The sequence below is a fragment of the Nicotiana tabacum genome, chromosome 18 (assembly GCF_000715075.1).
Source record: "Nicotiana tabacum cultivar K326 chromosome 18, ASM71507v2, whole genome shotgun sequence".
Taxonomy (NCBI): Eukaryota; Viridiplantae; Streptophyta; class Magnoliopsida; order Solanales; family Solanaceae; genus Nicotiana; species Nicotiana tabacum.
The window spans coordinates 140,403,230-140,475,318 of NC_134097.1; the positions used below are offsets into that span (position 1 = coordinate 140,403,230).

At 36.6% G+C, this 72,089-nt stretch overlaps 2 protein-coding genes across 6 annotated transcripts; both read right to left on the reverse strand.

The window, feature by feature from the left end:
• Nucleotides 1-6,647: 6,647 nt before the first annotated feature.
• On the reverse strand, nt 6,648-31,448 carry LOC107830027 (uncharacterized). 2 transcript variants are annotated; one of them, XM_075237353.1, is made up of 12 exons: nt 31,017-31,448; nt 13,695-14,017; nt 12,467-12,608; nt 11,735-12,213; nt 11,392-11,613; nt 10,962-11,288; nt 10,484-10,837; nt 10,298-10,378; nt 10,113-10,217; nt 8,425-8,796; nt 7,603-7,734; nt 6,648-7,258 (listed from the first exon to the last, which is right to left on the reverse strand). In XM_075237353.1, the coding sequence occupies exons 2-12, from the start codon at nt 14,013-14,015 to the stop codon at nt 7,106-7,108; spliced, it is 2,688 nt and encodes an 895-aa protein (XP_075093454.1). In that variant the 5' UTR covers nt 14,016-14,017; nt 31,017-31,448; the 3' UTR covers nt 6,648-7,105. The 2 variants fall into 2 exon arrangements, with proteins under 2 accessions (XP_075093454.1, XP_075093455.1); XM_075237354.1 differs by lacking the exon at nt 31,017-31,448 and adding an exon at nt 14,161-14,273.
• Nucleotides 31,449-50,822: 19,374 nt separating this feature from the next.
• On the reverse strand, nt 50,823-58,691 carry LOC107810024 (uncharacterized). Of its 4 annotated transcripts, none has more exons than XM_016634743.2 (5): nt 58,168-58,691; nt 56,801-56,889; nt 54,690-56,669; nt 52,111-52,300; nt 50,823-51,643 (listed from the first exon to the last, which is right to left on the reverse strand). In XM_016634743.2, the coding sequence occupies exons 3-5, from the start codon at nt 56,391-56,393 to the stop codon at nt 51,045-51,047; spliced, it is 2,493 nt and encodes an 830-aa protein (XP_016490229.1). In that variant the 5' UTR covers nt 56,394-56,669; nt 56,801-56,889; nt 58,168-58,691; the 3' UTR covers nt 50,823-51,044. The 4 variants fall into 4 exon arrangements, with proteins under 4 accessions (XP_016490229.1, XP_016490232.1, XP_016490230.1 ...); XM_016634746.2 differs by having other exon boundaries at nt 56,789-56,889; nt 58,168-58,685; XM_016634744.2 differs by lacking the exon at nt 58,168-58,691 and adding an exon at nt 57,513-57,645.
• Nucleotides 58,692-72,089: the final 13,398 nt, after the last annotated feature.

The following is a 72,089-nucleotide window of genomic DNA, read 5'->3' on the forward strand; positions in this document are numbered from 1 at the left end:
ATTCACATATCCAGAAGATGAAAGTAGCCGAGATGAGGATGTTGAGATGGATGTGCGGGCATACTAAACTGGATAAGATAAGGAATGAAGTTATTAGGGAGAAGGTGGGCGTTGCTCGTGTGGACGACAAGATGCGGGAAGCGAGGTTTAGGTGGTTTGGACACGTGGGGAGGAGAACCATAGATTCCCCGGTTAGGAGGTGCGAGCGGTTGGCTTTGGCAGATACGAGAAGAGGTAGAGGGCATCCTAAGAAGAATTGGGGAGCGGTGATCAGGCAAGACATGGCGCGACTCGAGATTTCCGAGGACATGGCTCTTGATAGGAAGCGTGGAGGTCGAGCATTAGGGTTGTAGGCTAGGGGTAGTTCATAGTTGTTCCCTCTTTGTACCGGGTAGTCTGATAGAATTATGCCTAGGTCTGCTAGCCGTATATGTTATGTTCACACTATTTTGTTATTTTGCATATGATTATATTATTGCACTCCCTTTCACCTATTTGGTCTATTTTAAGATATTATTATCACTTCTCTTGCTTTTTTGTTGTTACCTATCTCTCCTTTCGTGCCTTTTTGAAATTATTATATCTCCTGTTGAGCCGAGGGTCTCCTGGAAACAGCCTCTCTATCCTTCCAGGGTAGGGGTAAGGTCTGCGTACATCCTACCCTCCCCAGACCCCACTAGTGGAATTTTACTGGGTATGTTGATGTTGATGAGGACGCACTTGCTTTAAAATACTTGACTTTATTTATGGAAGTGTATTTTATTGGCACACGCTATATTATTATTTGATTATTAGCATCCCATGTTATCAAAGAGTGATTCATGACAGGTCAGTAAGTAGATTACACGATGGTAAAAATGGTGAAAACTGGGTGAAAAAATAGAACACCCAACACTTCTATTGTTGTAATTTAATGGAATTTGTGGCATTTTCAGAAATGTTAGTTTCTATATTTGTTGGCTTGAGTAAAGTTGTATTTGGCATTTCTTCATAATATATTAAACTCAGTTATACCTATATTGTGATGTTTTTGGGATATGTGGGGAAGGTCTTATTGTGTTGTTTATGATTGAATATTGTTGTTTGTGCAATGAATACAAAGTATACTGTTTATGCAATATATTCAATGTATTGGTGTGAGTGATCTTTTTAGGTATGACTTTTTGTTTCCTTTACTCTATATGTTGAAGATTTTTTTATTTTCTCTTTTGTTTGAGCAATTTATTAGCTTGCTCGCTATAGAGACGAATCCAGCATATAAGCTATAGAGTCACGTGAATGCATACATATTTGATCACACTTTTTATGTATTAGGAAATCCACTAAATATCTATAAACTCAATCATTATCGTATGAAGTTACTATTGAAACACATGCATTTCAAAATTTGAAAATATAGTTATGACCTCTCTATTATTGTCAGCTCCAAACTCATTTAATGCTCTGCCTATATTGGTTTTGGTTATCGAGGTAGCTGGACTAACGGTTAAAAGTTTCTTTTGCTTGGCAGTCAAACATCTTTATAATGGTCTTTTTTATTATGGTGAAATGTTGTTATAGAAATATATAATAATAATAATAATATGAAAAATTAGTTCCAAAGAAAACTTCATTGTTACAGTAAAGACCGTGATAAAGAATAATTGTTACACAAAAATATGACTGTATAGGTTGGGTTCGATTTGTTAGAAGAGGTGTGTAACTATCCTTTGTCCATTCAGTTTTGTGTCTCGTAACATGAGGTTTGATATTTCGATTGGAATTTAATAATTTATTACCTTTACTAGAATGTCATAAAATTGTTTTATGCTTGAAAATCCAGTTTCGCGCTCTTTATTTCCCTTTTTGGGGGTCCCTAATGAACCACAATATTTATTTCCTTTTTTTTATCAATTTTTTTTTTTACAGTGCACATTTTGCTTACACGCCGCTTTAGGCGCATGAATAAGTAAAAAAGAAACAATTAGACTTTGAACGCACCTTTTCTTATATTTAATGATTTGTGTAATAATGGACAGAATATCTATATCTATATATATATATATATTAAAGCAATAAAGTTATCATATATGATATTCGAATTTGAATTGGAATGCAATTTGAGTAGTTTGCATTGAGGTTAAGCCAAGTATGGTGTCGAAAAATAAACTACTTGACAATTTAAGACAATATATGCAATTTTTTATAATAATAATTAACTAATTTAATATTTAATGATTCAAAGAACAATTTTTTGTATATATAGGGTATTAAAAATTTATATACTCTTTGTTACACTTAAAAGACGCTATAGAAACTATCAATTAGAAACCAATTTATCTCTTGTTGAGTTTGAAAAAAAATCTTTCACATAATCTAATGATTCAATACTAATATTCTTCAACGAAAAAAATATTATACCCTTGCAAATATTGGTTTGACTACAGCTAAATTAAGGGTTTCAGCTTATACACTTCAATTCCTTGAATGTGCTAAATTGAAATTAATGATAGCAATTGTATAGTTATAGTTTTGTTATTTGTTTGATGTGCATTTATGCAAATTGACTCTTTAAACAAATATTCTTCAAGAAGAAAAAAAGAAATAACTTTTTTTTAATATTGACTGATTTTGTGATGTTTCTTCTCCAGCATGTATGTTTACTTTATTATATATGTAAGTAAACTTTTATTTGGTTTTGTAAACTCTTTTTTGTTACTTAGATAAACATAGATGTGTACCTTATATATTACATTTATTTTAAAAGAATTTTGTTTTATTCAAATCTAGCTACAATGTTTCAAAGAACTATACTTATAGGATTTTAAATGTGAAAGAGTTATATGTCGAGTTACTTGAGAAAACGTATCAGTAGTAGTTTTATTTCTTGTCTTTGCTACTGCCAGTGGCGGAGCCACATGCACCAAAGGGGTGTTAACCGACACCTCTTCGCCAGAAAATTACATTGTATAGCTCGGTAATTTTTTTTTAAATATGTATATATACTATATAATGACACCCCTTGACTTCTTGATGAGTTTATTTTTTTATATTTTGACTCTCCTTAATAAAATTCTGGCTCCGCCACTGGCTACTGCGGCAATTACTATTGTCTCATTCTTGTGTTTTCTCTATAAGCAAGAAAAAGAGACGACCATATATATATACCATGTCGTCGTTACATGTACGTCGTGGGTGTATCATGGGTGTTCGGTTTCACCCAACTGAAGCAGAGTTGATCAACTTTCTTAAAAGTTTTTTGGCACTTTGTCAAGCAGCTAAAGGGCGAGTGTGAATGCCCTAATTTCCAACTTGTCGATATCTAATTCTGATCATCCCGAAGAGAAGGTTCGCTATTTTTTACTCGGTTGAAGAAACAGAAGAGCGAACATACAAGGGTTCGTCGAACTTGCGCCAACGGGGCATGGAAAGTCCAAATCAAAGGTTTTCCTATCAAGAATGGCAAGGGAACAGTGGTTGAGTTTAGAAGAAGTTTCAAGTTTCAAAGTAGTAGTACTAAACAAGGAGAGAACAATAAAATTTGGCTGATGAAAGAATATTTCGTGGGAGATGATTTCTTCATAGAAAACAACATTCCTAAAGAGGATATTGTAGTGTGCCGAATCAAGAAGAATACAAGATCAGAGAAATTATGGGGTAAATATGGAGGAACAAGATGTTGCCAACGTGATCGGAGCTATATATGTTGCATGGACCTGATGAAGATTACTGCGCAACAGTACAACCAGCAATAATTTGTCAAGCAGCTAAACATCAAGTTATGGACCAGGCTCAGAAGATGAACGAACATAACAATAGCAGCTATATTAATGACTGCTCCAACTACCAAGAAGAGATCAACTGGGCTGATGATGTGCTCGTAGATATTGACGATTTTGGTGACATAATTTGCTGTTGATCTTCACAATCTTGAATAATAAATGGTGGAACCAGAACGCAGGGAAGGAGAGAGCAGCAATCAGTTTACAACTTTATTGAATGAAGTTTACTCAATAGAACTTATAGAAAAGTAGAACAATTCTAGGTAATAGTAGTGTCTCATCGGAGCAAACTTCTCACCAGAAGATTTTACTTGTATTCACTTAATAATATTGCCACGATTTTGCCTATATTATTCTAGTGTATCTTGTTTGTTTTGCTGAAAACAATTATCTTTTGTTGTTTTGATTGCGAGACTCGGTAGGAAAGATAGGAAACGTATCTGCGCTTTGAGTGAGAAAAAATATATCTTACTTTCACACAACACCATCTTACTACAGTTTTTTTTTAAAAAAAATTGAACACCTAACAATTTGACCCCTGATAAGTACTATACAGTTTTTTCTACATCATTGCTCGTAATATCGCGATGAATCTCTATTAATTAACTTACATGTTGTAAAGGATTTCATCCATCAAGCTATATGCCCTCTAATTTAATTTACATGTACAATATATGGATTTCTTGTCATGTTCTTACTGGAATAGGCAAATTTTCTAGATCTAACAAGCATTCTAGTGTTGGTGTTGTGGAGGAACTGTTTGAGAAGATTGAATCAGAAAGGAAATATTATTCTTTTATTCAGTATGTGTGTGTATACACATGTGTATATATAATACACTTGTCCAACTAACTTAACCACCTACTAGATTCCTATTGGTGGAGTATAATAAAATGACTAACCTACCCTTTAAAGACTTATGTAACACCTTTCTTAACACTTCCCCTCAAGCTAGGATGTGCAAAAATACTTAAAATTTCTAGCTTGGAATTGAGGTATTCATGCTGAACTCGATTGAGTCATTTGGTCAGAATGTAAGCCGGTTGATCTCTTGTAGGAATGTACTTAGTCGTGATCAATCCTTGTAAGATCTTTTCTCTAATAAAATGACAGTCAATTTTAATATGTTTAGTACTATTCATGATAAACTGGATTTGCAGCAATTTGCATGGCTGCTTTGGTGTCGCTTATAAACATTAACAGGTTGTTTAGTATCAATTCCTAGTTATATTAAAATGGTATATCTCTACTTTGTCTGCGGAAATCTTTTTTTAAAGAAAAATAATTAGAATATTTCAGCGTTAGAGAACCTCTAGTTTATCTCAGAAGCAAATTATGTGGTAAAGATTAAAGAATACAGATAATTCATATAACCCATCTTAATTCATACAAAATTGATACAAATTTAATGTATCTATAACAACTCACAAATTAAAATATAAATTTCTTCCAACTAATTATATAGTATATAATTTATTTATAACTTTCATAATACAACTACAATAACTAACAACTTAAAGATAATTTTCATATAACTATAATACAAATTTAATACCATTTTGATACATCTTCAAACGTGTGTCAGTTATAATTTGTGTGTCATGCTTCATACGATATTATACAATTTTCATGTAATTCGCATACAAATTGCATACAATATATCTTTTATGTATTTTGTATGCGGTTTCAGTTCGTATGCATATAACTTAAATGCCATTTTCATACAATTATAATACAAATTTATTGCAATTTTTAACATAGAATCTTCAAATGTATTTTGTATGGATTTCGTATGTTATGTTTTTCTTCCTCTTCGAGTTTCAATATCAAAATTCAGCTACAATTAACTTAGTCTTCATCAAATACCCTCAAAATTGAGATATAAACTCTAAAAGATATTCCCCGTCATTTGTAATAACACCCAATCTAAACAAATAATATCTTGAGAAGACGCGAATATCAATCCAAAACTTCGAAACTTATTAATGGTTGTCAATGGTAGAGAATCAAACACTCAAAAAATTATTAATATGGAATTTCAGTTCGAACAAATATTGTGCTACAGTAAAGGAAATTGCTAAGTTAATACTATATAGCCAAACAATTAAGGAGTCGTTTGGTATGAGGTATAAGTGGTGGTATAAAAATTTAATATTACCTTAATACTTTGTTTGGTTAGCAAACCTGGTATAAGTTATCCCGGAAATAAATTAGTACCGGGATAACTTATACCTTGTAGGGGGTGGGATAAGTAGTGCCGGGATAACTTATACCTTCTTTTTAAAAATTATGCAATTGTCATTTTTAATACAACATACCAAACAGTGGATAAAAGCATAAACCGTATTGTAACCAAACGACAGCTAAAGGGCTATGGATCTTAAATCCTTCCCTGAAGACGAGTTTTCAATTTTAGGGATGAGAATAAGCACAGTATCATTCAGCGAGGCAGAGAAGTCACAATTTTCAAGCTAAATTTGCCATTGGCGAACTACATTTGCGCATATAATAGGCCAACACCGCTGAAAGAATGTTGGATTAAAGCCATCTGTTCTCAAACTTGTGTCTGCTAATTTTCTTAATAGAAAACAAAATATTAGCCACAAGTTTAATAAGGCTATAATCAGAGATCTTTATTTTTACACATAAGACATGTAAAATAAAACATATCATAACTTTTGTAGGGTAAAAAGGTAAAAATTGTCTAATTATTACTCAAGCACAGAAAAATTTAAAGTTAGCTGCCAGTGGCTAACTATTCAAAGACAGATAACAGAAATATTTTCAAAAAATATTTCGCACATTGAAGAGATAATGGGCTTATAACCATTTAAAACTCGATAGTCATAATAACAAAAATATAACCAAATCTAAGCTTTACCACAATGAAACAAAACTGATGCATACCATCTGCTTCACTTGAACCAATTATACACTTTAAATACTTCAAATTCAAGCATAGCTAACATAATACACTCAATAATCAAATTTGTATCAGGAAAAAAATAATTAAATACGTAACTGTAACCATACTCGTAGGCAATTTCACCCTGTTCTTTGTCCTACAGATTTACTACACAACAAAATTCTATTTTTGCTGCATGGGCAGAGAGAGCAAAGCCTTCCATCTTCATAATTCTCCAGTCTTCACTACACTGTATGCAACCGCAGCTAATTCTTCTATCAAAACTGCAGAAAAGAGGCTCCCCTAACTACAGAGCCAAAACAAGGACATGGCGAGAAAATTCACTGGTTATCGACCATGGGATCTCGTAGCTGCTAGAAAACAACGAAAGGAATCCTTCTATAAAATGTCAAAGCTCGCGAATCAGTTAGGTTCCAATCTACACGGTTTTCTTTTTCGTGGCTTTATTGCCCTTACTTTTACCACCCTTCTTTTTCTGCATACCACCACGTTTGTGGTCCTCCGATCTTCCATGGGGATCTACTTCCTCGAATTTGATAGGCTTTATGATAATACCATTCCTCTTTACCACCTGTGAGAATTATAACACAAGCAAAGAAAACATCTAAACCACCTCCAGATCACAGCTACAAAAACAACCCCTCCTCTCACCAAAATAGATAAGTAACAAAGGAAAATCTTATGACCAAAAAAGGGAAAGGGCTAAGAAAAGGAATATATTTCATCCAACTGGATTTTAACATTTCAGATAACAGGCATTGCCCCTTTGTCACTCTCTTTTTTCCTTTTTTTTTTTTTTGTGGGGGGGGGGGGGGGGGGAGGGGGTTTCAGATATAGGATTGTATACTTCTGGAAATAACAAGGATATGGAAAGATAGGCAAAACAAAAGTTAGATAGTATGATTGAGGACGGACCTCTGGGCGAGTAAGAGCTCCAACTGTTGTTACGGGGTTGAATTCAGGTCCAATGGGCATCCGAATGCTCTGCTCAAAAACTTCTTGGGAAGTAAAGGGATAAGGCAGCGTCGGCGTGTGTAACTTCTCAGCCTGCACAGAAAATTAGAAATTAGAAATTGAGTCAATCGCAGTAAAAGTTGTACACTTTGAGCAAAGACAAGCAACACTGAAGAAATAGCCCTCTGTACATGTAACGAACAGAGAAGTTGTCTAAGCATGCATCTGTTGAACAGGCTTGAGACAGGCGTAGGGAACATGAAGAAGAATTTGTTGTGGCTAAATAATGAAAATAACCTAACTGCATGTTTCAATGAGTGTCTGAAAATCTCCAGCACAGACAGCATGATCTACATAAATTTAAGAATAGTGTTTCCAAAAAGACAGCAGGTCCATAACCTTTCCTGTAAAATGAACGACGGTGAAGTTGAAACTCTCTACTGCTTTCTGCCATTGTCTGTTCTTTTTTTTTTCCTTTTTTTCTTTTTTTACTTTTGTTTGATTAGCAATCCAACTTCTCTTTAACTGCTAACCTTGACTGTAACAGAAAGTGATTTTAATTTTCACTAATTTTTTTTATAACCAAAATGATTTTAGTTTCAAAAAATTTAATGCCAAGGGAAAAGGCAAACACAATAAATTTTTTCCACACATGCACATAAGTCTGCAATCACAATAAGTAAAGCTTAGGTTTAGCCTCAACATCTAAAATCTAAACAGACATCAATCACGAGAATGTTTATTCTTAAATCAGGTTAAGGATGAAATACGTCTATGACCAACCTTCTTATCCCTCTTTTCGGAGATAATAACATGATTCAAATTTGCATCTTTTCTCTTCTTGAGAGCTTCTTCCCTTTTCTTTTTGGCAATATCATGTTCTGCAAGCATCCAAGAAGGTGGACCTCTCTTCTTTTGTATATTGGTCCATTGGCCCCAACCAGGCAGTAAAAGGGGTTTTTCAGGCTCGGGAACTTCCTCATTCAAGGCATCTTGTTTTTCTCTCTCAAAGTCGTCTTCAACATCATCACCAGCAAAAGCACGCCGAATAAGTTCTTCCTGAGATGGGATTTCATATGTGGACTTAGTCCCAACAGATAAAATCCCATCAACCATTTCTCCTCCACTATCTGTATCATTATCCTCATCAATTTCCTGCAAGCAGAATTAAGAGTCAATAATAACAAATGAATTCTTTGTGTTTTGCACCCCTTATGTGTGCTCTTTTTTTATTTACACCCTAGCCTTTCTTTTTTAATTTGCACTATAATCTCCCTATTTCCTTGTAAAATAATTAAAACACTCTTTTCTTGATTATCCATGAGGGCAAGATAGGGAAAAAACAATATTACATATTGGGCAGGAAACCACATCTGCCAGAGACAGCATATGCAGTAAACTATCTGAAGAAATCTAGAGGTCCCAAGATAAAATTCTTGAGCACTTTCACCATAAACAATTCTTAAGGAATTTTTTCGCATAACAAGACAAATCAGGTACCCACCAGCCACCATGCTAATGTAACTCAACTTTGAAGAGGAAACAACATTCCGTTAATGTTCTCTGTCTTGTTTCTTTTCATTGATTATTATTCACATTCTGTTGAATTGGTGCTTGCTAATGTCCACATTCTTTTGCTCAGCTGTTAAACCTTTTGTGCTTTAGCAAGTGCAATTGCAAAGGGGCCTAGTCGATTTGCAGAAGTTCAGAAAATATATTTACATTTCTCCTATTTTTCAAAATGGACATTGAAGTACAAAATAAAGCAAGTGTAAAGGGGCTTGCTCCAATTTTCTCCCTATTTCTGCAGATGTTACAATCTGCTAATTTGACACTGATGACATTGAAGCAGAAAATAAGGCAGATTTTGTTATCATATCGCAAAGATAGAAAATACAAAGCGAAAGAGTAAGATTTATCAATTAAGAAACGCAATCCGGAGAAGTTACATAGAAGAAATGGAAAAGTAAGAAAGGGTAAAATAAAGCATAGAAGATATACAATCTTGAACTTCTCTAGCTGCTGGAACTTGGAAGTACTGTAACCATTTCGTATTTAAGCTTACAGCCATTTTCATGATAGTGGAGGAAAAAAACCACCTTCATTTCTATTCTCTCGGATAGTGCGAAGTTCATTTCTCTTGTCACTCTCCACTGCATACATAACTGTGGTGAAAATAAAAGATATTTTTTTGGATTAATACGTGATAATTTTATTTTATTTACCACCATATTTTTTCTTTTTCTTATTTGTATCTTCCCTATTGCGCGCTCAGGAATAATCGAGAAAGAAAGTGTCTTTATTGTTTACCAAGGAAATAAAGAGATAGGGAGCAAGTCACCAAACATATTAGGATGATGATAATGTGTAAATCACAAAAAAGAGCACACATTAGGGGTGCAAAATCCAAAGCTTTCGCAACAAACAGGTCAGAGAAAGTGCATTGTGGATTCAGCATATAGAGAGATTACCTCCCCTTCAGGTTCACTCGCAACAGGTTCTGTTATCTGTAAAGCCATCGCACTTTTTGCATTTGCAGATTTTGTCTGCTTCCCTTTAACTGAAGAATCATTCATCTGTTCACCAAATAAACCAGTAAGACTAAATTTGCTAAAAGGAGTAAGAAAATTGATTTTTGCGAAAACAAAAGCTGAACCTTTTTCCACGAGTCGTCAGCAAAAATGGAAACTTCGTATGAAGTCTTTGTGCATGGTTCTCTCGCAATGTCCTCAAAACTCTGAAACCCAGAACAAATTCAAACTTTAAACACCTCAAACAACGCAGAAAAGAGAGCAATATGAGATGGTACTGCAGGATTTGATGAAGTTCATGAAGCAATTACCTTAAACAGAGAATCATGACCAATCTCAGACTCTACACGAAGTGAACTGGGATCAAAATGAACTTCCCTCTCGGGAAAATTATTTTCTTCACGAGCAGTAATGCCAGTTTCTCTGGCATCTCTCTCACCTTCACTATCACTGTCACCATAGTAATTGTCTGATGTCGCTTTCTTTTTGGGTACAAGTTCCTGCTTTTTTTGAGCTCCAAAAACTCTCCTACCACTCAAAATATTTGTTCCTTGAGTTTTTGGCTCGTTCTTCTCTTCGAATTCCTTCAATGATGACTCATACTCTTTTAGAGCAAGCTTTGCTTCTTCATCGGCCGCTTCTTTCCTTCTTTTCAATCCGCGGACCTGTGACATCACAGTGTTTCAAGATGGTACATAAACAATCTGAGATGCATAACCATAAATGAAATTCCAAACGTCAAAAAATTAAGAGCAAGTAGTGGTGCAAAGGAAAGATTGATGAAATTACCATGAAAGGTAAAGAAAGCACTCCTGACGCTGGCAATTCTTCATCCCCATCTAAGACTTCAACAGTCTTGTCCTTTGCTTTCTTCAACAGTTTCATTGCAGCGTCCTGATCTGATCCATCAGAAGTCTCATCAAGGTCATCGTCATCACTGCTTTCTTCACTACTACTACTCTCTTTCATGTTATTTGCTTTTCTTGTCAAAAGGGCATGTTGATTCAGTTGTTCAGTAATAGCAGCTCGAGTTCCATCGTCTTGCACATCCAAGCCACGTTGTAAGATGCGCTTTGCCCACTTGGAGCTGTTCTTGTGCTTCAGCGTCATGCGTTCCTACATAAAATTTAGTCTCCAAAGAGACAAACTCAATCAGTAAATAACCTGAAAAGCAGAAAAGACTCCTAGGTAAGTTCGCGCAGGTAATGAAAGAAATTACCTCTGCCCTTTTGAATTCTTGTTTCACTGCCTGCTCTTTGGCTGCTTCTGGATCAGTTTCAACTGCAGTACCTGCTTGTTTCAATCTATCTTTCTTCAGCAAACGATGATACACTTTCGATTTTATCTTCTTGACTCGTTTTGCCTTCATTTCATGACGGAAAAGAAGACTACGCATCTTAGCAAGCTGGTCTTGGCGGTCCCTTACATCTTCTACAGATATCTGCCAAAGTGGTACACGTTAATATAATTAAAAAATTTACAGACACCGTTTTGCTTTAAGAAAACTAAATGAAGAACCATTAGTATGAAATAAGGGGTGTAAAATTTTATGACCTCTATACCTTATTCAGTTCAAGAAGCCTTGCACCATCTTTTCTATGAGCTTCAACAATCTCATTGTCATTAACAAGAGAAGCAATTTCTTTCTCAAAATCAGTTCGTGGTTGAAATTCAGCAGCTATAGCTCCTACAGTAGAAAATCCCACGTCCTTATCTTCGTCAAAATAGATAGTTGTTGCTTCTCTGTTTCTTTTGACATGAGGTTCCCATTTCGTAACATCTTTCTTGCTAAAATCATAAGCTACCTTTCTTTCCAATCTCTGTTGATCTGGTTTCGGCAGAGGTGCATGCATGGGTATGGACTTCTTCTCCATCCGACTCATGCTCTTTCTAACTTTGCTATAGCCAAACTTCCCCTGGAGAGGGCCGAGAAGATCCTGGACGCTAATGCGGCCATCTCCATCCAGAATATCACGACTGGGATTATATTCAGACTCTGGATATGCCTCGGACATAATAACATCATTTTTCTTCTTCTTTCCTATCATTCAGACATCTTTTGATCAGTCCTTCTCATCTTGGATCACACAATGTATTCAAAGAAATGCCATGTAATGACTTTGAAGAGACACATCATATTCTACTAGTAATTCAGAGATCTTTTGATCAGTCCTTCTCATCTTGGATCACACAATGTATACAAAGAAATGCCATGTAATGACTTTGAAGAAACACATCATATTCTACTAGTAATTGCAAGCATTAACCACGAGAAATGTGGGAAGGAAGTTTACCATCAAAAGCATCAGTCGGAAGACCAGTGATTTCTTGCAATAACCGTGAATGCCTTCCATCATGCTCTTCCTCATCATCCTCTCCTCGCCGACCATCCTCGTCTTCATCACCATCTCCTTCATCTGATGATACATTTTCATCCTACATGGAAAAGTTCAATGCTTATAAATAAACCAAAGCCCCCCAAAAAAATTGATTTCTCTATTCCCATCTTGTGCAGCTAATGCAAATCAAAAAAAAATTGATTGTTAAAGTTTATTGATTTCAATAATTAGAATGTGTTGTGGAAGTATTTACAACAGTAGACTGCATTACGAGTCGTGTAATGAGCTCAAAAAGTCAACCATCGCCTCAATGCCATTTGCAACAGCCATGTTGCGCCAAAAAAATAAACAAGATATACATCTGTATTTAATGGTAATTACAGATTCCGATTTGCTCTCAAAAACTCTAGCATTCCTTTCTTTCCAAACTATCCACCAAATCACTGAAGGGATTGTGTTCCAGGTTTTCCTCTTTGCCTTTTCTGAACCTCTTAGGCGCCAACTCTGTAATAACTCCTTTGTTGTCACTGGCATTTTCTAGGTGACCCCCAAAATACTCCAAAAGAAACTCCATATTTGTGAGGTAAATGAACAGTGAAGAAATAGGTGGTTGACATCTTCGGTTTGACTACAACAAAGTAAACAACTGCTGCATAGGCCAATTCCCCTTTCTGAAGATCGTCATGCATAATTCATGTATGCACCCTTTGCCACCATTTAAAAAGGAAAAAAAATAGCACCCCTTTTGTTCCAAACATTTTGGCACTTTTTGCTTCCAGCAATTCAATCTAAGTGAACTTGGAACATCAGTAAAGTTGTCTCCGTGTAACCTATAGGTCATGGGTTCGAGCCATGAAGCCACTAATGCTTGAGTTGGGGTAGGTTGTCTACATCACACCCATCGGAGTGCGACCCTTCCCGGTCCGTGCATGAACGCGGGATGTCTAATGCACTGAGGTGTCCTCTTTTTCACCATTCAATAAGGGATTGCAACATTATTAACTTTCGTGTAGTTTCAAAATATTATTTTAGCATATTGTTAACTGATTCCTCCCTATGAAATTCATTCAAGTCCAACGATATTCTTCCATAATAAAACTCAGACATAAGAAAATTCAGCCAAAGATCAAAACTTTCCTACAAAAATAGACCTCAAAAGCACAAAATAAAAGGCTTTAAGTACCTCAAAGTCATCGGGAAGCTCATACTGGAAATTCTCAACAGGGTCAAATCGTTTATTTTTCTTGGATTCTTCTTCAGCAACCCCTTCTTCATATTCATAAAAATCATTAACAGCTTCATCATCAGAAGCAATGTCTTCATCGGAGTATTCATTGGACCTTTTAGGTAATTGAAGCTCCTTTAACATAGCATTAGGCAAACGCGGACCTTTTCTTCTACCATCTTTACCATCATGTGAATTTTGTTTTCTCTTCTTAAAGTCTTTTCGACCTTTGTTTTGTCTGCTCCCTCCTCCTATGTTTTTCCTCTTCAACTCCGCCATCACTGTTGAAAAAGAAGTGTAAGAAGAAAAGGGTCGGTGGGTTTGACACACGCCGCCGTGGGAGACTGGTGGTGAAAGAAATCTCAATGGCTGAAACTAGCGCAAATCAACCGCCATGAGTGTAGTAGGGATGTTGAAGAAAAACCTGGGTAGAGCTTTCGTGCTCCCGGTACGTTGCCCCCGCTTCGGCTCGAACTGTCCGTTTGGGTAAGCCAGGTTTAGAACAATACGCCTCAGGTTTTTACCTAGAATAACTCAGCTTCATGCCGGCTCCCTAGTAGGAACGTTTGTTTGCATCACGTGCATTTGACTTTGGAGGCTCAACACCGGGGTTGGGTCTGTCTAGGACAGGTGTACCGAAAATAAAAAGATCATCCTGATGCATCCTACTTGCTATATGTGCATTCATTTGCCTCGAACATGCTTGCTGACCGGCTTAAATGAAATCATGGTAAGAGCGGAGGAATAAAATGGTTTTTTTTTAAAGTAAAATATAGTTTTCAAATCTTGAAATAAAGGTATTTAATCTTGAAAGGTATTTAATCTTGAAAATAGTTTGAAAAATTCCAAAAAAATAGTTTTAAATCTTGAAAATAGTTTTGACTGAAAATGATTAGAGTATGTTTTCAAAATGAGTCTTGACTTTATTAAATTAAATTTCAGATACAAAATGAGCACCACACAAAACCCCTCATCCGCAAATACAGAAGAGTTTCTATTCCAGCTTCAAATGTGGTGGTGTGAATTAGGCGAAGATGGTCAAAAGTGGGTCATCAAGCATTTGGGAAATCTCCCGGATATTATGAAAGTTAAACCCCGTGATGATCTGATTGCGGCATTAGTAACTTTTTGGGACCCTGTTCACAATGTCTTTCGTTTCTCTGACTTCGAGCTCACTCCTACATTAGAGGAGGTAGCTGGATATGTTGGTTTTGACGGAAGTTTAAGGAATCAAAGCTTGATATTCACGAAGGCTCCCTCGGTACATCGATTTTTCGGTCTTCTGAACATCAGCAGTCAAATCAGGAAAAGCAATGTCGTCAACGGATGTTGTTCTTTCAACTTTTTGTATTCAAGGTTCGGAAAGTCAGATGGGTTCGAAATTCATGAGAAAGGCCTTACTAACAAACAAGACAAAGACGCATGGCAGGTTCACCGTCGCTTCGCCTTCATGGTGGCTTTTCTAGGAATCATGGTCTTCCCGAACAAAGAACGAACAATCGATATTCGCACCGCAAAAGTTGTGCAAATCCTCACCACCAAGGAAAACCACACTCTTGTCCCCATCATTCTCTCAGACATTTATCGGGCTTTGACTTTATGTAAAGCAGGAGCGAAAGTCTTCGAAGGATGCAAAATTTTGTTGCAAATGTGGCTGATTGAACATCTCCAACAACAACCCAAGATCATACAGTATGGGCCAAGCAACGATAATTACATCGAGGGTTATGAGGAAAGAGTGAAAAATTATCAGGTTCCAGAAGGGATAGAAGCATGGGTATCTCGGCTAAGGGCTCTAACGGCAAATCAAATTGAATGGACTCTGGGATGGCTACCGATGAGGGAAGTGATACATATGTCAAACTCAAATAGTTATCTGCTACTATTGGGATTGAGAAGCATCCAGCCATACGCGCCATTGAGAGTCCTAAGACAACTAGGAAGATATCAAGTAGTTCCTGATGATGAAGATTTGAGTACGCAAGAAATCGAATTACACCCAGAGGCCACTATTCCTGAGGCGTTACTTCAGCAGATGTGGAATGGATGTCGATACTTAAAAAGCGATACTCAAGTCCCAGACACTACAAAGGGTGAGATAAATCCTGGATATGCAAGGTGGTTCGAGAAATGGTCTCGCGTGGATGATGTACCAGAACCTGAGCTGAGAAGGCCAACTAAAAGACCCCATATTCAAAACTTTAATGATAAAATCCAAGAGCGGTTGATCTGGGGAGAAAAAGAGAAGGGGTACAAAGCAACTATCTATGCCCTAAAGGAAAATCTAAGGAACCTCAGTCTGGAGAAGGATTTGCAAGCACAAGAAGCTGAAGGCGAGAAGAAGAGTCTAGCCTGTGAGAATGAAAGTCTTCATGCTCGATTTCTGAAAATGAAAAAGGCTTCTGAAACGCCAATGAGGAATTGGAAGGATCAAAAAACTATCGCCAATCTTTTTGAAAGAATGCAAGATTATGATTCCGTTCTTGCTGCAAAAGAAAGGGCGTTGAGCAAAGCAAAAGAAAGGATCCAACAATTAAACGAAGAAGCCAGATCTGATAAGGAACGCCAAGATAGGCAATCCAAGAAAGACAGGGCACAATTCAAGAAGGAAAAAGACCATTGGATACGATCAGAAGACCAACTTCGTGCACAACTAGAAGAGGCAAGAAGGTACAGAGAGCATCAACAAGCGGACACTGATAGAGAAAGAGCGCAGATGAGATTAGAGCAGGCCAGACTCCGAGCTCTATTAGAGTCAGCCCTAGATCGTGAAGGCCGTATCCGAGATATAGCCACCACTCGCCAGCAGCAATTGCAGAATCAAGGCCAACATCTCCAAGATTTCAGGGCACAGATCCACGACCTGGCGGTCTACACCTCTCAAAGTTATGTAAACTGCCAAGGAATGAATTATGAAAGGTTTACCGAGCATGCACCCACCTTTGCCCGTCATCTAGCAGTGGAGTTGGAAAGGATGTATCGAACATTGGGAGGTCATCCGGGTCAAGCCCCGCCTTGAGCAAATGATCTAATAAGTTACAACACAAGTGGAAAGTGGGGCACGTTATGAGATGTTAAGAATTGTATCTTTTTATTTCAATTTGAATGTGTGTATTTCAAGACATTGTTTTTACAAAGTTTTTCAAATGTAATGTTTGTTCATCTTTTTATATAAATGTTAGCCTCATGGCAGAACTACGCCTGGTCTGATTCACGCGGGGACGTGATACGTAGGCAATCCCCATAAGATTCGACCGCTTTTAATAAAGAAAGAAAAGAAAATACAAAAACAAATAAAAAAGGGACAACTGAGCAAGCCGGGATGACGCGTGTTGTTTGAAGCAAAGCATGTAGAAACGGTTAACTGCCTAGGAGCATTGCATCCTCTATGTGTTATAATCAAATCTGTTAAGCTCTAACGCTAACAAAGTTTGTTGTTGTCTGATACCAGACAGTTAGTTGTTAAAGAATTCTGGCAACACACTCATACCAAACCAGATCCAAAGGACCGGTAGCAACAAGCATGACTACTTCGGAGAATAGCAATGAGGAAGAAAGGCCGATGAGCCAGTTGTTAAAAGAAGCGATGGAAAAGATTGAAAGGATGGGACTAGAGATGAATGCAATGCAGCTAGCCATAGCCAAAACACAAAAGAGCCCTGAAACACTGGGACACATGCCAGAATACCCTCACTCCGACCCTTCCACAAGCCGCCCAAATCCCCTTTATCATCAAGAAAGAAGCCCTCATGATTCCCAAGCTCCACCACCCCATCAACCTCTCCCAACACCCAATATTCCCATTTTTGTGGGACCAACATCAGCCCCTTTGCAAAGAACGACCAGTGAGCTCAGGCTCACGATACACAATACTATCCCCCGAGCCTACGTTTCATGCCCCCGAACCACAGGCTTACAATCCACATTTGGAAGTGCCGGTAGAGATTGAGAAGCCGGCTAAGGCCCCTGAACAAGATGAAGTGTTGAGAAAGTTCAAAAGCCTGGAGCAGTCCTTCAGGAACTTGCACGGATTGGGCAATCAAGTCAGCGTAGCATACAAAGATCTGTGCCCTTTCCCAGACGTCCAACTCCCGGCTGGTTTCAAGATGCCTAAGTTTGATTTATATGAAGGGCACGGTGATCCCATGGCACATTTGCGGGGATTCTGTAGCAAAATGAGAGGGGCAGGTGGCAAGGATGAGCTGCTGATAGCTTATTTCGGCCAAAGTCTGAGCGGATCTACACTAGAATGGTATACCAGGCAGGATTCCAGCAGGTGGTACACGTGGGATGATCTGGCGCAGGCTTTTGCAGGTCATTTCCAGTACAATCTCGAGATAGTCCCTGACCGTCTCACATTATTGAGAACTGGGAAGAAACCCGGGGAAAGTTTTCGCGAGTTCGGGTTCCGCTGGAGAGAACAAGCAGCTAGAGTCGATCCTCCCATGAGAGAGGGAGAGATGGTGGACTATTTCTTGCAGACACTAGATCCAACCTACTTTGGTCACTTGGTGACAACAGTTGGAAAATCTTTCAACGAGGTGGTCAAGATAGGGGTCATGATAGAAGAGGGTCTGAGATCTGACAAAATCTTGAACTATTCGGCACTCAAAGCCACAACCCAGGCTATTCAAAGCGGCACGGGAGGTGCGCTGAGAAGAAAGAAAGAAGAGGTTGCCACGATCGAGGCAGGCAGTTGGTCCAGGGCTGGCAGGCCGCACTACAACCAACCCAGACCTCACAGGTCAGAATACCCATACAACCCACCACAAAATTTCTATCCACCTCGAGAACCACATTGTTCCGTACACCAAGCCCAGGCATACACTCAGCCTCCGGTTCGCCCACAATGGCGCGCACCGGCTCCCCAGAACATATATGCACCACCACAAAACACCTACCCTCCACCAAGGGCGTATAGAAACCCTTCAGGGGCAGGTTTTCGGGGAAATCCAGATGCTAGGAATGACAGGTTGCGGAAGCAGAGAACTTTCACGGAGCTGGGAGAAACCTACACCGCTTTGTTCCACAAGCTGAGGCAATTGGGTTTGGTTAGTCCTGTCCAGACTCGAGAACAAAATCCCCCACCTCAGAATTTAGATCGATCAATCAGTTGTGAATACTGCTCAGGGATGCTCGGGCATGACACCGAGAAATGTTGGAAGTTAAGGCATGCCATACAGGATCTTATTGACACCAATAAGATCGAGGTTCAGACACCAGAAGCTCCTAACATCAACCAAAACCCACTACCAGCGCACCACGAAACTCACATGATTGAGTTGGTGTATGAGGGAGGAGAGTTGAGAAAACCCTCACAAACAGTGATGATGATTCAAGCCGCCCCAAAGGAAGTTTCAACCAGTAGGGGAACGAAGGTACAGTCACAGGGAGAAAGCGTCAAGCCAGTAGAGATATTGGGAAAGAGCCTGTCCGCCATAACAAGAAAACCCGAGCCAAGCAAGTTGGTAATATCAGGGATCCCGCCCACACCGACAGTCGTGTTAAAAGGGGTATGTAGAGAACTGGTGACCATAAAGCCTGTGGTCCAACTGCCGATGATTGACAGCAGGGTTGTGCCTTGGAAATATGAAAAGGCGGTGGTGATGTACAAGGGAAAACAGGTAGAAGAAGTCAGTTGTGAAACGCAATGGTTGACTCGATCAGGTCGATGTTTTGCTCCGGCAGAGCTAAGAAGAGCCAACCCAGTTGCAACCAAGAAACCTGTGTCCGAAGAAGAGGCTGAAGAGTTCCTGAGGAAGATGAAAGTACAAGACTATTCTGTGGTCGAACAGCTGAGAAAAACACCGGCCCAGATCTCACTGTTGTCGTTACTGATCCATTCTGAGGAGCATCGTCGGGCCCTGTTGAAGATATTGAACGAAGCTCATGTGCCCAGTGAGATTTCTGTAAACCACCTGGAAACCATTGCCAGCAAGGTTTTCGAAGTGAACAGGGTAACATTCTCAGATGATGACCTGCCGGTGGAGGGTACGGAGCATAATAAAGCTCTATACCTAGCTGTGAAATGTGAAGACTCGGTGGTAACTCGAGTATTGGTGGATAACGGCTCAAGCGCCAATATTTGCCCACTATCTACCTTGAACCAGTTAAAGATCGACCACGGAAGGATCCACAAGAACAGTATCTGTGTCCGACGGTTTGACGGAAACGGAACAGCTACTGTAGGGGATGTTGTACTTGAACTGACCATTGGTCCAGTCCTGTTTACCATGGAATTCCAGGTGTTAGATGCCACAGTTTCTTATAACCTGCTGTTAGGACGACCCTGGATTCACGCAGCCAAAGCGGTGCCTTCCACCCTACATCAGATGGTGAAGTTCGAGTGGGAAAGACAAGAGGTCGTGTTACACGGCGAGGATACAACGTGCACCATGGGCGGAACCATTGTACCTTTCATAGAGACCGCTGATGACAAAGGTCCTTGGGTCTACCAGATTTTCGATACAGGGTCGGCCAACAAAATTTCTGAAGGAGAAATCATCCCGCACCCTAGGGTAGCTGCCGCAACGGTCATGATGGTCTCAGAAATGCTGGGTAATGGATTTGTGCCGGGAAAAGGCCTGGGAGTCGAGCTTCAAGGGATTGTCCAACCTGTCTCCCTTCCTAAAAATCTGGAAACTTTCGGATTGGGGTTCAAACCAACCGCAGCAGATAGGAAGCAAGCGTGAAAAATGAAGAAGAGGGTCTGGTTTCTGCCTAAACCAGTGCCACGCCTCTCAAGGTCTTTTGTCAAAGCAAGTGCCAAGGGGTCACCGGTCCCAAAAATTCTAGGACCTTTGATCGGTATAAATGAAGACCTGAATCAGAGTTTTGAGAAGCTATTCGCGGATGTCAGTATGGTGGAAGCTGGAGAAGGTTCCAGCAGAGCAGAGATACAGTTTGTGGGGCCTGAGGCCAAGACCAACAATTGGACAGTTACTCCTCTTCTTGTCCGAGGGGAGTCTTGGTAGTAGGCTTTGATTTATGTTTTGTTTGTTTGTTTGTTCGGATTATTCAAGGGTGTAATCCAAATTTTACTTTCGTTTTTGTAAAAGTGTGAACCCTTTTATCCCGCAAGTTTAATAAAGTTCTTTTCTTTTGTCCAATTTTAATTTTGTTTTGTTCTTTTTCTTTCTGAACAGTTCTCTTTTTACTGGTTCTAATGACATGGCATGCACAGCGGATCTTCGACCTAGTCTAATAAATCAATCTGAATCTGACTCAATGATGCAAGAGGTCGTTTGTGATGATGAATCTGAATGTGATGAAGGTGAAGCCTTCGAAGAGATAAACCGAGAATTATGCCAATTTGAAGAAAAACCCAAGCCTAACCTAAATGACACTGAGGCTGTAAACCTAGGAGACGCTGATAACGTCCAAGAAACCAAAATCAGCATCCACATTGAGCCGAATGTCAGGGAAGAATTGATCAGAACCCTCATGGAATTCAAAGATGTTTTTGCATGGTCCTATGACGATATGCCTGGATTAAGCACAAATTTAGTGGTTCACAAATTGCCCACTGACCCGGCATACCCTCCGGTCAAGCAAAAACTAAGGAAATTTAAAACAGAAATGAGTGTAAAAATCAAAGAAGAGGTGATTAAGCAGTTGCAGGCAAAGGTCATTCGGGTCACTCGATATCCCGAGTGGTTGGCCAATGTGGTGCCAGTCCCAAAGAAGGATGGAAAAATCAGGGTGTGCGTCGACTACCGCAACCTCAACAAAGCAAGTCCCAAGGACAATTTTCCGTTACCCAACATTCATATCCTGATCGATAATTGCGCTGGGCGCGAGATCGGATCCTTTGTGGATTGCTATGCGGGTTATCATCAGATCCTAATGGACGAAGAGGATGCTGAGAAGACAGCGTTTATTACGCCATGGGGAACCTACTGCTATCGGGTAATGCCATTCGGGTTAAAGAACGCCGGGGCAACGTACATGCGAGCAATGACTGCTGTGTTTCATGACATGATACACAAAGAAATCGAGGTGTACGTCGATGATGTGATCATCAAATCTTGGCGTCAGGAGGACCATGTAGCAGACCTAAGGAGATTTTTCCAAAGACTCCGGAGGTATGATATCAAGCTTAACCCGGCCAAATGCGCATTCGGGGTTCCGTCAGGAAAGTTGCTAGGATTCATCGTCAGTCGACGGGGAACTGAGTTAGACCCATCCAAAATTGAATCCATCTGAGATTTGCCACCGCCAAGGAACAAAACAGAGGTAATGAGTTTGCTGGGTAGACTCAATTACATCAGCAGGTTCATCGCTCAACTCACAGCAACTTGTGAGCCCATATTTCGGCTGCTGAGAAAGGATGCTGCAGTAGGTTGGACGGCAGAGTGTCAGGAGGCTTTCGACCAAATCAAAGGGTATCTGTCTAATCCACCCGTATTGGTCCCGCCTAAGCCCGGGAAGCCCCTAATTCTTTACCTGACGGTCTTGGAAAATTCATTTGGTTGTGTATTGGGGCAACATGATGACACAGGAAGGAAGGAGCAAGCCATCTACTATCTTAGCAAGAAATTCACAGTACATGAGGTCAAGTACACTCAACTCGAGAAAACATGTTGCGCCCTAACTTGGGTAGCTCAGAAGTTGAAACACTACCTGTCTTCGTACACTACTTATCTCATATCCCGCTTGGACCCATTGAAGTATATCTTTCAGAAACCTATGCCCACGGGAAGGTTGGCAAAATGGCAAATTCTGCTCAGAGTTTGATATCGTCTATGTAACGAGGACGGCCATGAAAGCCCAGGCGCTGGCAGAGAATCCCGTTGATGAAAAATACGAGCCCTTAAGAACGTATTTTCCTGACGAAGAGGTAATGCATACAAATGAGTTGGAATTGCCTGAGGAACCGGGTTGGAAGCTTTTCTTCGATGGAGTTGCAAACGCGAAAGGGGTTGGAATAGGAGCAGTACTCATTTCTGAAACAGGACGGCATTATCCTGTTACGGCTCAACTACGCTTCTATTGCACCAACAATATGGCCGAATATGAGGCTTGCATTCTGGGTCTGCGCTTGGCTGCCGACATGGATGTCCAAGACGTCTTGGTCTTGGGAGACTCGGACCTCTTGGTACATCAAATTCAGGGTGAATGGGAAACACGAGATCTAAAGCTCATACCATACCGACAATGCTTGCATGATCTGAGCAAGCAATTTCGATCGGTGAAGTTCAAACACATCCCGAGAGTTCACAATGAGGTTGCGGATGCCTTGGCCACCTTAGCATCAATGTTGCACCACCCTGACAAAATGTATGTTGATCCTCTACACATCCAGGTCCGTGATCAGCACGCCTACTGCAATGCCATAGAAGAAGAAGCAGATGGCGAACCCTGGTTTCATGATATCAAGGAATACCTCAGAATGGGGATATATCCAGAACATGCCTCTAGAGACCAAAAAAGAGCCCTTCGGCGTTTGTCGAATGGTTTCTTCCTCAGTGGAGGAGTATTGTACAAAAGAACCCCGGATTTGGGATTATTGAGATGCATAGATGCCAGTCAAGCAACGACGGTTATGGCAGAGGTACATGCTGGAGTTTGTGGGCCACACATGAGCGGATATGTATTGGCAAGAAAGATCCTTCGAACAGGATGTTATTGGCTCACCATGGAACACGACTGTATCACTTTTGTAAGGAAATGCCATCAGTGCCAGATACATGGAGATCTGATTCATTCTCCGCCAACAGAGTTACATACGATGTCAGCACCCTGGCCGTTTGTAGCATGGGGCATGGATGTCATTGGGCCCATCGAACCAGCAGCATCCAACGGTCATAGGTTCATTCTAGTGACCATTGATTACTTCACCAAATGGGTTGAGGCTAAAACCTTCAAATCAGTAACCAAGAAGGCAGTGGTGGACTTTGTTCATTCCCATATCATCTGCAGATTTGGGATCCCAAAAGTGATCATCACGGATAACGGTGCGAATCTTAATAGCAGCCTGATGAGAGAGGTATGCCAACAATTCAAGATTACACACCGCAATTCCACCCCATATCGTCCCAAGGCGAATGGAGCAGTCGAAGCAGCCAATAAGAATATCAAGAAGATACTGCGAAAGATGGTGGAAGGATCCAGACAATGGCACGAGAGATTACCCTTTGCTTTGTTGGGTTACCGCACTACCGTCCGAACTTCCATAGGCACAACTCCTTATTTGTTGGTGTACGGAACTGAGGCCGTAATACCAGCGGAAGTCGAAATTCCGTCCCTCCGAATTCTAGGCCGGGTAACTAGGCCGGGTAGACTTTCGTGCTCCCGGTACGTTGCCCCCGCTTCGGCTCGAACTGTCCGTTTGGGTAAGCCAGGTTTAGAACAATACGCCTCAGGTTTTTACCTAGAATAACTCAGCTTCATGCCGGCTCCCTAGTAGGAACGTGATGCAAACAAACGTTCCTACTAGGGAGCCGGCATGAAGCTGAGTTATTCTAGGTAAAAACCTGAGGGGAGTTGGACGTCTAGGAAAGGGCACAGATCTTTGTATGCTACGCTGACTTGATTGCCCAGCCCGTGCAAGTTCCTGAAGGACTGCTCCAGGCTTTTGAACTTTCTCAATACTTCATCCTGTTCAGGGGCCTTAGCCGGCTTCTCAATCTCTGCCGGCACTTCCAAATGTGGATTGTAAGCCTGTGGTTCGGGGGCATGAAACGTAGGCTCGGGGGGATAGTATTGTGTATCGTGAGCCTGAAACAATGGCTCACTGGTCGTTCTTTGCAAAGGGGCTGATGTTGGTCCCACAAAAATGGGAATATTGGGTGTTGGGAGAGGTTGATGGGGTGGTGGAGCTTGGGAATCATGAGGGCTTCTTTCTTGATGATAAAGGGGATTTGGGCGGCTTGTGGAAGGGCCAGAGTGAGGGTATTCCGGCATGTGTCCCAGTGTTTCAGGGCTCTTTTGTGTTTTGCCTATGGCTAGCTGCATTGCATTCATCTCTAGTCCCATCCTTTCAATCTTTTCCATCGCTTCTTTTAACAACTGGCTCATCGGCCTTTCTTCCTCATTGCTATTCTCCGAAGTAGTCATGCTTGTTGCTACCGGTCCTTTGGATCTGGTTTGGTATGAGTGTGTTGCCAGAATTCTTTAACAACTAACTGTCTGGTATCAGACAACAACAAACTTTGTTAGCGTTAGAGCTTAACAGATTTGATTATAACACATAGAGGATGCAATGCTCCTAGGCAGTTAACCGTTTCTACATGCTTTGCTTCAAACAACACGCGTCATCCCGGCTTGCTCAGTTGTCCCTTTTTTATTTGTTTTTGTATTTTCTTTTCTTTCTTTATTAAAAGCGGTCGAATCTTATGGGGATTGCCTACGTATCACGTCCCCGCGTGAATCAGACCAGGCGTAGTTCTGCCATGAGGCTAACATTTATATAAAAAGATGAACAAACATTACATTTGAAAAACTTTGTAAAAACAATGTCTTGAAATACACACATTCAAATTGAAATAAAAAGATACAATTCTTAACATCTCATAACGTGCCCCACTTTCCACTTGTGTTGTAACTTATTAGATCATTTGCTCAAGGCGGGGCTTGACCCGGATGACCTCCCAATGTTCGATATATCCTTTCCAACTCCACTGCTAGATGACGGGCAAAGGTGGGTGCATGCTCGGTAAACCTTTCATAATTCATTCCTTGGCAGTTTACATAACTTTGAGAGGTGTAGACCGCCAGGTCGTGGATCTGTGCCCTGAAATCTTGGAGATGTTGGCCTTGATTCTGCAATTGCTGCTGGCGAGTGGTGGCTATATCTCGGATACGGCCTTCACGATCTAGGGCTGACTCTAATAGAGCTCGGAGTCTGGCCTGCTCTAATCTCATCTGCGCTCTTTCTCTATCAGTGTCCGCTTGTTGATGCTCTCTGTACCTTCTTGCCTCTTCTAGTTGTGCACGAAGTTGGTCTTCTGATCGTATCCAATGGTCTTTTTCCTTCTTGAATTGTGCCCTGTCTTTCTTGGATTGCCTATCTTGGCGTTCCTTATCAGATCTGGCTTCTTCGTTTAATTGTTGGATCCTTTCTTTTGCTTTGCTCAACGCCCTTTCTTTTGCAGCAAGAACGGAATCATAATCTTGCATTCTTTCAAAAAGATTGGCGATAGTTTTTTGATCCTTCCAATTCCTCATTGGCGTTTCAGAAGCCTTTTTCATTTTCAGAAATCGAGCATGAAGACTTTCATTCTCACAGGCTAGACTCTTCTTCTCGCCTTCAGCTTCTTGTGCTTGCAAATCCTTCTCCAGACTGAGGTTCCTTAGATTTTCCTTTAGGGCATAGATAGTTGCTTTGTACCCCTTCTCTTTTTCTCCCCAGATCAACCGCTCTTGGATTTTATCATTAAAGTTTTGAATATGGGGTCTTTTAGTTGGCCTTCTCAGCTCAGGTTCTGGTACATCATCCACGCGAGACCATTTCTCGAACCACCTTGCATATCCAGGATTTATCTCACCCTTTGTAGTGTCTGGGACTTGAGTATCGCTTTTTAAGTATCGACATCCATTCCACATCTGCTGAAGTAACGCCTCAGGAATAGTGGCCTCTGGGTGTAATTCGATTTCTTGCGTACTCAAATCTTCATCATCAGGAACTACTTGATATCTTCCTAGTTGTCTTAGGACTCTCAATGGCGCGTATGGCTGGATGCTTCTCAATCCCAATAGTAGCAGATAACTATTTGAGTTTGACATATGTATCACTTCCCTCATCGGTAGCCATCCCAGAGTCCATTCAATTTGATTTGCCGTTAGAGCCCTTAGCCGAGATACCCATGCTTCTATCCCTTCTGGAACCTGATAATTTTTCACTCTTTCCTCATAACCCTCGATGTAATTATCGTTGCTTGGCCCATACTGTATGATCTTGGGTTGTTGTTGGAGATGTTCAATCAGCCACATTTGCAACAAAATTTTGCATCCTTCGAAGACTTTCGCTCCTGCTTTACATAAAGTCAAAGCCCGATAAATGTCTGAGAGAATGATGGGGACAAGAGTGTGGTTTTCCTTGGTGGTGAGGATTTGCACAACTTTTGCGGTGCGAATATCGATTGTTCGTTCTTTGTTCGGGAAGACCATGATTCCTAGAAAAGCCACCATAAAGGCGAAGCGACGGTGAACCTGCCATGCGTCTTTGTCTTGTTTGTTAGTAAGGCCTTTCTCATGAATTTCGAACCCATCTGACTTTCCGAACCTTGAATACAAAAAGTTGAAAGAACAACATCCGTTGACGACATTGCTTTTCCTGATTTGACTGCTGATGTTCAGAAGACCGAAAAATCGATGTACCGAGGGAGCCTTCGTGAATATCAAGCTTTGATTCCTTAAACTTCCGTCAAAACCAACATATCCAGCTACCTCCTCTAATGTAGGAGTGAGCTCGAAGTCAGAGAAACGAAAGACATTGTGAACAGGGTCCCAAAAAGTTACTAATGCCGCAATCAGATCATCACGGGGTTTAACTTTCATAATATCCGGGAGATTTCCCAAATGCTTGATGACCCACTTTTGACCATCTTCGCCTAATTCACACCACCACATTTGAAGCTGGAATAGAAACTCTTCTGTATTTGCGGATGAGGGATTTTGTGTGGTGCTCATTTTGTATCTGAAATTTAATTTAATAAAGTCAAGACTCATTTTGAAAACATACTCTAATCATTTTCAGTCAAAACTATTTTCAAGATTTAAAACTATTTTTTGGAATTTTTCAAACTATTTTCAAGATTAAATACCTTTCAAGATTAAATACCTTTATTTCAAGATTTGAAAACTATATTTTACTTTAAAAAAAAACCATTTTATTCCTCCGCTCTTACCATGATTTCATTTAAGCCGGTCAGCAAGCATGTTCGAGGCAAATGAATGCACATATAGCAAGTAGGATGCATCAGGATGGTCATTTCCATTTTCGGTACACCTGTCCTAGACAGACCCAACCCCTGTGTTGAGCCTCCAAAGTCAAATGCACGTGATGCAAACAAACGTTCCTACTAGGGAGCCGGCATGAAGCTGAGTTATTCTAGGTAAAAACCTGAGGCGTATTGTTCTAAACCTGACTTACCCAAACGGACAGTTCGAGCCGAAGCGGGGGCAACGTACCGGTAGCTATAGAAAATAATATTTTAAAATAATTTTGATTTATAATAAATAAGGTGTATACCTTTGCTATAGGAGGTAAAATTTCCTTTACAAAAATGATTTTGAAAGTGGGTGTCTTGAATTTTTTAAGGGTATTGCCATGTTTAACTCGCGCCAAAATTATTTACATTAAGTAGCCGAAAAAATATATAAAATTTGTATAACTTTTGTATATAACATACAAAATGTGTATATATACAAAAAAATATTATTATTTTTTTATATTATTTTTAGAGCGACTATACAATGTCATTCTTTTCTATTTTTAACCCTGATTGTCTTATAGGCAAACTTTCTACGTTTAAAATGTTTAATCTTGACGTTGAAGGTTTGCCCATGGAGCAAGCAGGGCGAAAAGTTTGCCTCTTGGGCAAAAATTTTAAATTTTGACTTACAAAAGGTTTGCCCATAAGGGTCATTTGGTCAAGCATTAGTTAAACAAGGATTAAGTTATCCAGGTATTAGTTATGCAGGAATTAAGATTCTTTTATACAGGTATGAAAAAGAACTCTAACTAAACATTGTATAAGTTGTGAAAGATTATCAAACATTGTATTAGTCGTCCAAAAAGTTTTACGGAGACCAAAACACCAACTAAATATTGTAATAAGTTATGCTTAATTTTATACATAATTATCCATAAATTAATGTATAAGAAAGGCAAGCCAAACAACCCCTTGATTCTTAAAGTATCATATTTCTCCAATTTTTCGCATCAGGAGTAGTTTTAGTTTTAAAAAGTCTCGTCTGTAAACTTCGAGTTAAGGAGAAAAAGGTTAGAAAGATATTAGAGCTTCTCTCTCTAAAACTCCAATACCACTTTCCGTTATACTTATTTCCTTCATCAACTAAAATCATATACAACAAACCTATCAAACAACAACCAGCAATGAATGACTCTACACAAAAATCTACTTACCAGGAAATAATAAATGAACCACCTGATATAGGTACGATGCAAATTGATGATACAACACCAATCACGCCTTCAACATTTTTCCTTCAAACACTACTCTCTAACAAACACCCACCAGCAACTCCTCATATACAACAGAGTATCAACTATACACTGGATCTATCGGATGAAAGTCTCAACAGCAACCAAGATGAAGACATCTTTATACCAATCACTAATGAAGACAAATGTCGTTTATATACACCATGGAAATAATTAGTAATAGTTAAGATACTTGGTAGGAAGATAGCACACCAACTATTACAAAACAACCTTCTTGCCTTATGGAATCCAACAGAAGATCTACCTCTAATAGATATGGGCTCCAACTTTCTTTTTCCTCATCAAATTCCAAAAAGAAGAAAACATGTTTAAGGCACTACATGGAGGTCCATGGTTTGTACTAAATCATTTTCTGTCAGTTTGAAAATGGGAGCCAAAATCCATAGCATCATCTACACAACTCACATACTCAGCCATATGGGTTTCCCACCGAATTTTATGACGAGCAAATATTACAAAAGGTGGGATCTAAGTTGGGACAGTTATTAAAGGTTGATACTTGCACTTCCTCTACCACTAGGGGAATGTATGCTCGTATATGTATCGAAGTGCCCTTAGAAAACCACTCAAAATACACATACGTATAGGACATCATAAGCAGATACTACTCTACTAGGGGCTTAATTTACTATGCACCAAATGTGGGCGCTTTGGTCGTGCAAACTTTAACTATTAATTTATATCACAACAGTTGTCACAACTCCTTTTTACCCACCCACCCACCGAGGACGGTATATACGGGAGTTTTTCCAATTAAAGTACATTAATCGAGATGGGATTATTTTGTTTATCAGAGTCGCCACTTGGAATAAATTATGGTGTCCCAAGTCACCGGTTTATTTTAAATCCCAAATCGAGGAAGTTTTATTTTTAAAGAGTCTGCGAACCAGAAATTCTAGATAAGGAATTCTGTTAACCCGGGAGAAGGTGTTAGGCATTCCCGGGTTCCGTGGTTCTAGCACGGTCGCTTAGTGATTATTACTTGGCTTAAATTGTTTAACTACTCATTTTTAGGACCTATGTGTATTTATCTTTTACCGCTTTTAATCACTTGATTTATTCGTATTTGAAGAATTGAGTTGCGTGTAAGTATACTCTTTTCTTTTGGCGCGTCAAAATCATGTCACGCGAACGTGTCCACGATTAATAACGCTTTTTGTTGATTTTATTAAAAAATTGGTTAAAGTTGCGCGAACACATCCCTCGAGTCTTTTTTAGAGTTAAATTTGCAATTTATGTTACGCGAACGTATATATAATCGCGATACTAAGCTAAATCGGGCCTAAAGCAAACTACGATTGTTCAAGGGTGTTTTCTATACTAAGTTAATATTAATGTGAGGCCAAAGTTTATGGATTTTTGTTTGTGCATGGCACACCTCGATTTATTTTAGAAGAATGTATTCAACTAAAGCCAACCACGGATGTTCATAATATTTCCTTTACACTCTGATAGATCAACGAAAACTCATGACAGGCAGCAAAGAAGATTGGAGAACTTTCTTGCATAACGGATTACACAAATAATTAATTACTCCTAGTTAAACTGGATTCCCAAAGTGTCGAAAGAAATTTTCAGCAACATATGTTAACATGCTAAAGTATATTTACAGTAGATGTATCATAATACCATGCCAATCTTAACTTAAATCCAAACAAATGAAGACAAGGTTAAATTATTCCCCAAAGTTATACTACTACTGATATTTTCAAATAATTTTACAAGAAAAGGCTAGCAAAGTAACGAAAGGAACATGTATTGGAAAACTATCTTAAAATTAAACAGTTAAGTCCAAACACATGACAGGAAATTATCTCAAACATTGATCTTAGATTAATCAAATACGGAACCGTGAAAATCACGCTACTACCAGAAACAACATTTTTCAGACATGACATATTTAAATATATTGAACATGGATTCAAGCATTTGGAGCCAAACTCAGATCTGGATTAAAACTAAATTAGTGTGGAACTATTCTAAAGAAATAGATAATGAGGAAATTACCAAGCCTAAACCCATTTCAAACCAAAACTTTGATCATACTTATAATCAGACCAAACAGTAAGATAAGGAGAAAGGACATGGACCTGGAATAGCTTTCCGGTATATTCAAATCTTCTAAAATTATAGCGCGATGAGAACTCGAACCAAAAATCGAACGTGAACACCTCAATCAACCTCACCTCAGTCGAACTCGAATCCAATTCCAGCACCTATTAGTCAATTAACGGATGTGTTGGTGATGCCATTTTCTCGTAGCTTAAGGAGGTGGGGTGCAGGGGTGAAGGGAGATCGAGAAGGGTGGCTGTAGTGTAAGGTTGAAGAGGATGAGGGGTCGTTTTGGCTAAAAGGGTCACGGCTGGGAGCTTCAACACAAGGATTTTTAGATTGTTTCCTCTTTTAGTGTTGAAGATGGCTGCTGATTTTGTGCTTTAGTTTTTGAAGAAGATGATATTGAGATACGGGGTCTGGCTGAGGGTTCAGTTGATAAACGGCGGATTTGATTTTTTGGGTGTCCAGGGTGTTAGTGTTATTTAGTCTATGTTATTATTTGGGTTTAAGGGTATGGGGCTTAAGGAATAAGTTAGAAACTTGAGCTTTTATGACTAATTTTGCTTAAAATTAGTTTAATTAACTAAAAATCTATCCATATAGAAATATTACCAAAAATATTAATTAGCCCTACTTAAGTAAAAAATAATTATTAAAATAAAACTAACCATTAAAACAAAACTATTTTTTGGTATTTTTCAATATTAAAAATGACTACAAAACCTTAATCTATTTTTTGTAATTTTTATTTTTGTGATAAAATAAAGTAAAAGAGTTAAAATTTATTAAAATAGCGATAATAAGGCCTAAATCAAATATTTACGTGCTAAAATATAAAAAATCTTGGGGAGGGTCAAAAATCACATGTCTACAACAGCCACCGGATCAACTTACTAGTAATCACTCTTCGACATCAACCAATAATGACACAGCTCATGAAACGGAATGGAAAACAGTAAACTTTCCAAAGAAATATGTGCAACGCTACAACAACAATTGTCACACAATCAACAATAGGGCGGTGCAGGTGGCGACAAAAGCCAGGGCAACAAACGACTACATGTAAGTCTACTATCTCTATTGGGCCTTCTGAGGCCCATCAACCATTAAAAATTCACCATTTAATAACAAACTAAGTAACAAATTCAGTGGATTAACTGAATTGGAAAATGATGTGTGTCATACCTCCTTTTTCCGCCCCGCGAGGGGCGCAAGGGAGTTTTTTTAATTAAAGGACAATCGAAACGGGATTGATTTAATTATTTCAGAGTCGCCACTTGGGAGATTTAGGGTGTCCCAAGTCACCAATTTTAATCCCGAATCGAGGAAAAGAATGACTCCATATTACAGTCTGCGTACCAGAAATCCGGATAAGGAATTCTGTTAACCCGGGAGAAGGTGTTAGGCATTCCCGAGTTCCGTGGTTCTAGCACGGTCGCTCAACTGTTATATTCGGCTTGATTATCTGATTTTATACAAGTGTGAACTTATGTGCAAAATTTAACTTTTAACCGCTTTTATCATTTACGGTAATTTTATAGGACTTGCAACGTCGTGAAAACATATCTCGAACCACGTTACATCAATGCACCCGTGGTTATTGACATATCTCGACTCGGTTGAGATTTAGATTTGGGTCACATAAATGTGCACCCGAATTTAGGAAGATACAATTATTAAATACGTGCCTAAAGCGACTAAACGCATTGTTATTTTGGGGAAGGCCGTAAAATTTACTAAGTGGCCCGTCCCGGATTCTATGTATTTTAATATATGCATTTAGAGGGCCCCGCAGCTTCTACATTTTTGTTTGTCGAGGCTCGTCTCGCTCTACTTTTAAAAGGAATTTGCGACGTCATGGTCATGCATCTCGAACCACATCACAATCAATGTACCCGTGATTAGAAATACATTTCGAATCCGTCGAGATTTGGATTTGGGTCACATAAATGCTCACCCGATTTTAAGAAGGTAAAATTATTAAATACGCGCTTAAAGAGGCTATCGCGTTATTATTCTGGGAGGGCTGTGAGATTTGCTAAACGACCCGTCCTGGAAACTGAATGCTTCGATAATATACATTTAACGAGGGCCCCGCAGCTTGTGCAATTTTATTTATTTTTGTCGAGGCTCATCTCGTTCTTATTTTAAAAGGGTATCCTATAGCAACTACGTTTCTTGTCGTGTTTGTCTCTACTAATTGAAAACAGTAGATAGTCCTAATTAATTACGTGCTTGCCAGTTATCTATAACAGCATTCGGAAATGCTTAAAAATCAGAAACGAGACTGCGTGCACAGTCAGCCGAATAAATAATCACGGGCCCAAATCCAGCCCATGCGTGATGGACCAGACCTGGGCCATGGTTTGTTCGATGCGGGCCTGCTTGGTCCGTTTCGACCTGGGTTCGATTTTCGCGAGGTTGAGATTGCAAGCTATGTGTTCTTTGTCTTAAAACATGGTTTACCAGTTATATGAAACAGTTTTATCGGAAAGGAAAGAACTTAACTAGTAGAGTACGATTTTCATGCTTGGCATACATTACAGGATCATACTACACCATTAAACTAAGTCTAAAATACAACCTATTGCATTGGGCATGCTTCTATCTACCAGCCTGCATATACAATTGGGTGTCAAATTACCCTACATATACAGTTGCTATGTATTAAAGTTAACCCAGTATCCGAACAAAATACGAGCTATCATACATCCCGGATCATTCAGTGTACAGACTATACATAAATTACATGATTTCAACCCTTTTCTTTGTATTCATACTCAACTTCAGATTACATTGACAGTATTAGTTGTGTACCTGGTATAGAAGAACAAAAGAAGAGAGGAATGATCAGGTGGGCAATATGCAGTAAGCACAGCAGCAACAGATACACAGCAACAAATCAACAATCCAAGTGTTTTCCACAGTCCACAGACAACCAGCAATAATTCCCAAAACAAAGAAAACCAGCAGATGGTCGAGTACCAAACAAGCAATCCCAGGAAAGAGTAATGAAACAAAAGAAGTAACAAAGTGTTCAATGCAACAACACCAGCAGTTCGACAATCACAAGCAGCTCAGTCAGTGCAAAAGAACAGAACTTGGCCAAGACAGCTTGACCAATATGAACTCTTATATAGCTTTCAGACAGTGTTTGGTTACAGTGTTTACTGGAAATTTCCTTATGTTTTCAGTCTTTTTCTTTAAACTCACAAGACCTCTCTTAAGCCTAAAAATTTTCCAGCCCCTGTTTAAGTTATGAAATGGCCTATTTATAAGCCAAACGACCCAGTGCAGCTAAGCTGCCTGGATCCCCCACTTGCAGACTGCTCATTCCCTTTAAGCCCATGCCTAAGCATCTTTTGGTGCCAGCCATTTGTTCCCCACGCCTGGTTTATTCTTTAATCAAGGATTATGGGCTTATTTTAGTATTCCTTTTAAACCCATACTCTTGTGTCTTGTCCCCCATTGGCATTAGTTTAATCCTAATTTAGTACCCTATTTGTCAGCTTATTTAAACTAATTATTTCTGTTCTTTTTAACACCCCAGAATACCCCTGTTAGCCCTTGATTATTACTGTCCTGCACCACTGCAGCCTCAGGACTTTTTTGAACTTCTGAAAGTTCCATTTCAGAACTGCCCTAGCCTGGTTCTTTTAATTGTTTACAATGCAGTTACAAACCAACATTCATAGATAATGTCCAACATTCAAATCACAATACAGGTCCATTCAGTCAAGTGAGGTTGTACGTATTAGAATATTTGAACATTCAGTCGTAGAAAGTTAGTCGACGATATTTATCAAGTCGACTATACTAATAATAACAGGTAACAATCAGTCGTTCATATAAATAAATACATACAGGGACCTAAAGGGCTTCGGACAACTTTGGTCCATCACTGGGAACCTACATAAATTATTTATGTGACGACTATCCTAATCGGACATGTTTATCACAGGATACGTTCAAATTATACACAGAAAACAATCGACCAAATAAAAAGGTCTTTTGACAGAGATGGAAAAAATTAAGATAATTATCAGACAATAACAAACAGTCCAAAAAAAAACATGCTAACAACTCAATCAAAATTAAAACAAGGAGAAAGGAAAACTTACTGAAAAAAAAAGCTTAAACCAAACTGACCCAAATCTGACTCGACTTTGACCATTTGAGGCCGAACAAATTTTAACCAGGGTGTTCTCACATGAGAACACCTTGGCTAAGGTCCATTAGACCTCAAACCCCTTTCAAGACCGGCCGGATTCCCCAGGTGCATGTGTTCTAAGGTCTGGATTTTCAGATCTGGTTTTTTAGAAGTTGTGGGTAGATTCGGACCAAACCAAGCTTGGTTTGGTCACGAGGAGGGTCAGGGGAGTGTCTGGTATGAAGATGGGGTGATTTGGTATAGATCGAGCTTCGTCTCGAATCTTTAAATCCAGATTCGAGATGATGGAAGGTGATTCGAGGTACATGGCTAATGGATTCGTGCTCAGGGTGGTTGGATGTATCGGTGGTGTGAAGGGGGTGGTCACCGGCGTTCATGCCGTCGGGTTCTGGTGAAAGGGATATCAGGGAGGCGTTAGGGTTTGGGGGGTTTCAGGGCTTGGGGAAGGGGACGAGTGAAGGGGGGTTCGGATAAGGGGCGTGGGGCGTGAGGGAAGGCTTATATATGGTCTAGGGGTTTAGATCTGAGCCGTTGGATCAGATGATCTCAACGGCTTGGATCTGATGGTGAGGAGTGAGACGGGGTCATTTGATAGTTAAACGGGGTCGTTTGGTTTAAGTGAGGGGCTGGGCTGAACCGGTAGCTGGGTCGGGTTTGGAAACGGGTTGCTAAAGGGGGGGCTGGGCCGTTGGATCGGCCTGGACGGACGGCTCAAATCAAACGCCTTAATACGGCGTCGTTTGGGGGGGTTTGTCTGAGGCCTGGTTTGGACTGGGTCAGATTGAATTGGTTTGGGCCTATTTTTGGTTTCCTTTCTTGGCCCAAACCGTTTTCTTCATTCTTTTTCTTCTTCTTTTTTTTTTCTAATTTTAAAACTAAAAATAAAAATGAAATTCAAACAAACATTAATTTAACACTTAACATAATTATCAAAATATTTAAATAGGTTAGATCACACCCTAGAATATTTTTTGTGAATTTTCTTTTAATGACCGAATTATGGTCTAATCACCATGACATACACATTTTGTATTTTGTTTGATAATGTTAAAAATAGCAAAATGGACAGAACTACACATGACTAACAGCACACGTTACGGAAAATCAAAAATTGTACAGCGAGGTCCTTTGTCACTATTTTTGTTTTTCTTTTGGAGTGACTGTCCGCGAAGCAAAAATCACGTGCTTACAATGTGTTTTCAATGTCTTTTATGTGTGCTTCTTATGTTTTGATGATATAACAAACTTATTGTTAAGAACCAGATAGAGAACCTGACTCACTTGATACACATCTCAAATGAACAATGTCTAGTCTGATCTCCAGCAAATGAACTACTACAAAAAGGAACATAACAGGGACCTGGTCCCTTGGTGTTCTTTGACAGAAGTACAAGTCAACAACAGTTGGAACGCAAATGCAGAAAGTGAATGTCTGCATACTGTACACGCGACAATGCAGCAGATAGTGCGGTAGTCACTTCTTATTGGGAAGAAGCGTGTATCAAGAATAGATATCACCATTGTGATGTCCTTTATAGTATAACAACCTGGTGCAAGGCATAATACATTCACTTGAGCATTTAGTGATATTCTCTCAAGCAACAAAGTGTTCATCTAGCATTGAAGTCACAAGTGCGTCAAGAACAAGAAGACAACTCCACTAAAGGATCTGTTTCACAATGAGTCTATGTATATCCGTAGTTGAGTTGTAATCTTGGTATTTGTTCTTCATTGTAACTCCTATCTTGCTTTCTTAGAAGTTGTGTTTTAGGAAACGCAAAAATCACAAACCCTCTAAGTTTGTGTTGTGACTAGAGTTAGTTATAAGTTAAAGTCTTTGTAACCAGAGAGTAACAAAGTGGCTTGTGGTAAGAGTATCACAAGTTAATTAAGTTGAAGTTTTTGTAGTAGAGTCATTACAAAGTGGCTTGTAATAGTGAGATTACAAGTTAGTGAAGTTGATAGCCTACAAGTGTAGGTCGTGGTTTTTGTCCCCTTGAGTGGGATTTTTCCACGTAAAAATTTCGTGTCTCTTTTACTTACTGCTTCATAAGTATTCTCAGCAAAAACTCATAGAAGATCAGGTGCTCTATAGTTTGGTGGACTCATATAAGTTATCAGAAAATCTCATAGAAAATTATATGGACACGGATAAAATAAATTGCACTAGCCCAATAAGGGATGGACCAACTACTAAGCCCACAACTAACTCTGAACAAGACAAAACAAAAAACTACTCCCAAGTGGAGATGATATGGCCACATATCACATCCTCCAATGAAAGGATTTCTATATCTACCCATAATAATTTATCTCTTACATCTCTACTAGGCACTAAAGATCAGAGCACGCCTCCTAACTTAAACACGCCACATCAGGCACCCACCCACATCACAACTATAGGAGTAATACTGACCAATCATCAGTAGCCAAGACTACTAATTCACAAGACACAAATGGGCCCTCTAGGATCCACGTTAATAGCAGCAATAGTAATTCGCATGCTACAATAATCTACATCCATCAACAACCTAGCCAACCTCATTTCCCATACAAACCAAATCATTGCCTTTCATATGATACCCATCAGGAAAACACAAATAAAACACAAAACCACTCTTCTGATTTAATAACTCCATCTCTACATAGCACTGCCAAGAACATGAGTTCCTATAACAATACTATATCATCTCCCTTCTCTACAACAAATCACCATGCGACGAAACATTCCCCGAAAATTACAACCAAACTTACCTGAGGAACCTAGACAACAACCACTTCTTTCATCTTCCGAGGCTAAACATGCAAGGCCCACAACTCTCACACATTAACACACCACTAGTCTACACATCTCAACCAAACACGATGGACCTTCCACTTCAATCGTGGTTGGAGATGGGACTACAGGGCTATGCACTAGTGGTCACCATGGAACTCAACAATCAGGAAGTTGTTCTCATCGTTCAGAATCCAACACACTTGGCAGAAATAGTCACGGAGGGGATGAGATTGGGGATGGAAGCTTATGCTCAAAATCAATGGTACAACACTCAAACATCACTACTACTAGAGCACCAAGCATCAGTTTCGAATCCACAACAGTGGACATACCCCATGCATCCCCCAACTCCTATTATCAACTCAACAATCAATCTACTGCCATTTTATCCTCCACACCACATGGGGCAGATTTATGCTCCTTGGTTTCAACTATGGGTGTCTGACGGGTCGAGTCAGCCCGTCTCCGAACCGGCCCAGATCGGTTAAAAATGGAACGGTCCGGATCGGTACATGGGGGTCGGGTGGGGCTGGGTTAAAGGGGTAGGGGGTTTGGTCCGTTCACATTTTGTCAACCGATTAACCGGACCAGTCAAACCCGGTCAACGCAAATTACTGTGCAACCGGTTAACCGGCCTAGACGGTAAAACGGTAACTAATTTTTTTTACTAACGGGCCTAACATTTGACCATTGGCAATGCTCCTTTTCCCATTATTGTCGTTGCCCAACGGCAGAATTTCATAAATAGCCCATTTTGGGGTTTTTTTTTAAAAAAAATTAACACCCCTTTGAAAAACTATAAATATACCCCCCCCCCCATCTTCTTTATTTCTTCGCTCATCTCTCATTCTCAATCTCAATTCTCATATTCTTTCATTCTTCAATCTTCATTCTTCACCTATTAAAGTGCAATCTACTATTTGGCTCTTTTTTTTGGAATTTAATTTATCGTAGTATTTATTATTTGAAGTTTGAACAATTGAACTTCAAAATTGGAACAATTGACGTTTCTTCGTGGTAACATTGGAGTTACGAAATCATCAAGTGCTCAATTTATTGCCGAATTCGGTGCACTCCCTCCAACTCTTTCTCTTATTTACTATTTTATTTGCTTATTTAATTGTTGCTAGTAGTTAAATTTTTACAATATGTTTAATGCTGCAAAAAGAGTTTGTAATGAGGTTACTAATCCGGAAAATAAAAAAAGCGGTAGTACTTCAGCATTTGGTAGTAATTTAAATGCCTCTGCAAATATTCCTAAAACATTACCAGATAATAATATAGATTATGAATAATTACAGGAAGATTTCAGTATAGAAGATAATGAATTAGAAATGGAAGATGAGATACCATTTATACCTAGTAGTGTTGGAGCTGGTAGCAGGCATGGTGGTCATGGTGCTAGTAGTGGACCATTTGTGGGCCCGACTAGTAATCGGAGAAAAAGAAGTAAGGTTTGGAAATTTTTTGACGAAATAGAAGGTAGTGATAGAGTTAAATGCAAACTTTGTAATGATACTTTTAAACATAAGACTGGAGGACAATTGGGGGGACTGGGACACTTAGTAGACATATGCGAATTGAGCATCCTATAAAATGGGGCTCTGATGGAGATGGAAATCAAGCAACTCTAAACCCTACTACTGGAGTTCTTATGAAATATGATAAAATGAAGGATCGTGAGGAGTTAGCAAAAATGATTGTTTTGGTTGTCTACCTCTTTCTTTTGCTTCTTCATCATATCTTATTATGTATATTCAAAGGATTTACAATCCTTTATTTAAAGGTATCCCTAGAAGTACTTGTAGATATGATATCTTTAGACTTCATGAACAATATCAAACATACATACGTTATTTGTTTAGCCACCTTCCTTGTAGAGTTTCTCTAACTTCTGATATTGGCCATGCTGTTAATAGAAATGATTATTTGGCAATTACATGTCATTGGATAGATGATAATTATTGTATGCAAAAACGTATTATCGATTTTAAATATGACAAAGATCAAAGTCATACTGCTGCGTTTATAAGTACTACTATTTGTGAAGTTGTTGAATTTTATAATCTCAAGCAAAAAGTATTGTGTATGTCTTTTGATAATGCTTCTAACAATAACGCCGCAATTTTAATATTAAAACTGCATTTGCAACCACCACTTGATGAAATTTTTCATGTTAGGTGTGCATGTCATGTTTATAATTTAATTGTTAAAAGTGGTCTTGATTTATTTTCAACTAAGATTACTCATGTTAGAAGAGCAGTTGGTGTTATTCAAGGAAATAGACAATCTAGAACAAAGAAATTTAAGAATAAGTGTATCCAGTATAACCTTAAACCCAGATTCATGCCAGACGAAATTATTACTAGATGGAATTATACATATATATTTTTAAAATGTTGCTACAAATATAGATTTCCAATAACTGAAGTTGCTAATACGCATTGTACTGATCCAAATTGTATGTTAACAACTACTACTTGGGAGGTCATTAATGATGTTGTTAAATTTTTACATAAATTTTATACAGCTATTGTTGAGTTTTCTGGAGCATATTACCTTAATGTTACTATGGCTTTAGTACATATAGCTGAAATTTCTTTTCTACTCTTTGAATTTAAGAAGAAAGAAAGATATATGGATGTTGTTGAGAAAATGCAAGCAAAATTCAAAAAATATTTCTGTCAAATTCCTCTGATTTACTTAATTGTTATTGTTTTAAATCCTTCTATTAAGATGTCTGATTGTCACCAATTAATGAATGCTTTATATACTTATATGGAGATTGGACCAACTGAAGCCCCAGATTTATATGCTTGTATGAACAAGCTAAATGAATCTTTACAACAATTATATAATTATTATGCAAATGTAATTGATGATGATGCTCTTAGTGTAGGTAATGTTAATTCCACTATGCACTGTACCATTTCTACTACTGTGGATGATGAAGAAGGCCTTGATAGTTTTAATATTTTTTTTTATATTTCCTAACACTCAAACCAGTAGCAGGAACATTGATGAACTTCAATTCTACTTGCAGAAGCAAAAAGAGCTTCGCACAAAGGAATTTTCATTGTTGGGATGGTGGCATGAGAATGGAAAGCAATTTCCTGTTCTTTCCGCTATGGCTCGAGACGTGCTGAATGTGCCAATTTCAACTGTTGCATCAGAGAGTGCATTTAGCCAAGCAAGACAACAACTTGGAGACACCCGTCACTCATTGGGAAGCACTGCTTTGGAAGTTTTAGTATGTTTCAGAGATTGGATTAGATCGGAACGAAGAAATCAAGGATGTGAAGATGTTGATAGCCCAGAAGACGAGGAACTTGGAGATATATTAACACATGGTAACCCATCCGAATTTAACACTCCAGAAGAAAGCCACTCAGATCATATTGATTATGATGAACTTACTAAGGCAATGCAAAACCTTTGAATTTGCTCCTTTTTGGTTAATTTACTTGTTGTTAAATGTAAACCTTTCAAATTGTAAGTTTGAATTTTGAAATAAATGTAGCACTTGCAATTTATAAGTGCAATATTTTCTCATCTTCATTGTATTCTTTATATTTTTACTTTATATTAATATAACTTACAATAGTTATACAAAATACAAAAAAAAAAAAATACACTAACCCGGCCCGGCCCATTGTACCCGTAACCCTTACGGTTCAATTTTTACCCGGATGAACCCGAAACTATTAAACCTGGTATGCCCCAACCCGTAACCGGCCTGGACCACAACCCATACGGTTACTAAATTTCCCTACCCAGCCCAACCCGACTCACCCGTTAGACACCCATAGTTTTAACACCTCAACTCTTTCAATCCACTATCTCCATACTCCGGTCCCAACAGCCCATTCGAAACACTCACACCACAAGAAAGTCTACCATAGACTCCACCTCCATCTTCAAGTGCACTAGACACGCAAATAAGGCAGAAATTAGAGGAGATTTTAGCGGAGTTGAGGGAGACAAGGACGGAGTTCTTATGGCTAAAAGGAATCCAACTCTACAACCTAAAGGAACAGTACGAAAAAAAGTTCATCCTCAAGTGTCCTCCAGAAATGATCTCATGCAGCCTAAACTTTTGAGTAACAACAAATCGCGAGGCAGAGAAGTATTCAATGGTGATAATTCCGACACTTCGTCAAATTCCTCCAGTCATGGATCATCAGTATCAGACGACAACAAATGTTGTCAATCCCCTGATTCCAACTCCACCAGTCATAACAACCATCTCTAATATTATGAATCTACTAGTATGGAACTGTGGGGGCTCTCATAATCCGGAGTTTAGGCGCCATTTCAGATCCTTATTAGATATCACAGGCCAGTCCTAGAAATCCTTCTAGAAACACACATGCAAGACCATGAAATGCTTCGTGACGAATTCAATTTCACTAACATGGCCCAGGTTTCCGCTAATGGACTCATAGGTGGTTTGGTTGTGCTATAGAATGAAGCTCTAATTACTGTGGAGGAAATGAGGATGTCTAAACAAGAAATTCACTGCCTTGTCCAGGTATGCCCCATCAAACCTAAATGGCTTCTATTTGCAATTTATGCTAGCAATTCTTACTAATTATGTAATATTCTTTGGGAAAGCTTAATGAATTTGCATGACAATTTTAATACTCCATGACTAATAGGGGAGACTTTAATGCCATATTATATTCACGAGAAAAATTTGGAAGGCTTCTTATTAATGTTAATAGAGTAGACAAATTTGCAAGTTAATTAACTTAGGCTTTAGCGGTAGTCGTTTTACGTGGACAAATAAACGTAGAAATGATCATACAATTCTAGAAAGAATTGATCGTATTTTCGCAAATTATGACTGGATAAATATGTACCCCGAGGCTACGGTACAACACTTACCTTGAACGTATTTTGACCATTGTCCGCTTCTAATAACTTTAGAGGCCAACAAACATACTCTTAATAAAAAATTTAGATTTGAAACTATGTGGGTGTCACACCCACAATTTCATCTATTGGTACACCAAACATGGACTGATACATCACCCCTCATAGAAACAGTATAAAATTTCAGGAAGTTGTCACAACATGGAATCAAACTATCTTTGAAAATATTTTTAATCGTAAAAGGAAAATGCCAGCTAGGCTAGTAGGAATACAATCTTCTATACATTACCCAATTAGTTTTTTATACAAAACTTGGAAGCACAACTAACTAATGAATTTAGTAGTATTCTTAGAGTAGAGAAAAAAATTTGGAAATTAAAATCACGATTAACATGGCTAAATGAAGGGAACGCCAACACGAAATTCTTCCATATGTCTACTTTACATAGATGTAGGAGAAATAGGATAACTTCCCTAAAAGATTCAGTAGGTAATTGGAGTTATGACCAAAATAAAATTCAAGAACATATCCTAACTTACTACAAGAATCTTTTCACTACATAACAAGAACAATCGTTAATTATTAACACGAACTCAAACTCTAGTCTACTAAATTTTACAGACTTCCAAGCTTTAAATGAACCACTCAAAGACAATGGAATCACTCAGGCTCTATACAATTTTAGTCCTTATAAAACACCTGGTCCGGATGGACTCCATCCATTCTTTTATCAAATGTAATGGCCTGACGTAGGTAAGAAGGTGAAATAATTTTATCACGAAATTTTTAATACTAGAATTATACCACCAATACTAAATCAAACTTACATATGCCTTATACCAAAAGTGAGGCATGCCCAGAATATTCAACAATATCGACCAATAAGTCTATGTAACACCACTTACAAGATTATAACAAAAATCATAGTCAACAGACTTAAGCCTATTATCCCGGCAATGATAAGATCAACATAGACCAGCTTTCAACAGGGTAAAAGAGCTTATGATAATGCCATAATAGTACAAGAAGATTTAAATCACTTTGCAAAAATGAAAGGAAGGACGGGTTCTATTCCTCTGAAATTAGATCTTAAAAAAGCCTTTGATCGACTGGAATGGTCGTTTATTAGGAAAATACTTCTTTACTTTAATATCCCTACATCTATGATTAAGTTAATCATGTCTTGCGTTACTACTACTTCCACTTCTATTCTCATTAACGGATCACGTGCTCCTTATTTCAAATCTTCCAGAGGCATTCGCCAAGGTGATCCTTTGTCAGCGTACTTATTTATAATGTGTATGGAAATATTTTCACGTTGCATTATCTTATCTATAGAATATCTACAATGGCAACCCATCAATATTGCAAAAACGGGACCAAAACTATCACATCTTTTTTTCGCAGATGATATCATACCTTTTTTTTAAAAATAACTACTAAAAGTTGCGATGCTATTATAGATGTAATAAATCATTTCGGCAAATATTCAGGACAAAGAATCAATTTTGTGAAATTGTACTTTTGGTAAGTATTTAGGATTCCTAATTTTCCAATCACGCCAAAAAAAGATTGGCTTCCAATTCCTATTACATAATTTTAAAATTAGACTAGCACGATGAAAAATCAATTTCCTAACTATGGCAGGATGGGCTACTCTAATCAAATCAACTCCCAACAACTTGCCAAATCATGTCATGCAATATATTCACATTCCAATAAGCATTCTTAATAAGATGGAACAATACCAACGTAATTTTCTATGGGGAACAATCACAACAAGGAAAAAAATACATCTTTAAAAATGGAGGAAAATTACTACACCTCGATAAATATGAGGGTTAGGAATTCAATGCCTTCGTCAGAAGAACAATGTATTACTTGCAAGCCTAACATGGAAAATTTTTCATTCACCCCAAAATCTTTGGGCTAAGATATTAATTAATAAATTCCTATACTTGTCATCGTCTACAAATCACTCCACAACTAGGTGTAACATACTAAAAGGTTGGCAATACTGTCAACTAGGATTATAATGGCAAATAGGAAGAGGTGCACACATTAATTTGTGGGATGACGCATGGGTAAAGGATGAGATTACCATTCGTTCACTAATAAGCGGGCCATTACCTTTGACACATCAAAAAATAAAAATTAATTCTATCTATAATTCAAATGCTTGGAACCAGTTGCCTTTTGAACTTACGGATGACATACATAATCTTATAAGGACTCCTTACATATCCACTTACAATAAAAAAGTTGATAGTTTTTACGGGGCTTTAACGACAAATGAAAAATTTACGGTTAAATCAATGTGCAAAGCCTTGGAAAATCAAGCCACTGATGACCACAATACATGTGTAAATTCAAATGGATATGGAACCAACCTATACATCCCAAAATTAAATATTTCATATGGTTACTTAACCATAATAGACTGCCAACATTTCAATTTCTACAATAAATTAGCATTATAACTAACGCGGAATATGCATACTGCCATGAAGCAGACGAATCCTTAAATCATCTGTTTCTAACTTGTATTAATGCGAAAAATTACTAGAATGAACTGGGAATGGGAAGGCATATAAATAGTTTGCTTAATTTAACTACACCACAAGAATGGCTACTTCCTTTAATTAACTACAAAGATCATAAATTACCATATAATATTAATCCACATACTTATTTACCTTTAAGCTTGTGGAACATTTGGATCACCAGAAACAAACATGTTAGCATCAAACTTACTACACAACAAGCCACTGAATTTTGTTATCTAGCAGCTTCAAACCACAAAATACAATGACGTATCAAGGTTCCTCTAAAATGGATACCACCAAAACCTAACATATATAAACTAAATACGGATGAGGTGCACTCGTCAGCATCAAATACAAATGGTATCGGAGGAATAATTAGAGATTACAATGGGGACTGGATTATAGGTTTCTTAGGTAACATACCACGTCAATCTACTATTGCAACAGAAATGTATGCATTGTTACATGGGCTTACATTGGCGATACTTAACCTAATGCCAATTCACGTGGAAATTGATGCCGAGGTAATCACACTACTACATGCTGATAATTTAATGTATGCTAATCTATTGATTGATTGCATGTAATTGCTGTGGAAGCTCCATAATCCAATAGTTAGTCATGCGTACATAGAACAAAATAGATTAGCAGATCAGCTAGTAAAATCAGGAAGCTTTTTGGAAGGGAACTATACAATGCAAGTTTTTTTTATCAAACACCACTTTTTGTTAGAAAAATTTGGGAAGATGATAAGCAAGGTCTACCAACTACACGCTTACTACCACTTATTGCATGGGCTTTGCCAGATCAACGGCCTACAGTGCATGGAAGGAGCAACTACCACATAATCCCAAACTTCTTTTGTTGTTGTAATGATAGATCCATTAGGGATACTACAAACAATATAACTAGTATTAGTAATGACTTAGTTTGTAATATGGTGCTACCTGGGCACCGACATCTCTGTACACATATGTTTATTTAATATAATATTTATATTTGGTACCAAAACAAAAGTCTTGCGTGTAGGGTCGGGCTTTTTGTTGTCAATGACGTTTCTCAATGCTAGATATCAAAAATATTATTGAGAAAATTACATTGTATGATGCCCAAAAGTTTTATTAGCACACGTTTCCATCATTGACACAAAATATTCTCTAAGCCCAAAATTATTATTCCTTCCGGTTCACTTTAACTGATTTTTCGGTTGTTTTCATACATATTAAGAAATTCATCTTTTAATATTAATTAACAATAAAATTGGTCATATTAACCTTAATTTGTTCATTGGAAATATAACAAATACCCCCAGGCTCTTTATTTAAAGGACGACTTTGAAAAAAAAAAAAGTTAATTCCTTTTTTATATCTAAAAAATCAAATATTATGGACCACAAAAAAAGGCCAAAAAATCAATTAAAGTAAACTGGAGGTCGTATAACTGATACCCCACCATAAATGATATGTTTATTAAGACATGGATTTGTTACTAGTAACCCATCAAAAGGCCTCGCTTCTTTGCAGTTGATGTAGGTTTGAATCTTAATCATTCAGATTTTAGACATTAAGTGTGTTTGTTTTGAAGTCTGAATCTTAATCATTTAGATCTTAATTATTAAGTGTAGTACTTATTTATTTTTACTTCACAACTAATTAATGGGTCTAAATTGATCTGTATGATTAAGATCTATAACAAAGACTTAATTTCATTAACCGACTATCATCCACATTCATTACTAACTACCATCACCGCCATACTCAACCACCACCACTACCATTCTCAACCATAGTTGCTACCACTATCACCATCCCCTACTATTATTAACTAGCACCACCACCATACTCCACCACCTCCAGCACCACCACCATCATCCTCAACTATAGCCATTACCCTCACCTACCACACCACCATCATTCCCTACCACAAACACAATCACACATTCACTCACCTCAACTACCACAACCAACCACCCCATCATCAACAACTATAGCCGGCACCGCCCACCATTATAAACTACCACGCTACCTACCATCACCTTCCTCAGTCACAATCATAACCACCGACACCACCCACCACCACTATCCTCAACTATAATCGTCATCCTTACCAATCACCACTAAGTGCTACCCAGAACCACCACCGTCAACCAAAACACCACCAACCACCATCTCCAGTCGGCATTCAAGTACCTCTGTTAGCCATCGCCACCACCAACTCTCTCTCTCTCTCTCTCTCTCTCTCTCTCTCTATATATATATATATATATATATATATATATATATATATATATATATATTAGATTAATTAGTATTTTATTTGAATTTTATGTTTATTAATTTTTAAATAAATATAAATTTTATACATTCAGATGTTAGAAAAATAAGTAGTCTTAATCATTTAGTATTCAAATCTTAATACACATTTTAATATTCAAAAATTTATTCAAATTTATATATTTTAATCTTAATACACATATTTATATATGTATTCAGATTCAAATATCTTAATCTTTAAAAGAAAAAAACAAAAACAAAAAACAAATGAGGCCTAAATGATCAGGTTATTAAGACATGGATAAAAGCCACGCCTTTCAATCAGCTTATTAGCTACGGTTAACTTTCTTTTATTTTTAAAATATTTTGAAAAAAGCCACGCCTTTCAATCAGCTTTTCCCAGTGTATTCTTGTAACTGCTCATACATGCTAATGCAGATTTATTCAATAAAAGACTCCAATTTAATGGACTTCCTTAGTTCTTTGATATTGATCAATATAGAAAATATATAAAATATTAATTTGGTGGATTGGGGGTTTCCGTCAGGGTTGAGGGCAAAAATTAGAATTTTACTAATACTAGAAGTATATTTGTTCCCATAGTGTAATTGAGGCTAAATGTCAACAATTTTCGAAAATAAAAGAACAAATGTGACCCTTTTTTCTTTCTTAAATGCAAGTTGAAAACATTAACAGTACGCTTCACTTTTAGTTAAGGTGTCAAATCAAATGATTTGATCAAATTTAAACATTCCAAAATGGGACAAATCAATAAAGTAATTATTCAATTTGCCTAAAATTTGTTTGGGTTAAAACGAGTGGGTCGAAGATATGTCAAATAACGGGACCGCTCAACTATTTCTTCTTTTTCATTTTGCCTTTTCTGAAAAAAAAACAAGAAAAAAAACAAGTGATACGTAGTGTAGTTTTCATAAATTATTAGTTTAGGTGGAGTGGTTCGTTCATTTGGATTAAACTAGTTTTGGACGTGTGGCACTCATGTCAATCAGTAAAGACATCTTAAAATGATATTGATAATACTAAAATATGTGTGTAATGAGTGGGAAAAAAATTTAAGGGAAAAATTATAAACTCAAATTGATAAACAATCTGCCTATTTTTATGACTTGGTTATTGAACAATAAATGATTAGATGTTGTCTGAACGATAAAAATTGAACAACTTAATTAAGTTGGTAGGTATAATGTGTAATAATCTGATTATTTCTGTTATTAAATGAAAATATATGATATGATCGTATCATACCTAATACTTTTTTATCGATGATATTCTTGGTGTATGTTTCACTTTCATGTTTCGATTATTCTCAAGCAAGTAACTTCAGGTGTCAATAGGCATGATTATATTATGTGAAATAGTTAAAACTATAAAAGGGCAGAATTGTTATCAATTTCATGATAGAGTAGCTGAGCAATTTTCTTAGAAGGATTATAATTAAGCCTAAATAGCAAATGATTAATCTATCGCTTATTAACAATCTTGTTCTCTAAAACTTATGAAAAGATTAATATTTCGTGGCTTGAATCTAATATAAAAATCCTAATATAAAATAACGTAATAGCTAGCACTAAATTATAGACTGAATTATGAAGGATGTAGTAATCGTGGCACATATTTCGTTTAGATTGGATTAATGACGAGATCAAATTTTGTAACGATAACTAATGTTTGTCACCTAAAGATGTCTTACAATTATTAATTAGAGGTCTTAACCAATAAGTATTGCAATATCTAAAATTACTCTCACTAATATTAAAATTTATTATACTAAATAAAATTTATAAAAATTTCGTATATAATGTACTAATAGATTAGTTCGAGTATTTTAAAATGAGTAAATATGTTTATATATCTTCATTTGATAAATTTATCTCTTTGTAATTATCACTGCAATTTGTTTTCTCCATCTACCATGATTGTTGGACATGCTTTTAAATTAAATTCTTGAATTGTTAATTATGTGAAAAAGGGACAAAGTTTGTAAAAGAAGGGAAAAAAAAAAAACATGCAGCAAATTTAAAAGCTCATTTAAATTATGAGCACAAACAAGATCATAAGTTGGTTTGAAGAAAGGTGAATTCCCGTGATGTAATGCTAACCCTATCCAACTTGTCTTAATTACCATAGATGACAAGTGCTCATTCAACACTATTTCCTTGGACTTTAATTTGAAACAACGACATGCACTGTTGCACATTCACCACTTTAAAAACTTTCACCCCCGGCTTTTCAAGTCTCCTTCTTTAAACCTCACTTGGAACTTGGAAGATGAAAGAAAATAATAATAAAGATTGAAATAACTAAGCAAAATTTATACCTACAATAACACGGGTAGATGGAACAATTGTCTCGGATTATATTCACCCGTTTCAATCTAAAAGTAATCATTTAATGAAAAGTCTTTTTTTTTTTCAAGACAAAAGGGTCAACTAACTTTTGAGGGATATATTAGTAATTCAATTCTTAACTTTGGTTTTCACACTTATAGTATAGTGTGAATGATATGCTAAGAAGAATATAATATTGAGAAACCAAAAAGAGAGTAAAACTTATTTTTCAATTAGTTAGTTAGGCGGAGTTTTATACACCAATTTTGCTCAAACAATACAATAAAGAGTACCGAACATAAAATCAATCGTGTACATATAGAGTTTTCAAAATATTTTTCTTACTTCGCAACCAAACCACCGAATAATAACTAATACGTAGAAATTAACTCGCAAGGATGGCCGAGTTAATTGACCAGGAGATCCTCCGAATAGAAGGTCGCAGGTTCAAAACCCCCTACAAGCTTTCTCGATCAAGCTCATCTCACAAGGCTTGCCTAGCACGGTGTGGTTTGCAAGTTATTATACTGAAGCAAGGTTTACTCAGAGCGCACCCGAAGGATAGCGGTGACGGGTTTGCCTAGTTTTTAGAAAGAAAAAAAACTATATTAGAAATTGATATTATGTAGTTACTAACTGGGAACCTGACTCTCTTCTGCAATATGTCCATGGAGATGTGCACGTGTATATGAAATATAGTTCAGTAAAACACAGTTCACCCAATGTAGACGTATTACTAGATAATATCGTAGTACATTTCGTAAAGATTTAGCTGCTTTTATCGTCGTACTCCCTTTTCCACAGCCCAGACAAGGAAACACAAAAGGAAACTACATTCGAGCTGAATACCAAAATACTTGATTCATGTGCCAGGTTAGAAATGCATTTTGCTGTACTTACAGAAATCAAGTTCAGAATGCTTATGTTTCATGTAAAGCGAGTGCCCAATACTGGCCTTTAATATCATCAAGCTATACTATAGTTAATACTAGGTGATGCAACATTTGTATTTTATTTGTCATCTCCTAAAACCTTGGATCTTTTGTTATATGAAACTACCTAGATTGCCTCTACATAGTTACAACTTCCACTATGAGGTCTTCTATCAACAATTTCTCAATTTCCTTACCTATCAGATCAATGTCATCCTTGAGTTCTAGCCAATACATCTCTTCCACAATATTAGCGGGCGTGTCTGCATTTGCTGCATTTTCATGGCTTCTCAGCAGTTGCTGCAGCATATTTATCATCCCATATTTCTGCCACTTCCAGTTAATACCCTCTATTGGCTTCACCCACGGGCAAGGATCCACACACTTCCTGAGAATCTCCAACAGACTGATGTTTATACGGTCGAACAGTATCTGCCTTTCATATCTCGGTCCAGTTGTTTTATTAGTGTACTTCTTCTCAAGGTTGTCAAAAATCCAGGTATCCAAAGGAGACTCCAGAGAGTGGCAAGATGTTACGAATGTGTCGGGGTCGGATGCCCTCAAGCCAGAGTTTGTGAGCACATCTAATGTGTAAGAAGTTTGCCAGCTTTGGGACCTTAAACTACACTTGTCTTCAAAGGCCTCAGCTGATGGTCCTTCAACCTCTTCATCACTTACTACTACATCAGCATAAGCCTCTGACTCCATTCTGAGGAGCTTCAGTTGCATCCGGAGCTCTGGCGAGATTACAAGTATGTGAAATAAATAACTCTCAAAATACTGGGACAGATATAATCTATTAAACTTAATAATAAAAACAAGAAGAAGACATAACAATAACAATGATGAGAATGGTAAAAAGGGGCTCAAATACTAGATTCGTCATCATTCAAATGCAAAAAACTTTGACATTTCAGGAAGGAGAGTAGCAATTTCAACTGGTGAGTAGCTAAAGCGTAAAAGATGCAGGTTAAAAAATTCACCATCAGAGGTGCGCCCTGTCAATTGAATACACAAGGTGTTTGATGATTTGAAATGCATCAGAAAAGTAAGTCTGCAGTTTGTAAGCATAGAGTTTTTTCCTTTCTTATTTATTTGTTTTGCTAATCCGAATGTTACGAACTATACAATTACACATGACAGATATTGGAGATTGGAAGTAGCATATTGCAAATAATTGCAATGGTCAAGAAATCAGACGTACCATTAAGTTCAGCACTGACTCTCTCAAAGCATTCTGAACCAGAAGACGCATCTTCGGTAAAAGGAACCTCCAGAACTGAAAGCGGACTAGGATGATCAGCCTCCTTGGAGCTCACTGACGACTCAGGTTCAGGTGCAGGATACTCCAAAAGAACAGAAGCTGCTGCAGGTGGTGGTTCCAGAAGTACTGCCTAGATAACAGAAAGCTCCACAATAAGATACAAAAAAGACTTGAAACTCTGAAAACATAAATAGAAAAGTACTGTAAACATACAAACTAATAAATCTTTGGTGTTTTAAAGACCTAATTAACCACACTCCGCAGTCTGCCCACCCTTTTGGTGCAAGCTTGCTACTCTTCTGGAAACAATTAAAATAAAAAACTATCACTCATCTCGTTATAAACACCATAGTAACAAAAAGCAGATACATCCTTTTACTCCAAGGACTAATCGTCTATCTATACCCATAGAACATAACAATAGGCAATGTTTACCCCAAATAAATGTGTTTGAGTGCTATATTATTTAATGTGCATTCAGCATGATGAATGTATGCAGTGCCTGCCATTTTGTTACACGTGCATTTGGTACATCATACATATGATACCAGCATCACAAGCTTTTCAAATTGATCCAAGCAAGAAAGTTTTGCACAAACTAATAGGCAACATAGTAAATGTTGTACACATTATTACTTCCTGATGCGTTATTATGCAATGGACAAAGAGAAAGATGCAACACTATTACATGCAGTTTAGAAAAGGTACGAAAGATACAAATGGTTTACAAGTAAAAGATGACACAAGGAAAACCATTCTACCTGCCATCCGCTCACAGTGTTAACTTAAATAATGTCTCGCATACTAAAATGGAAGGCTGACGTATCAATTCCTTCTAGAATAATACCATATCAATTACACCAGCTATATAGCCATATGTCAGAAACATCTGGATCAAATACCACACATACAAATACCCTCCAACTTGAAATTATTCAATATCTCCAATTCAAAGAGTATTTCATAAGCAATTTCTCAGCTTGTTGAAACAGAAAATCCAACAGTAAGTGACCATATACAATCAATTAGAAAATCTGCATCATCCAAAATGGGAAACCTTAAATCAGAAGTGTTAACAGGAATCTAAGCTGTCTTCCCCAAAAAAAAAGTGGCTTAATTTCCCCGGACCTCCTAGGTCTTTTTAATACAAATGCACCCTTCAAGTTCTACCATAATCATGACACAAACCAATTCCCATTAGGCTTCATCTTTAGTGTTATTGAAGTGGTCGATGCACCAAATTTTTGTCAGTAAATAAAAAACACCATAAAGTTGCTTTTTGAGTAGTAAAGTGTATAAAACACAGGCAGAACTTTAAGGTATCAACATTTTAGTGTGTGCAAAGCATTATATAGCACTAAATCACAATGATTGGCTAAGATAGACCAGAAACCATCCCAGTCAGCTAGTTACTGTTTCGAGCTTCTTTTGACAAAAATAGCCATGTCAGTTTGAGCTTACTAAAAGACTAGTCAAGCCTAAGCTAAGAAAATGCAAAATAGAGTACTTGATTAGTCGGTTCAGTCACTTGCAAAGCGGTCACCCATGAAGTTAATCAAGGAAATTCCAGATAATATTGTTATATCTAGAAAGACTATATATTGCATAGTAGCCATGTCAGTTTGAGCTTACTAAAAGACCAGTCAAGCCTAAGCTTCAGTTCAGTCACTTGCAAAGTGGTCACCCATGAAGTTAATCAAGGAAATTCCAGATAATATTGTTATATCTAGAAAACAATCACATGTATTTCAACTACTTTCAAGCAATAAACATCGACAATTTTTCAGCTTGAACATTTTATCATTTTCTAAGAGGATGCTCCTCTTTAGATAATAATTGGCAGAAAACTGATACTAACATTTATGTTTGACTATTCCCTACTTAAAAGCACTTTCCTTTTTTGGTCATATGCGCTTAAAAAACGAAAGGTGTTCTTCATTCTATGAAAATCAAAAAGGAAGTGGTCAACTGCACGTATAATCAAATAAATCCAGAAATCATTTTCTAAAGCGGCCTGTAAAAAGGAGACATGAAACTTGTATCCCCTCAACTAGTATATAGTCATTGCTTAAAACAATCAGATTTCTCAGCTAACATATTCTCATAAAACACATCATCTCAATGTGAAATTTTCCAGCCAGAACCCATAAATTTTCTGTCTCAATATTACTGAATAAGGAAGATGCCACTTAGTGCTGGCCATGCTACTTCAACAAGTAGTCATTGTGGCCATTTCTGAAAGCAGTAATGTCAGAGAAATAGGATGCCAAATAAGGAAAATTCACCAAAGAACATAAACACCTATATCCTAGGAAGACTCTAAAACACAAGTACACAACTGACAGAAAATTTACTATGCAAAACTTATAGCCAAATCAAAAGTGCATCAGTTAACATATCAAAGCCAAGGCTAAGCAAGGTAACCCAACAGGTATACAGCTAGTTAGAAAGGAAGAAAAAGATATGGAAACTATGTTTAAGTGAGAAGACGTAAAACATCTACGCGAGAATAAACAAACCTGTGGAACTGAAACCTCTTGGTTAAGAGGAGAAGCACTGAAACATTCTGCAGGTAGCTTTTGAAGCATCTCAATAGAATATTCTGATGACAGGATTATACTCTCGGTTTCTGCATCATCCGCAGCATTAGTATAACGCATGTCATCTGCAGCAGGCACCTGCAAAGCTACAGGCAGCTTCTCAGATTGATTCTCTTCTAGGTTCATATCAATTCTCTGGCTTAGCTTGCCTTTTGATGAGGAGTCACTACCAAGACGACAGGAATGAAGTTTCTTCTTGCTAGATCTAGAGTCTTTGGATAAGAATTCGTCTCTCAAATTCAGCATACCGTCCAAGGACCTACTTCTGCGGTGATTTACACATTGTTCCCTATTTACGGGATCTTTGGGAATTGAGGATTGCTTATTAGAAAAACCTTCCCGTCGTCCTCTGGTTCTATGCTTTTTGCTGCCAAAAGGCGGAGAAGTTGACCTGTATCCTGATGAATCATTAATACACACATCCTTCCAACCATCTCTACTACTAATACCCAAAGGGAAATCACATTCAGCAGTTCCTTTCCTGCCACCAAGTTCTCTAGTGGATTCTTCAACTTGCACCATGGTATCACAATGATCGGGTTTGGTTCCCCCATCAGGTAAAGAAAGCATTTCACCAAGTGTACTACTCTTACCAGCCATTTCAATGTCTTGATAATATTGAGTCATCTTCCACCTCTCAGACAACCTCTTTTTTGCCTCCCTGCCCACTGATGATTCGGAAGAACCTTGAGATGAAGGTTTTTTCAGATTACCCCTGCCAAATGACTTCCTACCAGACAAAGTTGCAATATCTGACTCACCGGTTGAATCACTTTCATACACATCACAAGAACTTTCATCTCCAGCATATCCTTTAAAACCAGAACTTCTAAAATATCCATCCCCACCATCAGAAGGCCCAAAAGAGTCCCGCATCCGCCTTGTAATTTCCTTTGCAATATCCCTTGCTTCTTTTGACTTGGGCATTGATATCCCCAAATTCTTAGATGAACTTTTCTCTTCCTCTAGTCCTGCTCCCCCAGGTGAAGCACGAGGATGTTGTGCATGCTTCCTCACGTCAGGGTGATGTGGAACAGAAGTAATATCACTTTGTGTTATCCCAACGTTAGGCTTTAGAACAACAATTCTTGTTGGAAGAATGTTTTCCTCCTTTCCTTCAGAAAGAATCGGTGATGACTTTTGGGAATTATGTCCACTATGACGATGCTGTGACTGGAGTAAGAGACCATCAATGCGCTCTTTCTGCAAGTTGATGTCTTGTTTACGTGAACCGCCTCTACCAGATTTGCAGGATTTGACACTGCCTTCATATTTCACAGAATTTGATGGCTTTAATACTGCTATGTGACTGCACATAGAACTAGCAGTGTCAACTTGCAGATCCTGCAGGTGCTTCACAAACAAGGGATCTGGTCCCTGAAGATACTTTATCAATAATTCCTTATTTGATTCGAGCGCCTCAAGAGTGTCATCAAATTCTTTTGAGTTCTGAAACCTTTCATCAGTCGAAAGACGTTTTGCATCCATAAATTTCTGCTGTATAAGTGCCATATCAGGACTAGCAAATCTACCGGTTTCAGTCCATCTTGATGAATGGCGGCGGTTGGCAACATGCGATGCTTCCAAATCCTCATACACATCCTTGAATTCTTGATGCTCCATGGAGCTTCTTTTACTTGATTGTTCATCGAATAGCAGCCTCCTCCTCCTGGGATCTGCCTGTTCATTTCTATGTTAGCAGCTGTCTGATAACCTTCTATGTTGTCTGCCAATATGCTGTGGAGATGGCATCCCTTCAAGACCCATCAATCTGGCAACAATGCTGTGTGGCCTTCTCTTTGATTCGGCTTCTTCTTTTGCCATTTCTTCTGCAAGCAACTTCTTAATTGGTGTCCCAGCAACTCGTTTGGAAGAGCTCTTCTCTAAATCAAGCATAATCTACAGGTAGAAAATATTAATGTATGTCAGCTAAAACTATTAATTTATTTGAAAACTAGTTAACCATGAGATATCCCACAAAAAGGCTGATATAATTTAAATATTTCAGGAATCTATACACATTGGCTGACCATATCTCCCCTAGCAGTTCCATCACAGTAGGAACGAGAATTTAGAGCCACGCTTGGTGTAGCAATCTGTTTCTGAGCTAGTCTACTTCCTGGACATGGGATCAAGTAACAATGTCAGTACTTGCTTTGCATATCATCAATTAAAGAGAGGTAGCTGCAACTCAGATTAAACTTCAAGCTGAGTATTAAAAGAAACAGTAGAATTTCTAACATGCTCAGATAGCCATGGAAGAATAAACAAAAGCAAACCAATAGCACCATTGAATGGGATTAGGTTTTGTGTAGTGACGGCATAAAAAATATTTACACGATTAGTAACATATACGGTAATTACATGTAAATCTCTTGATAAGCATTAATTGGTACTAGTAAAAATTGTAACTAACCTGCTATTATAGGTTAAAATAACTAATAGTGTAAAAAAAACTTTACACTGTCATATAATTTAAATATTTCAGGAATTTATGTTAGTGAACATCAAGGAAGAGAGTAAATCACAATAGGGTTAAGCAGAATAGCTATAGCCTATAAGTGAATCAACCCATCGCTTAACATAATGATAAAAAAAAATCGAACCAAAAAAAAAAATGATGGTGTTGCCACCACATAGAGGGGCCTAATAATTCATGGAAAACATCTTAATTAAAGTAAGAACTGGAAAAAAGTAATTTGGAAGCCAAAAATATTTTAAAAATAAAAACTAAAGCCATACCTCATGGGTATGTACATAACAAGGAGAAAAACAATTATCGAGATAAAATACGACATCGAAGAGGAAGACAATTGAAAGGAAAAAAACATTAAATGTATCATTTCATCTTTAAAAATAGAAAACTTTGAAATAGAAATATCTACCGAGCTCACTAGAAAAAGGAAAAGAAAAAGGATACGAAGTAAATTTGAAAGAGAATTTAATAAAGAAAGAGTCAATTATGCCACATTAAATACTAGTACTAGTATTAAAAATGGCATACATAAGACGACGAAAATCTTACTTAGGAAAAAAATTAATAAATTATCAGCAGAAAAAAATGGAGAGATTCATTTAAACTTCTGACGTTCAAATACACAAAGGAAAATTTAGAGAAAGTTTACAACAGCTAAATTATCAAAATGTAAGAGTACATGAATAAACAATATAAATTCCGTAAATCATATTCCTTTTTTTTCAGCTTTTGTTAGTTTGGTCAAACAGGCAACCAGATTTCATCCAATTCTCCGAATCCAAAGACGCATTTTCAGAAAACAATTTATTCACTGTAAATATTACTATTATTTTTCTGTTCAACCACAAAATTTAGCTCATCAAAGCAAAATTACTAGTAATTCTAGCAAACAGTTAACTCAGAGAGAATTGAGAAATTTACCTTCCATAATTCCCGAAGCACTTCTGGACTTTCTGTGACGACTTTTCTCCATTGTTTTTCAAAAAAATATCCAGCTCGGGAGACAGCAAGAGAACAAAAATGTACAAAAAAGAAAGGCGAAAAAAAAGAAGCTAAAAGGAGTTTGAAAAGAGGAGAGAGGGAAAACTTTTTATTAGATCGTAAATCTCGCAAAAAAGCAAGCGACAACCTCGGAAATCACCACCAGCTCCATTTCAAAAAACTCAACAAACAAAAAAAAAGAAACAAAAAACCCTAGCTCAAGTTTTCTAGATTCTTCTTCTTCTTCTTCACAGCTTCGTCATTTTTGAAAAGACATTGACAAAACGCAGTGTGTGCGTGTGTGTGTGAGAGAGAAATTGTGATTAGCGGATCACATTGTAGAGAGAGAAAGGAAGGGAAAGAGTAAATACGTATAGAGAAAGAAACAGTGACAGAGAGGGAGAGGGAGAGGGTTAATGATGGACTTATCATTCTAGCAAAGCTATGAGTTTATTTTTGGGTGCAGAGAAACTGCGTGTGTGTGTGAGAGAGAGAGAATAGAGTGTAGTGGGGTTAGTGGGACCTACGTGCTATGTTTTGATGCCACGTCACTTGACTGGCACTATTTTATTTTTATTTTATTATTTATTTATTAAGTACTTATATTGCTTTGCCATGACTTGAAGCCTGAATTTATTTGGGAAATTATTTGGCAGCACGTGTTTGGTTTTAAAATAAAAGATGTTTAGTTTGTTGATTTTTTGGTTAATTCCAGTCAAATTTCTGGTTTGGGCTTAGGGATATCGTATTACTACTCTTCATCTTTTTTTGGTTAACATTTTTTTAAATGTTTGATTATTATTTTGGCAAAAGTACGCACAAGATAAAGATGTTTAATCAATTTTAATCTACTAGCCTTAGAGTACGCGTTTTGCACGTGTACCCTATTTCAATGAGTAAAAACTTATTTAAAATTTATCCTTGAATTATCAAATAAAAGTATAAGTTCCTGAAAATGATGAATGGTGATTGTGTATAATTAACTCTATAATGAAACAATTGTCCAATATAAATACTTAATTATCAGTCAATAATTCAGCTTAAAAATTATTTCAATGACTGAAATTAGAATTTTGTATTTGGTTTTGCAGTATCAGTATTCAAGTGATATGAGTAATTCAATAGTATTAGCTAATGCCAAATTTTAAATATTTAACTGTAGTTATATTCTTATTCAATAGGATTTTTTTTCAAATAATAAAAAATCAATTAGGTAAAAAAGTCATCCATGAATGACATGTTCCCAGAAAGAAAAAACAAATAAAAATACTTTGTATATCTCAATCATTATATACAATAAATAAATTCTAAATCAAATGCAAAGCCATAATTGTAGTCAAGAAACCTACTTATATTCATCTAAATTTAATGTTAAAAATGTTAAGATATATCATAAATTATCTTTTTGGAATAACTGATAATTGTTTCATATAAATCTGAACGTACAAAGTTTATAAAAAGACTTTAACACCTATGTTATTATTCAAAACCTCATACTTCCTCTTTCTTTGATCTTTTTCATTATTCCCTTTATTTATTTTGTTTATCATTTATATATAGTTAAATGCAAGATTTTGATAAGGTAAAATTTTAATAATTTTAAAGTTCTAAATATAAGGACTTTCAATATAGTTCAAATAAAAAAATATTTAATATGTAAAATTTAGTTGATTTTAATTAAAAGAATAATTAAATTACTATTTTTCTAAGTGCAAACTATATTTTTAAAAGGTAAAAGGGCTAAGAACATTTCGCTATGGGACTTTGTGCTTTTAATATAGTATACATTATTTGATAATAACTATGTAAAAACAATATTCAAAGTTGTATTTGTATTTTAAATTAAAAAGTAACAGACAATTATATGCTCCTAAAAATGATAAATACTAATCATAGATAGGGATTTGTACCTATTTTAGAAGATACAAAGAGGATCAACTAACTGGCAAAAGACGTCTTCTTTTATTTTTCTTGCAAAGAAAATTCAAATTGTTCAATTTCTTTTATCAATAAAAAATAACATAAAAATTATTTTCAACAGATTAGAAAAGAAGAAATCACTATTTCTTCATCTTGGAGAAAGCTTTCTTTTCTCTGCCCAATTATATATTAATGTATTTATTTGGATGCATCCAAATGTTGTCCTTTTACGGAGTAAGAATCAATAATTAAAATTGAATTACTTGCAGTTGACGGATTCTGAATGGACTATGTTAATCACATCATAGAAGGAGTAAAAATATGAAATTTATATTAAAATCAGAATTACAATTTATTCTTTCAACCAAATCTCATGAATATAGTTTTTAGTTTTGTTATGTCTGTATAATCAGTTCTCATTTAAATTTGGATTAAAGGTAAGTATTATTTAATTAAAATAATATTTTAATTTTTATATTATTTAAAAAAATTATGAAAAATAATTTACAAAAAAGCTTTACATGTTTGTTTTCTAAATATATTTTGTATGAACTTTTTATTTTAATTTATTGATATGTATTAGTATGTCTGACCAATTTCATGTTAGGGAATGCAAATGATCTGATAGTTAGGTATTTGCCATAATTTTCTTATCATATTTGGTTTTCCTATTTGTGGAAGGAAAGGGCAATATAATTACCTTAATTGGGTTTTCCTTTTTGTAGAAGGAAATTATAATTCTCCTATACTTGGCTAGTCTTTTTCTTGTAGGAAAAGGTTTGGACTTCTATAAATTGAGGATTCGTCCTTCTCATTCAGCAGCATCCACAATGTAGCCATAGGGGCTTGAGAGTAGTGTTTAATGGGGAACTTTACGGGACAAGTGTTAGTGTGTCACTTGTGTTTGCCTCTTCGTAAGGTTGTTCTCTCGATATTTTGTACTCTTTTTTTATATAGTGGATTGCTCATCTCCGCGGTGGACGTAGGTCAGTTGACCGAACCACGTTAAATGTTTGTGTCTCTTTTGGTATATTTCTCCTTTGTTGTATGATTTATCGTCGTTCAAGGTTTGCTTTGCTAGCTTCCGTATGCCACCTGATTTTTACGGTCCTAACAAGTAGTATCAGAGCGAAGTTCAAGACGGGTTCATCTTGGCGGGTTCAGTTCTAGCCGCAACATATTTGACGATAATCATGAATTTTTTTCTGAGAAATTTGACCGGTGTGCTACGCACGTTGAGACAAACTTTGTGGTGGATATTTGGAGATGCGACTTGTTGAAGGCTATGTGAAGAAAGTGGATCAAGTTTATTTTGTCAGAAAATTCCGGCCAAGGGGGGGAATTGTTAGGTGTTTGCCATAATTTTCTTACCATATTTGGTTTTCCTATTTGTTGAAGGAAATTATAATTCTCCTATACTTGGCTAGTCCTTTTTCTTATAGGAAAAAATTTGGACTTCTATAAATTGAGGATCCGTCCTTCTCATTCAGCAGCATCCACAATGCAGTCATAGGGGCTTGAGAGTAGTGTTTAGGGGGAACTTTACGGGACAAGTGTTAGTGTGTCACTTGTGTTTGCCTCTTCGTGAGGTTGTTCTCTCGATATTTTGTACTCTCTTTTTATATAGTGGATTGCTCATCTCCGCGGTGGACGTAGGTCCGTTGACCGAACCACGTTAAATGTTTGTGTCTCTTTTGGTATGTTTCTCCTTTGTTGTATGATTTATCGTCGCTCAAGGTTTGCCTTGCTAGCTTCCGTATGACACCTGATTTTTACGGTCCTAACACCGAATAACCTGTATAAAATTTGTAAAAATGTCAGTTTAAACTAATAATCATACATGAGATATCGTAAAAAAAAAAAAAATCATAACTGACACCCTTTTAATTTTCAATTGTCTATCAAAAATTCACTTTATTAATTTGCTTATACTTTATTTAAACATAAAAAATATTTTTAACGTTACCTGCACATCATTAGTATATGTTTTTTGTAATATAAAATTATAATATAAATATAATACATCAAATAAATTAATATGGTCGTAGTCACCAAAAGTACATTATAATTGTATATTTTTAAGAAGTGACATAGAAGATAAAAGAACTATATCGAAAACGGGAACAAACAAATAACTGGAAAAAGTATTTTCTTTCTCCTACCAGAAAAAGAAAAAAGACGAGCATTCATAGATTGTGATTTAAAGTTTACAAATATGACGTCTTTATGTTCATGCTATATAATTTTTGAAAGATCATACATGACTCAAATTTAATGATATAACTAACTATGATTATTTATGGCAAAAAAATAACATAATATGCATATATCTTGTATTTAAATAGCTATATGGCAGAAATCTTTTCATGCTAAAATAGGGGGGGGGGGGGAAGGTGAGGACTCCTAAATCTTACAAAACGTTGTAAGTGGGCGAATGTTAACAAAAAGGAATGCGTAAATAGGTTAAACTATGAGGAAAAAAGGACTTCAAAACCTAAAAATGATGGAAATAAATCCTAAATATTAGGGAATATTGATTATCTATTCCTAAATATAGGAAAAATAATTCAATTTTTATTCTCAAATATTAGGAAATATTAAATGATTATTTCGTCTAATGTGAAATCAAATTTCAAAGGGTAAAAAAAAACGAACGACATTTCGCTAAGGGCCTTCGTGCTTTTAATATAACAAGTAACTTGAGTTGGCATAGCAATATGTATTATTAATTATACAACAAACGAAAAATAATACTAATATTTAAGTAATAAGACTTAGATCGAATGTCTAACCGATTTTCTGTGATGAATTGTAATTGTTCAATAACCTATATTAAAATTATAAGTTACGTGACATTTGAAATTAGCCAAGTCCAAAATATGAAACAAAACATTATATAATAAAAATTTCTCGATGCAACACTAAAGATAATTTCTTGATGCAACACTAAAAACTGGTGCATGCAAACGTGCTTGCAAAATATGAAGTAGCAAAAGATATTGATATTAGTAAAAGATTAAATTGGGCGAAGCTTGATGATTAAATTGTGACATTGTAGCTTCTTTTATAGAAGTATTATGGTACACAATTTGATACATGAAAGGAATTATTTAAAGTAAATTTTTGTGTAGGTCAAAAAAACAAGAAAAATTTACCAAATAATAAAGACTTCTAACAAAATATAAGTCGTAACGTGAAGGAATTTTAACCAAGTCCAAACTTTCCTTGTGTAACCAACGTGAAGAAACTTTTACCAAATATTAAGGCACATTTAATACTCTAACTTTCCTTGTGTAACAAAGTCCCAACTTTTACCAAGTCCCAAATGTAAAGGGAATCTAACTAAGTCCTAAGTCCAAATTTTCCTTGTGTAACACTCGTGAAGAAAACTTTTACCAAATATTTAGGCAAACATAATAACTCATTTAATACTCCAAAGAGTAAAAGGAATCTAACGAAATTAATGAGATAGTGTCATTCAATGAGAGTGAAAATTAGGAATTTTTTTTATTAAGTTTCCTTGTGTAAGAAACGTGAAGAAAATTTAACCAAATAATCAAGGCAAAGTTTAATAGCAAATAATTCAAGATTATTTACCAAAATTTACCAAAAAATCTCACAATACTTAAATTACTATATTGTCTAATGGGAACTTTATGTTTTAAAGGGTAAAAAAGGCGAATGACATTTCGCTAAGGGCCTTCGTGCTTTTAATATAATATAGATTTAATTAGAAAAATTAACTCAAATAGCCTCTCATCCAACTACTTAAACTAAGTTTTATATGTGTATAATCAATGTATAATAATTTATGTATATGACTAAAAAAAATAAACAATGAATATGACCAGCTATTTATGTAAAGACCCTTTAAATTATATGAAGTTTCACTGATATCTTCTAAAACAATTGTTCTTCAAAAAAAGGAGTAAATTTTACAAGATATGGTAGGAGAAAGACCAAATAACCACAAATGTAGAGAAAATAGCAAAATTTGTTCCTTTATTATTCGAAAATATTCATATATATCCTTTCCAAAGTTCAAATAATTTTCTGATATGGCATCTCGCGAAAATTTGTCTTTAACTCAATTAATTTTTCTCCCTTTGTTGGGTCAAATTTATCCCTCCAATTCGGTTATGAACTTAATTTATTCATAAGTTCCTCCATGCATTTATCAGTTATATATGCAACAAATACCAATTTAATTTTCTCTTTGAAGCCAAGTTAGTACTGTGCCTTAAAGGAACAATCCTGTTCTGGTTCCTTTATTTGTCAATTTCAAATTTCAAATATATCAGGTAGATAAAGTCATAAAGCATTTACCTTCACTTCCTATTGAGTACTACATAATTGACTTTATTTTCCAATTTTGACCAAATGAATGCAATAATAAAATAACTTCCTAAGACATACTTAGCTGCAACCCCAAAAATTAATGCTGTACTGAATCAAAAGTCGTTGAACTTTTCAAAAAAGGGAAGTCCATAATCAATAGTATTGGCAAAAATATATGCTAAGGTCATTTTTTGTAAATGTACACGGTTTCAAAGTTACTTTTGGTAAATTTTTACGGTGTCACTCTCGCCTTGAATCCTAGAGTTTCCTAGTTCGGGTACTGGATATGGATTCGTCTTTGTTAGATAATATTTTATTCTTTAATGTAAAAATTTTCGATACAAATATAAATTTAGTCAGACTCCAATACTGATTATTGGATGAAAAAAAAGAATCAATTTGGACGCCGAGTAACCACATTCCTACTAAAATGTTGTTATCCAAGTCTCTCTCTAAATTTTCAACTAAAATTGTCAAAAATGGGGATAATAAGCTTGATGCTTGTAACTTAAAAGAACAAAATCAATTCGACTTTGGTAATTCATTTTTTTTTCCATGTAAAGCGTAATTAATAAAAAATTACATAATTTTATCTACAAAAGAATGTGATTAACTTTAAGGAGAAGTTAGAATCAATATGTAGTTATCTAACCAAATGTAAATGTAGCTCCAACTTTTTATAAGGAAAAAAAACTATTCTTGCCCTATAACTTTTACTATCTTTTGAAGCTTCCTGCATTGTCTTTTTTTAAAATAAAAAAATAATAATTAAGGATAAATAGAATTGTTTAAATATTGTTGGTGAAACTAGAAAGTTGAGTGGTAGAAGTTAGAACAACATAACTTCTTAACTTGCCCCTACCCACCATCCAAAAAATAAAAAAATAAAAAAATCTTAGCTTAAAGCAAATAGGATTAAACTAGAACACAAGAAAATATTGAAATACTTTCTACCAATTTTAATAAACATCAATAGACCAATCATTGATTTGGCGGCAGCCAAGTAGGGTATAATATACAGTATATTACACTGTTATAAAAAACGTAAATGTACTTTTCATTAGAGCTTTTACCACAGTGTTATTATTGAGAACTGAGAGGGCAATGCTCGAATTCTGAGGTGAAATTTTAACTTTATTCGATGAAAAGTCTTACTAGCGTTTGGATATAGATTTGGTTGAAACTTGAAAAATAATTATTTTTAAAGTTATGTTAAAAACAGTTTTTGGAAGTTGAAGTTGTGTTTGAACATGCATTTTACTTGAAAATTTTGAAGTTTTGTGAGTGAATGGAAAAAATTCACCTAAAAACTCACCCAAACCAGTTTTTCAACTTGAAAATTTGTCTTCAAATTTTTTTGAAAAACTGATCAAATTCCATGAATAAACAATATTTTTATTTTTTTGAAAAAAGTATTAAAAAAATTTATGTTCAAATGGGAGCTTAATTTATTCGAACTTTCGGTTGCTACCCATCTAACAAGGTGCATTTACATAAATGACCTTATCGAGGCACTGTTTAAATTTGTCCCCCGTTAATCCATGCGCTAATTGTCTGCAAAAAGTAAAGTTCATCCAACTATTTGTGAAGGTAAAAATTGAGTCCGCTATCTAATGGGACAAAACTGAAATAGTAATCTCAAAAAAAGGTTTTATTGTTATAAAATAAAGATTATAAAGTAAAGACAAATATAGAGGGAAACTGATATATTATTCAACTTCAAATTCATGTACATAATGAACTGAAATCTCTTCTATTTATAGAAGAAAGGAAGCTGCTGTGTAAGTTGCTACGCAAGCTGCTACTACAAGCTGTTGTGTAAGCTGCTATTACAAGCTGCTGTGTAAGCTGCTACTCAAGCTGCTGTATAAGCTGCTACTGCAAGTTGCTGTGTAAGCTGCTACTGCAAGCTGCTGTGTAAGCTGCTACTATACCAGATATGGATAATCTTCTACCTAGGGTAATGTTTATCCATAACCGGGTACCGAAGTGATAAGCTTCTTCAGGAAGCTTATTTCCAATAGAGTACTAAATAGATAAACATATTTACGGTGGAGTCCCATATGGATAAGCTTCTTCAGGAAGCTTATCTACAGCGGAGTACTAAATGAACATCCATAATATAATATATTTATAACACTCCCCCTTGGATGTTCATTAAAAGATAATGTGTCTCATTAAAACCTTACTAGGAAAAACCACGTGGGAAAAAAATTCTAGTGAAGGAAAAAGAGTACACATATTTAGTAATACGCATTGTTAGGTGCCTCATTAAAAACCTTATAAGGAAAACCCCATGGGAAAAAACCTTAGTAAGGGAAAAAGAGTGCATCGCGTATTTTACTCCCCCTGATGAAAACCTTGTTTCAAATATTTGAGTCTCCGCATTCCAATCTTGTATACCATCTTCTCAAAAGTTGAAGTTGGCAAAGATTTAGTGAATAAATCTGCTGGATTATCACTTGAACGGATTTGTTGCACATTAATGTCACCACTTTTCTGAAGATCGTGTGTGTACAATAATTTTGGTGAAATTTGCTTCGTTTTATCTCCTTTTATAAATCCTCTCTTCAATTGGGCTATGCATGCAGCATTGCCTTCGTATAAAATTGTGGGTCTTTTCTCACATTTCAAACCACATTTTTCTCGAATAAAATGAATTATTGATCTCAACCATACGCATTCCCTACTTGCTTCATGAATAGCTATTATCTCAGCATGATTTGAAAAAGTAGAAACAATAGATTGTTTTGTGGAGCGTCATGATATGATAGTACCTCCATATGTAAATACGTAGCTGGTTTGAGATCGAGCTTTATGGGGATCAGATAAATAACCTGCATCTGCATTACCAATACGATTTGCACCACTTTTGTTAGCATTAGCAAGATAAATAAGTGCACCATCTACACCGAGATAGAGTATTTCAGGACCAAGGAGCTCATCATCCTCTTCTAGAGGTTGGAACGGATCCTTATTCACTTCAAGTGATTGAATATTCATTGGTGTACTTAATGGGTACACTTTGTCCATGTAAAAGTATTTTTAAAACCCTCTTGGAGCTCTTCCGGAGTTCCAATAAGATTTATGTCACCAACATAAATAGCAAGTGTAACAAATTTTGATGACATTTTCTTTATAAAAATACATGGACAAATAACATAATTTATGTAACTTTCTTTCAGCAAATATTTACTGAGGCGATTATACCACAAGCGCACAAATTACTTTAAACTGTACAAAGATCTTTATAATTTGATCGAGTACATTTCTCAAGACTTTGAATTATATGCTTCGGGCATTTTCAATCCTTCAAGGATCTTCATATAGATTTAGCCAAATAAGTCATATAGGTTAAGACTTGTATCTAAATGGTATGACATCTTCAAGTGTCTAGACTGCTAGTCCGATCCTCACAATCGGTTACAATATTGTGCACTATATTGTATTAAATATATCGTCGACGATCATTTTGTGTCAGTTCCAAAGCGACATAATTTGTGGAGATCTCATCACTTTCTTTATTTTCAGGTACCTGAACTTTTTCGGGAGTTTCATGAAATGTTATGTCGTGGGCTCTTCTAGAGCTTATTTCCTCCTCATTTTGACCATTAGCTCCTACTATTTTGCAAGGATTGTTACCTTTGGAACCGATTGATCTACCACTCTTCATGCGTACAGTAAACTCTATCCTTCAGGGACTTTATTTTTAATAGGAGCATTTGCAGCTGAAATATGATATTTAATTTTGGATCATCGAATGTTTCTGGCATTCGACTTGAATTATCTTCTAAGTGAGGATCATGATAATTCGATTTATATAGCATATTTTTCAACTGTTTATTCCATCCCCCAAATGTTAGAAAAACTAACATATATCCCCAATCATCTTTAGGAAACATATCTCTGTGTATTATAGTAGAGAAATTAATCATATACCACGCAACAAAAGATAGTAAAAATATTTGGTTTCTGATCCTAAACCAATTGTGAAGGGAGGACTTATCATATATTGTTGATCTGATGCATACAAGTGCTGCTATATGCAATTTAGAAAATCTTAGACCAACACATGAAGCTTTGTTCTCGTAAACATGGTTTAGCCATTAATAGGAGGTATTCAATGCTAAACCAGCTTGGATATAAACCAGCATTATCAAGATGAACTGTCTTGATTTCATAATCTGAAAATTATGCTCTTAATCGAGAAAAGCAATTCCAAATGTGAAACTACAGGTTGACAATAATTACACATGTAACCATCTCATATATGCACCTATAAGTGGTTCACATGATAGGTGAACGGGACCATATTCACCTTTTATATATTTCAGAATCAAGGGTCTTAGTCCCAACTTTAGCTGGTATAATCAATTCATTATGAGAACAAGCAACACATGAGAATTCCTGAAGAATCTTCTAGTTCTTTAGTATATGCTTATCTGAATTCTCAAATAGCTCATTTAAAAATGGCAAATGAAAACTTCAAGTTTATCATGTCATGTGCTATCTCTTAGTAAACTTCTGGTTTACTATGGCATAAACTTTTGCTTTAGTAAACTTCTGGTTTACTGTAATACATGATATAGTACAAATTAAAGAAACATGAAGATTATCAATCTTCCAATTATTTGTAGTCTCTATATGATAGCTATTTGTATTAGTAAACTTCAGGTTTACTACAACATATGTTTTGACCATAATCATATAATATGAATGACATATTTGTATATAAACTCTTCGAGAGCCTTCATTTATTATCCACAATTTAATATTTATCACACTACTGGTGTCATATGTCTTCTAGACAAACAGTTAGCTCTTCAGGAGTTGTTGATATATTTTGTACTATCAAATATTGCTCAAACACTTCTGGTATCATGAGAGAAATTCTTAATAAAATGAACATTATAAAGACAATTCTAAATTTATAAATGTAAGAAATTAAGAATTTCGGTATTTTTACCACCAACTTTGTGACAAATGTTTCCTTCAGGGAGAAGCGTCATTAATATCTGAATATTTTATATCAAAGCGGCAACCACATAATCATTGCGTCCTTTAAGAAAAGATACACGAGTTGTTATTTCCTTCGGGGAACTCAATAACTAACCATAATGTACTGTTGTGGTTGTAATAGAAAGCATTCTACAAGAATACTTTTGCCTTGGAATGATATTTAATAAAAAAAATCCAAGATATTTTACGTACAACAGGTACGTGAGACAATGATCTTTATGCCACAAAAACAAGATTTATATCCTTTGTTATCTACCTCTTCAGGAGGTGAGTTATGGTATTTCTTCATTCACTCCAGGGAATGAAAACGTGCTTCAAAAATAACTTTGAATAACTTATTATTTATTTTAAGCACAAAAAGACACAATTTCATAATATTTTCCTGCTTCAGGAGAAAATTTCAATTGTGTTACTTCTTCAGGAGCAAATTTAAAATACGAAATATTGAGTATATATTCCCTCAATTATATTACCTCTTCTAGAGGTGAATTGTAATATATTCACATCAAAAGCGCGTTCATATTTACGAGCTTTGTTAATATTGTCACATTCACTTCGGGAATGGTTAATATTTGTCAAAAGTTCTCTTCCTTCGGGGAACAGAACATAATTATTTGAATGTGTATTAATCACACCAAATTATGTGACGGCTTAGAACCTCTTTTAAAATATTGCTACTTCAGGAGCAAATCGAGGCATGCAAGTAATATAGAGAAATTTTCTCTAACTTATCTTCAATTGTAACCATAGAAAGCCTAAATTATCACTTCTGGTGGTTATAGGCATATACCATTTCTGGTGGTTAACAAAATTTAGTTACAATGAGATATACAAAACATAACCACTTCTGGTGGTTATATATTTTTTGCAAACTATGTTGGAGTTTAAGTGGATCTAACAATGTTATCCACTTTATAATCCTTTATTATGATTATTAGGATAAAGAAATAAATACTAAAATACAGTAGCATATAACCAATCAAGCGATGATAAAGATATTAAATCAAATATAAGCAAAAGGCTCAAGTTACTTTAAACAAATTTGGCCACTCCAGACGTAAGTGATATCCACATCTCTACCGCCAAGAAAAAAAGCTCATCACCTCAAGGATATAGTATGCCTTATGATGCTTGGAATGAACAAGATCTAACCACGGATATAAGAATGTCTTCATACATCATAGATGAACACTGAAATAGAAATTAAATTCGAAGTAAGTGCTCAAAATGGTAGAGTCTCATGCTGATAACGTGTTATAAAATAAAGATTGTAAAGTAAAGACAAGTATAGAGAGAAACTGATATATTATTCAACTTCAAATTCATGTACATAATGAACTGAAATCTCTTATATTTATAGAAGAAAGGAAGTTGTTGTGTAAGCTGCTACGCAAGCTGCTACTACAAGCTGCTGTGTAAGTTTCTATTACAAGCTGTTGTGTAAGCTGCTAAGCAAGCTGATGTGTAAGCTGCTACTGCAAGTTGCTGTATAAGCTGCTACTGCAAGTTGCTGTGTAAGCTGCTACTGCAAGCTGCTGTGTAAGCTGCTACTATACCAGATATGGATAATCTTCTACCTAGGGTAATGTTTATCCATAACCGGGTACCAAAATGATAAGCTTCTTCAGGAAGCTTATTTCCTATAGAGTACTAAATAGATAAACATATTTACGGTGGAGTCCCATATGGATAAGCTTCTTCAGGAAGATTATTTACAACGGAGTACTAAATGAACATCCATAATATAATATATTTATAACACTTATGTGAAAGATAATCTATTGATACGTTTGTACTTTTAGCTTTAGTAAATGAAGAGTTTTTTAAAAGAAAAAACAATTTTGTTTGTAATCAATTACCTATCGTCACCTAAAAATATGGTAAAACAACTTCTTCTTCCTCGCTCTCTCGGTGCAGTTTAAGCCAACGTGCACCGACCTCGTCAATGGCAGAAAAGAAGTCATGTGATCGTCCTAAAAACAACAAATCAAGGTAGATGATAAGATCCCCAAGCTCAAAAACAATGGAAATTCCTCATCTGCAGTCATGGAGTCAATCTCAGGAACTTTAAAAATAGATAGAAGGCGGAATTCTAACTCAGATCCCTTACATTGGAACTTCAGCATCTGCAAGTCAAACAATAGAAACGAGCAAATCATAGCCCTATTCCTATGCAAGTGAACTTGAGAGATAGCGTTACATCTCCCGCGTCTAGGGATATTACTGTTCCATTGGGCAAGGAGCTTAAAGCTGAAAATCAAGCTCTAAAACCAGTTGATACTATATTGGGGAAGACGAAGGAAGCTGAGACTCAATTGCCAGAAAATACTAAAGAACCAACTTGGGTTGGGATCCTTAGTGGTAATCGACCAGTTGTGAACGGTATGCCTTTGCACTACATTACTCCTGAAGCAGTAGAGGGTAATCTTGTGGCTAAACTGGACAAATCAGATTTAAAAGATGAAACCCTAAAGTGGAAATGTGCCCTAATCATTTATGCAATTGGGTAAAGCCAGGGTATAATTACATGCATCAATACATAAATCAAATGTGGAATAGGTTGCTATGCCAGAACTTTATTCTCA

Bases quoted from the DNA above. Each gene is read 5' to 3' on its own strand.
- LOC107810024 (XM_016634743.2), bottom strand. From the start codon at position 56,393: ATGGAGCATCAAGAATTCAAGGATGTGTATGAGGATTTGGAAGCATCG. The intron at 52,301-54,689 runs GTTTGTTTATTC...TCTGTTATCTAG, and splicing joins AAGAGGTTTCAGTTCCACAG to GCAGTACTTCTGGAACCACC. The intron at 51,644-52,110 runs GTACGTCTGATT...TAATCTCGCCAG, and splicing joins AGTCAGTGCTGAACTTAATG to AGCTCCGGATGCAACTGAAG.
- LOC107830027 (XM_075237353.1), bottom strand. From the start codon at position 14,015: ATGGCGGAGTTGAAGAGGAAAAACATAGGAGGAGGGAGCAGACAAAAC. The intron at 11,614-11,734 runs GTATAGAGGTCA...CCACTTTGGCAG, and splicing joins GGCTTCTTGAACTGAATAAG to ATATCTGTAGAAGATGTAAG. The intron at 10,838-10,961 runs GTAATTTCATCA...GTGATGTCACAG, and splicing joins TGCTTTCTTTACCTTTCATG to GTCCGCGGATTGAAAAGAAG.